The sequence below is a fragment of the Melitaea cinxia genome, chromosome 26 (assembly GCF_905220565.1).
Source record: "Melitaea cinxia chromosome 26, ilMelCinx1.1, whole genome shotgun sequence".
NCBI classification, from domain to species: Eukaryota; Metazoa; Arthropoda; class Insecta; order Lepidoptera; family Nymphalidae; genus Melitaea; species Melitaea cinxia.
This window is the reverse complement of record NC_059419.1, coordinates 10,092,846-10,150,282: the sequence shown is the minus strand read 5'-3', so window position 1 is coordinate 10,150,282 and position 57,437 is coordinate 10,092,846. Positions and strand designations below refer to the sequence as shown.

General features: G+C 39.1%; 5 protein-coding genes across 5 annotated transcripts; 1 reads left to right on the top strand and 4 right to left on the bottom strand.

Annotated features, from left to right (window-relative positions):
- Positions 1-346: 346 nt before the first annotated feature.
- Positions 347-3,111, bottom strand: LOC123666606 (carbonyl reductase [NADPH] 1-like). The gene is made up of 2 exons (XM_045600703.1): positions 2,335-3,111; positions 347-633 (listed from the first exon to the last, which is right to left on the bottom strand). The coding sequence occupies exons 1-2, from the start codon at positions 2,966-2,968 to the stop codon at positions 446-448; spliced, it is 822 nt and encodes a 273-aa protein (XP_045456659.1). The 5' UTR covers positions 2,969-3,111; the 3' UTR covers positions 347-445.
- Positions 3,112-5,155: 2,044 nt separating this feature from the next.
- LOC123666602 (carbonyl reductase [NADPH] 1-like) lies at positions 5,156-7,451 on the bottom strand. The gene is made up of 2 exons (XM_045600700.1): positions 6,550-7,451; positions 5,156-5,442 (listed from the first exon to the last, which is right to left on the bottom strand). Exons 1-2 carry the CDS (start codon positions 7,181-7,183, stop codon positions 5,243-5,245), a joined length of 834 nt encoding a protein of 277 aa, XP_045456656.1. The 5' UTR covers positions 7,184-7,451; the 3' UTR covers positions 5,156-5,242.
- A 4,202-nt stretch (positions 7,452-11,653) lies between these two features.
- Positions 11,654-23,147, bottom strand: LOC123666471 (nuclear receptor subfamily 2 group C member 2-like). Its single transcript, XM_045600562.1, has 8 exons — positions 23,027-23,147; positions 22,149-22,304; positions 19,902-20,008; positions 17,680-17,788; positions 14,601-14,769; positions 12,840-13,026; positions 12,289-12,436; positions 11,654-11,933 (listed from the first exon to the last, which is right to left on the bottom strand). Exons 1-8 carry the CDS (start codon positions 23,145-23,147, stop codon positions 11,701-11,703), a joined length of 1,230 nt encoding a protein of 409 aa, XP_045456518.1. The 3' UTR covers positions 11,654-11,700.
- Positions 23,148-28,618: 5,471 nt separating this feature from the next.
- On the bottom strand, positions 28,619-53,023 carry LOC123666470 (orphan steroid hormone receptor 2-like). The gene is made up of 11 exons (XM_045600561.1): positions 52,744-53,023; positions 52,184-52,312; positions 51,042-51,191; positions 39,168-39,262; positions 38,476-38,584; positions 37,952-38,062; positions 36,363-36,467; positions 35,363-35,531; positions 31,214-31,397; positions 30,477-30,624; positions 28,619-29,292 (listed from the first exon to the last, which is right to left on the bottom strand). The coding sequence occupies exons 2-11, from the start codon at positions 52,305-52,307 to the stop codon at positions 29,060-29,062; spliced, it is 1,428 nt and encodes a 475-aa protein (XP_045456517.1). The 5' UTR covers positions 52,308-52,312; positions 52,744-53,023; the 3' UTR covers positions 28,619-29,059.
- Positions 53,024-53,694: 671 nt separating this feature from the next.
- Positions 53,695-55,587, top strand: LOC123666469 (U3 small nucleolar ribonucleoprotein protein MPP10; the record flags this gene model as incomplete). The annotated part of the gene is made up of 1 exon (XM_045600560.1): positions 53,695-55,587. A coding segment is annotated over one exon (1,860 nt), but the record flags the coding sequence as incomplete, so codon positions are not given.
- Positions 55,588-57,437: the final 1,850 nt, after the last annotated feature.

Genomic DNA, 57,437 nt, shown 5'->3' with positions numbered 1-57,437 from the left:
AAATCCACGAACACGCAATAGACTTTTTGTTTTTGGCCAAATACTTTTCGGTTATGCACCGCAAAGAAAAGATCTGATCCGTACATCCCATTCCCTTTCTAAATCCCGCTTGTGCATCCCATACTTTATGGTCTGTTTCATTCACAAACCCTCTCAATCAACACTTTTGCATAAAATTTACCGACAACGCTGAGGAGGCTTATACCACGGTAATTCCTGCAGTCCTGGCATTTATAGCATTTATTAAAAAAAAAAAAATGCTATATTTTATTTTATTACTTTGATGCTGTACAATTGATTAAGAAATGGTGTACATAGGTTTCTTACAAATAATTGAAACACATAATTAATAATATAAGCTTTATTGTTTATAAAATATTTTTATCTAGATTACTTTTGTGGACAGTGAACATAATATACAGAAATAAATAGCTTAATACTTCTGTTACGGTTTTTTTCCTGACCAGCTGACGATCCTTTTGTCATACCAGACATATTGCCCTTTGACAGAGTCGGGAGCATCCAACGCTAAGAACAATGGAGCCTGAGCGCCCTCGTCTATTGATAAGGGACCCTTATGAGATGTCATATCAGTGTCCACATAACCAGGGTGTACCGCGTTAACTTTGATATCTAAAAATAAAAGGTCGTTCTTATTATTAAATATTTTATATATTTATAAATTGGTAAATTGAAACAGAGTGAAATAAATCAATTTGCACTGCTCTGCTTACGTTAGTCAAAGAATGATTTTTACACACTTCTGCTTAATGTCTTCTTACGTCTGCTTGATGGTAAGCAGATACTGTATCTTCTGGATGTCTGCAACACCAGGAGCATTGCAAGCATGTTGTCGACCTAATCTATGACCCTCCCCCACAGCTCTGGCTACCTTACTAACTATAGGAACACAACACTACCTTATAGCAGTATTCTTTTATATACTTTCCCAGACTGGCTGCTGTAAATTTTGAGCACGATATTTCTTACTGTGGTCTTGAGAGACACACTTAATGGCTCCCTCACATTAAATCGAATACAAATTGTAACAGCAATGTGTAGACATGAACCTGCCACAACATCCAATTAGCTTACCCTACTGGCCTTTCCCCTCATCAATACAGTAATTATACTGTGACAACTACAAAAGATGTTAATAGAGGTCAAAGGCATGAGATTTGTTGGAACTTAAATCGTCATGGTCCACTGTGGGTCAGAAATATTTTACAGATATGACTGTAATGTAAAGTCGAAACAATAAATGAAGGTTCTAGAAGATTGAATTATATCTTATACCTATCTTAAGTTTCTTAAGTTCAAAAATAAAAAAATAAATTCATTAATATACTTCAGCAATGTTTAAAAAGAAGCTAACAATTTATCTCTTATCTATTTATATATCCATATTGTCTCTTATATAACATAAGATGAAATGTGTTACTGATTACCTAGACGTCGCGTTGGCGCAACATTACAGCCATGGATTTTACCTGTTGCGTTGGCGGTTGTGGGTTCGATCCCCGCTCATGACAAACATTTGTATTGGCAGGTGTTTGCCGTGGTCTGGGTGTTTGTGCAGTCCTTGTGGGTCTCCCCACCGTGTCTCGGAGATAGACTTGTGTAACTCATGAGTGAGTGATACAAATGAAACATATCTTTTCAAGTGAGCTAATCTCTCATCAGCTCACTTACGTTTCAAATATATCTCCAGCTCACTAGTCTTATGATTCATTTTCGAGAGACTGACGTACTGAGCGGGAGTAAACGAGACTGAGCTAGTGAGCCACTCGATCGGACGATGGCGTTTATCATGCGAAAGAGAGAGATAGTTAGTTATGGCTCTGTATCTTTTCGATTCATATTTCACAAGGTCATAGACTCAATCGTCTTGCTTTGAACAAGCGAAAAAGTATTTTTTTCCAACCACATAAGGTTGCATTTTGGTTGCTTTATAAAATTATTTCACTGAGCTAAATGAGCTGAAGAGCTAAATGAGTGATATTTGCATTTTGGTTGCTTTATAAAATTATTTCACTGAGCTAAATGAGCTGAAGAGCTAAATGAGTGATATATATCCTAAGATCAAAATGATATATATCTCTCTTTTCTTTTCAGTGATATAAACTTCGCATGGCTACTCGGAGAGCACGTTGAGCCGTCGGTCCTGGTTGTTATCATGTACACCTGATAGCGATCGTTACTCGTAGTATAAATATATCCGCCAACTCGCATTGGAGCAGCATGGTGGATTAAGCTCTGATCCTTCTCTTACATGGGGAAAGAGGCCTATGCCCAGTAGTGAGATATTACAGGCTGAAGCGTTTTACGGATTACCTCTGTCATTGAGCAGTCTCTGTTGTATCATTGTCAAAGCTGTTAATCCAACTTTAGAGACAACATATGATGAGTTTCCCCATTCCGCTGCCTGAGTTCCTTGTTTAGCTGCTTCTGTATATTGACGCATTAAGTCTGACAGCTCCGGTATAGTCAACTTGGGGTCTTGAAATTTTTCTCTGAGTTTCTCGCTAGGTATGCAGCTCAAATGACCTGCCGAACTAGAAACATTTACCACTCTTGCGCCATTTCGAAGTAGAGGAAACAGAATGTCACATGTAGAAAGAACAGAGAAATAATTAACTCGCAATGTTTCCTCCGCCTGAACTCCTGCCGGCTCTGGGGCGTTATTTTTAAACGCGATTGCTGCGTTATTCACTAAAACATCAATGTAACCATACTTCTCCTTGATATAGTCGTGAAATACTTGTAAGCTTTGAGTGCTTGTGATGTCCAGTTGGTGATATTTCGGTTGCAGCCCTTCATTTTTGAGAGCTGCAACTGCATCATTTCCGCGTTTTTCATCTCGCGATGTTAAATAAACAACTCCGTCGAAACGTTTGCAGAGACCGCGAACTATCGCAAAACCTATTCCTTTATTAGCTCCTGTTACTACAGCCACTTTAGCACTCATTTTATTTAAAATTCAATTAAAAATACAGGTAATATCTTTAACAGCTACTATTTACTTGCTATTACTGATTCTTAAACACTATTGCAATTGCAACATATTTCGCAATAAAAATGACTGTGATAGTTGATATAATTAATATATTATGTATTATTATCTATTGAACTCGATTAGTACTCTGTGACGCAATGTTGTAGTAAAAAAGTTAATTATTATTTAGCCAGTTAACTTTATTTCCGGATTCGAACTGAAGTTAACTTTATTGAAGCAAAGAATATTTGTTGAGTTATTATTAAATTATTTGACATACTAAAAATGGAGTTGCCAATTATTTTGTAATAAGAAGTAATACAAATAGACTGATTGCTACGAATAAATAATATTTTGATGATTTGATCTGTTTTAAAAATTCGTGTTACTATGAAAAGTACCGGGACATAATTTAATTTCTAAATATCTGTAGTTCTGTACTCTGTAGTTCACGGGTGTCCTTGCCTACTGTACAGGCCCTGTTTTCCTAACTATACTTAGTACTTACTCAAATCGCGAGTACCTTCCTGAATCTACGCCTTAAACAGTAATTGTTTCCATCAACAAGAACAAAACTAGTATTATTGTAAAACTAGTATTATAAGTATTATTGTAGCAAAAATGCTGGAAAAGCTTCTTGACCAACACCTGAAGAATCATGTCAATCTAAGACCGCTCTTCCTGTTTATACCATAGTACTCTGTGGGCCGCTGCCTCGATTTTTGCGGGCAGCGGGGTGGCGGCTGCGGCGGTGCGGGAGCGTAGCGGGCAACGCAGGCTTGCTTATACCATAGTACTAGACTTGTGCAAAACAGTGCTTCAAAATGTAATGTAATATTACATTACATTTCGTACTGAGTAATATGGCATCACACCGAACATTACCCGAAATGTGTACTGTTCGGCGTGAGATATTTCTTATGAAATGCTATATATCACGTAATTGTCATCACACCAAACATTCCATGAGATTTTGTACTTATAGTATGTTTATGTGTACGGTGTTCGGTGTACTACGTAGCAGACCAAACATCACTTTAGCATAAAAATGGTAAATGAGAGGTGGAAACTGGCTAAAAATTCATAATATTTGTTTTGTTTTTTTTTTTTTTTTTGGTTTTTGGTGGTATAAAAAGGTTCGTAAAGAATCATCAAATTTCAATCGATTTAAGTAAATAGAATTATAATCTAATCGATTTCGTTCAAATCGATTAGATTGAAGATTGGAAGTTGGAAGCTCCATTCACCCTGTTTCTTGCATTCACTCTTCTTTCAATATCACTCTCACACTTTTCATCTCTTGTAAACTTTGAACCCAAATACACAAACTCATTCACCTGTTCAATTTGTTCATCTCCCATCACGATATTGCAGTCTGTCATTGCCTCATCTCTTTCAAACACCATCACTTTCGTCTTCTTTACATTCATCTTCATTCCCTTTCTTACAAAAGCTCCACTCATATCCGTTACCATCTCCTGCAACTCCTCGGCCGAAGACGCAAGTAATACTTGATCATCAGCATAGAGAAGACATTTGACGAGTAACTCATTCATTCTCAACCCATTTTCATTATCTTTTAAATCTGTCAAACAATTGTCCATGAACAGATTAAACAGCCACTGTGACGATACACATCCCTGTCTAACACCTTTTTCGATATTAAACCATTCAGTGTATGCCCCATTTACCCCCACACAAGCACTAGAATCCCTATAAAGATATATCAATGCTCGTATGAGGACACTGCTCACACCATTCACGTACAATGCTGACCACAATTCATTCCTCATCACTCTATCATAAGCCTTTTCTAAATCCACGAACACGCAATAGACTTTTTTGTTTTTGGCCAAATACTTTTCGGTTATGCACCGCAAAGAAAAGATCTGATCCGTACATCCCATTCCCTTTCTAAATCCCGCTTGTGCATCCCATACTTTATGGTCTGTTTCATTCACAACCCTCTCAATCAACACTTTTGCATAAAATTTACCGACAACGCTGAGGAGGCTTATACCACGGTAATTCCTGCAGTCCTGGCATTTATAGCATTTATTAAAAAAAAAAAAATGCTATATTTTATTTTATTACTTTGATGCTGTACAATTGATTAAGAAATGGTGTACATAGGTTTTTTCAAATAATTGAAACACATAATTAATAATAAAAGCTTTATTTTTTATAAAATATTTTTGTCTAGATTACTTTTGTGGACAGTGAACAGAATATACAGAAATAAATAGCTTAATACTTCTCGTACGGTTTTTGTCCTGACCATCTGACGATCTTTTTGTCATACCAGACATATTTCCCTTTAACAGAGTCAGAAGCATCCAACGCTAAGAACAATGGGGCCTGGGCACCCTCATCTATTGATAAGGGACCCTTATGAGATGACATATCAGTGTTCACATAACCAGGATGTACCGCGTTAACTTTGATATCTAAAAATAAAAGGCCGTTCTTAATATATAGATATACTATATTGCACCTTTTTATTAAATATTTTATATATTTATAAATTGGTAAATTGAAACAGAGTGAAACAAATCAATTTGCACTGCTGTTTACTTTAGTCAAAGAATGATTTTTACACACTTCTGCTTAATGTCTTCTTACGTCTGCTTGATGGTAAGCAGATACTGTATCTTCTGGACCTCTGCAACACCAGGAGTATTGCAAGCATGTTGTCGACCTAATCTTTGACCTTCCCCCACAGCTCTGGCTACCTTACTAACAATAGGAACACAACACTACCTTATAACAGTATTATTTTATATACTTTCCCAGACTGGCAGCTGTAAATTTTGAACACGATATTTCTTACTGTGGTCTTGAGAGACACACTTAATGGCTCCCCCACATTAAATCTAATACAAATTGTAACAGCAATGTGCAGACGTGAACCTGCCACAACATCCAATTAGCTTACCAAACTGGCCTTTCCCCTCATCAATATAGTAATTATACTGTGACAACTACAAAAGATGTTAATAGAGGTCAAAGGCATGAGATTTGTTTGAACTTAGTCCTCACAGTCCACTGTGGGTCAGAAATATTTTATAGATATGACTGTAATGTAGTCGAAACAATAAATGAAGGTTCTAGAAGATTGAATTATATCTTATACCTATCTTAAGTTTCTTAAGTTCAAAAAAATAAAATAAAAAAAATCATTAATATACTTCAGCAATGTTTAAAAAGAACCTAGCAATTTATCTCATATCTATATATGTATCATCATTTCAGCCTATTGCAGTCCACTGCTGGACATAGGCCTCCACAAGTTTACGCCAAAAATAACGTGAACTCATGTGTTTTGCCCTTAGTCACCACGCTATATATGTATCTTATCTCTTATATCTACATAATATCGATGGCTCCTAAGTATACTGAGTCAACTCTACTTTTAATAACTTTATTTTTTTGTTACATAGGTAGATAGGAAATGAAGTAAATGTTATTAATATCTTAAAAAATTAAATTATCAAAAGTTGTTAGTTGACTCAGTATACTTAGGAGCCATCGATATGATAGGTGTTACATATTACCTCTGTCATTGAGCAGTCTTTGTTGTATCATTGTCAAAGCTGTTAATCCAACTTTAGAGACAACATATGATGAGTTTCCCCATTCTGCTGCCTGAGTTCCTTGTTTAGCTGCTTCTATATATTGACGCATTAAGTCTGACAGCTCCGGTATAGTCAACTTGGGGTCTTGAAATTTTGCTCTGAGTTTCTCGCTAGGTATGCAGCTCAAATGACCTGCCGAACTAGAAACATTTACCACTCTTGCGCCATTTCGAAGTAGAGGAAACAGAATGTCACATGTAGAAAGAACAGAGAAATAATTAACTCGCAATGTTTCCTCCGCCTGAACTCCTGCCGGCTCTGGGGCTTTATTTTTAAACGCGATTGCTGCGTTATTCACTAAAACATCAATGTAACCATACTCCTCCTTGATATAGTCGTGAAATACTTGTAAGCTTTGAGTGCTTGTGATGTCCAGTTGGTGATATTTCGGTTGCAGCCCTTCATTTTTGAGGGCTGCAACTGCATCATTTCCGCGTTTTTCATCTCGCGATGTTAAATAAACAACTCCGTCGAAACGTTTGCAGAGACCGCGAACTATCGCAAAACCTATTCCTTTATTAGCTCCTGTTACTACAGCCACTTTAGCACTCATTTTATTTAAAATTCAATTAAAAATACAGGTAATATCTTTAACAGCTACTATTTACTTGCTATTACTGATTCTTAAACACTATTGCAATTGCAACATATTTCGCAATAAAAATGACTGTGATAGTTGATATAATTAATATATTATGTATTATTATCTATTGAACTCGATTAGTACTCTGTGACGCAATGTTGTAGTAAAAAAGTTAATTATTATTTAGCCAGTTAACTTTATTTCCGGATTCGAACTGAAGTTAACTTTATTGAAGCAAAGAATATTTGTCGAGTTATTATTAAATTATTTGACATACTAAAAATGGAGTTGCCAATTATTTTGTAATAACAAGTAATACAAATAGACTGATTGCTACGAATCAATACTATTTTGATGATTTGATCTGTTTTAAAAATTTGAGTTACTATGAAAAGTACCGGGACATAATAAAATTTACTTTCTAAATATCTGTAGTTCTGTACTCTCTAGTTCACGGGTGTCCTTGCCTACTGTACAGGACCTGTTTTCCTAACTATACTTAGCACTTACTCAAATCGCGAGTACCTTCCTGAATCTACGCCTTAAACAGTAATTGTTTCCATCAACAAGAACAAAACTAGTATTACCGATGATAAAAGTAACTATCGACCAATATCTCTGGTCATTATTGTAGCAAAAATGCTGGAAAAGCTTCTTGACCAACACCTGAAGAATCATGTCAATCTAAGGCCGCTCTTCCTGTTTATACCATAGTACTCTGTGGGCCGCTGCCTCGTTTTTTGCGGGCAGCGGGGTGGTGGCTGCGGCGGTGCGGGAGCGTAGCGGGCAACGCAGGCTTGTTTATACCATAGTACTCTGTGGGCCCTGATGGGAAATTTCATCGAGATCTGATTACAACTTTTGGAGTAATCTTTGATAATGCGTATTTACTTGACTATTTTCTCGTCTACCTACGTTGTATTACTTGTCGATATAATCGTAGTCGGTTTTTTTACGTTTGCCTGAAAATACAATTATTATTGTTTAAATAATAGACCGAGAAACTTTCCAGCGATAACTAAATAGTCAAAAATAAATTAAAAGTAACAAACCTTTTTAGAAAACAAGCTTTAATTTGAATGCGCTAAAATGAAAAAAGTAAATTTTTACTTTAAAACTTTTACTATCTAGGTACTCATAAAGTAATTACATAATTTAAATGATATAAAAGCTTGTCGCGAGATTTACTCGTCTAGATAAACATGTAAATTAAATAACTTGATGTGATTGATTTTAATTAATTAATAAAAAAATCGCGCCAAATTAAAACAAACTAATTTGTATGAAAATCGCGAGAAAGAGCTAATGTCACACACGCCGTATAACCACGGGTATCGTGCGAATATGCTTGTTTAGTAAATATATATAAAATAATATTTTATAAATTAAATAGTAGTAGTTAATTGATGTGTACTACAAATAAATATAATATACATAATTAAATGATAAATGCTAAGTACAGTTTTAAAATAATGATAACAGTTCATCATCATCATCATTTCAGCCTATCACAGTCCACTGCTGGACATAGGCCTCCACAAGTTCACGCCAAAAATGGTGTGAACTCATGTGTGTTGCCCATAGTCACCACGGTAGGCGGGTTGGTGACCGCAGGGCTGATAACAGTTATGTAGGCTTAATTTTATACAAAAAAATTGTGTAGTAGAATTCAGTAAAGTAGATGATAAACGTTTATGCTAGGTGCAATGTATATTGTTTCAATAAAGGAGATATTTTATAAAAGGAATGGTACGAAAACAAATTTCTTTTCTAAATATTTATTTATTATTAAGGCACTTACAGTTAAAATTAACTGGTTGTTAAGATCAATGTAAATATTTAGGAACATAATTGATATTAAAAATATTCGTATATTTAAGCAACATCAAAATGGACGGTAGTGTTATACATAACTATAACAATATTTTCCTAACCATTTAGATGTACGATGTACAAAAAATAATTAAGTAAAATGTCTTACAATCCTTATAAGTATAATCATTACTACTAAAACAAGCTTTTTAGGAACACAATAATCATCTTAGGGCAATATAGGCTGTAAAGAAGCTAGAGGCATTAAATTAAACTACATATACCATTTCTAAGATACAAAAAAAAACCAATGGGATATAAGCAGTAGTTATAATTAAGTTGTAGGCTTACAACTTAGCTTAACTACTTCTTTTTGACTGATATTTACTAAATAAGTTATAATAAGTATATTGTTACTGTACTAAGTAAATAAACAAATATTTAAAAACTCTGGTTTAATGTGTCTCGCTTGTATTACTAAATACACCTGTCTTTTATGCTGACGCTATCAGCATGTTTATCAGACGAACGGTGGGTGCCTCGATAAAGCCCATTTTGGAGCATACCTAATTTAAAAAGTCCATACATCTTTGTATGATGGTTGCAAGGGCTGTTCTTGTGATGCTATGAGTGATGTAAAGTTCAGGAAATAGAGAAGTGAGAATAGTGTTCAAAATCAACTCATATACTTAACTTCAAAAAAAACTGCATATTATATTTATTTTTCTATTTTAAATGGGCATAAGTAGTAGGCGCCACTTTATTTAATGCATTTAGGCCACATCCACATTTTATGTACCTATATCATTCATCTATTACTAAGTTTGCTAATAATTTTTAAAAGTCACAGATTGGACGGGAGCCTTTGTAGTCTTGAAGCATGGCAGAAAAAAATTAAGGAAAATTCACACATGAAAATTTTAAACAAAGATATCTGCTATTCTAAATATAACATACATATACAAGTCTTGTAAATCTCATATCATAACTATTAGTATAAGTCTTGTAAATCTCATATCATAACTATTATATTCAAGTCTTGTAAATCTCATATCATAACTATTAGTATAAGTCTTGTAAATCTCATATCATAACTATTATATTCAAGTCTTGTAAATCTCATATCATAACTATTAGTATAAGTCTTGTAAATCTCATATCATAACTATTAACTATTAATATGTACGATTTTATTTTTGTGTTACCCACACATGAGGAATTCTAAACATTTTTGAATATCATATCAAAAATTGACCGCTGGAGCGGTCAATTTTTGATATGATATTCAAAAATGTTTATTAACTATTAAGCTTCATTACCATAACATAGTCCATAGTAAGTTCCAATTTTATATAAAAATATTAACGAAGAAATATTATAATGTCCGATCAATAACACTCGTAAAACTATAGAGCCCTATTGGCGACAAATTGGAAGACTTGGGTACCCAAAAAAAATAACCTAACACTAAACAAATACAAAATAATAGTCTCCAATAGAGACTCCACTACACACAGGCCTACGCCTGGACACGTGTGACACTTAGGGTCTGTTCCATCAGTTTTGGATAACGCTATTTGACGGATGATATTCAACATATAAAAGTTTTTGATTAGATTATTATTTCACCATCGAATTCCACTGTATTTATGAGATATGTCTATAATCGCATAAATGAATCTTAAATCTTACTTCATTATTCTAAATCACACAGTTAAAGTTTAATTGGTAACTTATTTATAGGATCAATTTTATCCACAACTGTTCAACAAATATGATAAATAATAAAAGGATAAGAGAGCAGAGTAGTAAATTAAGGAGATTACAATATATAGTTGCTATACCAAAAGTAAAGTCTGGGAAAGAAAATATAGCTTTATTGACGTCAAACGTACTATGGTCTATCGGAGAGTGCAGTTTTAGAGGCCAAACATTAGAAAACCGATATTCTTGTCCTTGATCTATACATATAAATCTGCACAGAAAAGTTATATGCACGGATTTTGGGCGCTTGGCGACAGCATTGCTTTATCATTGTACAGGTCTCAAACAGAAAATACTTTTAATCAGTATAAAAATAAAATGGAACAATTTAGTACTTGTTAAACATCTATAGCCATAAAATGTTAAAGTTGATGTTGTTTGGATATCAATGCGCTAGTGACTATTAACATCGTCGGAATTGCAAAATCGCATTTTTTTTTAAGTCTATCATCAGCTGAAGAGAATTTTTTTATTTTATGCATATATTATTTAGTTGTGGTACTTCTGACAAATCAGTACCTGTTAGTCTAAACCCGTTAAAAATGTAACAAGTGACTTTTCTCATATTTACACATTAAATACCGGCTAGTAATAATATTAAACATAAATAGCCTGTACAGCATTACTTTAAAATTTCATGATCCTGCTTAAAATAAGTAAAAAGATACACGCAATTTGCACTGAATAGCTCTCCTGTAAAGTTGCTGTTTTTCACATCCGACGTTTTTAATAGTCATGGGCGAATGCATGGTAAGCTGTGTGACGTCACTCTAAATCCAATATGGCGGACTTCTAAAGATGGGTAACTAGTTAATTTTATTGAAGATCAGCGTTCAGTATCTGTTTCAAGAACTATAACTCCGGTAGACCATAGCGTGTAAGCCTTATTTTAGCTTAACATTAAGGATATATTAACGTTCACCAGAAAGTAAATACGGTATAGCGTCATCCATACATATGTCGCCAAGGAAACCGACAAAGAACACATCTTCGAGAAAGCTCCCAGTAAAGTTACGAAGATTGAGCAGCTTTAGCATTATTTTCTCAAGTCTATCTTCGTTGATTCGGCAAATTGTCTTCAGAGAATGCATCACTTTAGACTGTAGCTCTTCGAGTTTTTGGATTAGGAATTCTGGTGCACCATCTGAGAATATTAAAGGTAGAATTTGTTTTTATACTTTAAAGGTAGCAAGCAAGCATACAGTTCTGCCTGATGGTAAGCAGATACCTTAGCTGATGGATGCCTGCAACATCACAAGCATCGCAATCGCCTTGCCGACCCTACCCCGACCAGGAGTTCTGTTCTCCTTACTCACCACAGCAACACAAAACACTACTTGACAGCAGTATTATTTAGATGTGATCTTCTGCAAGGTCGAGGTAGTTTCTCAGTCAGGCAGCTTCAGATTTTGATCTGGATATATCCTGGTGTGCCCTACGTCAGTGACGATGCCATCCCTAATATTAAAGATTAATAAATAATTATGAATTCAACTAACCTGGGGAGAAGAGACACAGAGCACGTAGATATGCGTGTTCGCGGTCTGAAATCTGCAGTTGTTCCATGTACGCTATAAACTTCTGCAGACGATCCATTAGGTCTAACACTTCAGTGATGCGTTCATCTGAGTAGTCTTCTATTGTGATCTGGAATACAGTTCATTTTTATCAAATGCTTTTATTTAGCTTGCAATGTATGTTTGTATGCGCTTAGTTTGGATGACAATACATGGTAAGCTGTGTGATGCCATTCAATTCAACATGGCGGAAAATCCAAAATGGAGGACTAATTATTTGTAATGCACTCATACAATCATTACAGCCTATACAGTCCACTGCTGGACATAGGCCTCCACAAGTTTACGTCAAAAATAACGTGAACTCATGTGTTTTGCCCATAGTCACCACGCTGGGCAGGCGGGTCAGTGACCGCAGTACTGGCTTTGTCGCACCGAAGATGCTGCTGCCCGTCTTCGGCCTGTGTATTTCAAGCCAGCAGTTAGATGGTTATACCGCCACCGGTCGGCATACAATATGGGTATCCAATGACCTCCTCAGTGGAGGGCGGCGGCGGGCGGGGCGCGGGCCGTTCCTTGCGCTCCCACAGCTCAGCCTGCAGATTCGTCATCAGCATGGGCAGCATGGTGCTCAGCTCCATGGGCGCCGCCCAGCGAGCGAGCCCCAGCACGAACAACTCCGGCCAGCACTTGCGGAGCAGGTCCGTCTGGATGTCAAACCTGCGAGTTACATATAACATAACATTATACTTGAGATATTTATTAATGTTTTATATTTATATAATGTACGGATCTTATTGACAATGAAATAAAACGATGTGTTGCTCTGTAAACAAAGAAACGACATTTAACGTTTATTATTCACAATGTCAATTTCTTTATTAATCTTTTTTAAATAATCTAAACAAATTAAATAAGCTTTAGTCTTAACCGCAATATCATCTTTTTCCCAATCCATCAATTTATAATCTCTTCATTTGCATTGACAGCACTGCTTTTCGGCCAGTACGTAACATTCAAATCAAAGAAAAGTTTTATCTATTTCTTTACATTTATTTACAACTACCTGTTTTGTTGATGCCGCGTTGGTGCAACGGTCACAGCCATGGATTGTACTGTTGCGCTGGCGGTCGCGGGTTCGATCCCCGCACATGACAAACATTTGTATTGGCCATACCGGTGTTTGCCGTGGTCTGGGTGTTTGTGCAGTATTTGAGGGTCTCCCCACCGTGCCTCGGAGAGCACGTTAAGCCGTCGGTCCCGGTTGTTATCATGTACACTTGTTAGCGATTGTTACTCATAGTAGCGAATATATCCCGCCAACTCGCATTGGAGCAGCGTGGCGGATTAAGCTCTGATCCTTCTGTGTGTGTGTGTGCATGCGTTACGTGTGTGTGGGCGTAAGTGCGTTAGCCTGTGCGTGCATGTGCGTGTGTGCATGCGTATGTGCGCGTGCATGCGTGCGTGCGTCTGCGTGTGTACGTACGGCATGGCGGCGAAGTGTGGCACCGCGAGCGCCCAGCGCGCCAGCGCGGCGAGCAGGCGCGAGGCGCTCTCGCAGGTGGCGCGTGTGTGTGTATGTGTGTGTGTACGTACGGCATGGCGGCGAAGTGTGGCACCGCGAGCGCCCAGCGCGCCAGCGCGGCGAGCAGGCGCGAGGCGCTCTCGCAGGTGGCGCGTGTGTGTGTATGTGTGTGTGTACGTACGGCATGGCGGCGAAGTGTGGCACCGCGAGCGCCCAGCGCGCCAGCGCGGCGAGCAGGCGCGAGGCGCTCTCGCAGGTGGCGCGTGTGTGTGTATGTGTGTGTGTACGTACGGCATGGCGGCGAAGTGTGGCACCGCGAGCGCCCAGCGCGCCAGCGCGGCGAGCAGGCGCGAGGCGCTCTCGCAGGTGGCGCGTGTGTGTGTGTATGTGTGTGTGTGTGTGTGTACGTACGGCATGGCGGCGAAGTGTGGCAACGTGAGCGCCCAGCGCGCCAGCGCGGCGAGCAGGCGCGAGGCGCTCTCGCAGGTGGCGTGTGTGTGTGTGTGTGTGTGTGTGTGTGTGTGTGCGCGTGTGTACGTACGGCATGGCGGCGAAGTGTGGCACCGCGAGCGCCCAGCGCGCCAGCGCGGCGAGCAGGCGCGAGGCGCTCTCGCAGGTGGCGCGTGTGTGTGTATGTGTGTGTGTACGTACGGCATGGCGGCGAAGTGTGGCACCGCGAGCGCCCAGCGCGCCAGCGCGGCGAGCAGGCGCGAGGCGCTCTCGCAGGTGGCGTGTGTGTGTGTATGTGTGTGTGTGTGTGTGTACGTACGGCATGGCGGCGAAGTGTGGCAACGCGAGCGCCCAGCGCACCAACGAGGCGAACAGGCGCGAGGCGCTCTCGCAGGTGGCGTGTAAGCGCAGCGCAGGGTTCGGGCAGACGGGCACACTCAGCGGTAGCTGAACGCTCTCCGGAGTACTCAGCACGTCACACGCACTGTCTGTGGAACACCGCTGAACTATAATAGACTTTTCTATACAATACGTTCGTAAATAGATGGATGGGGGAGGTGCTTAGCGTAACAATTTTTGAAGTAAAACTTCTTTACGCATGCTTGACTTGGTAAGTAAGCTGGTGACTAGAGCGTTACGAAAAGTGTGATTGGGCGAGGTGAACGAAAGTTGAGAGGGAAAATTTCAACGTAGTCCACATCAATGCCCGAAGAATTCCGACTCATTATCCCGAGATGCTAGCGTCATTTGACGCCCTTAATGTACAGGCAATTCTTATCTCTGAAACCTGGCTCAAAACTTACCTTCCTTTTACATCCTATTCTTTACCTGGCTTTCATTTGATACGTAACGATCGCAGTGATAGGACTAGGGGTGCTGTAACGATTTACTTGCCCTCTAACATTCCCTTTTCAATAGCCAACCTCTCAGCACAGCGTCCACCTGCAAACTCTACTGAACATCTACTTATCGAAGTTATGATATTTAATACTAAAATCCTTCTGGGTGTGTTTTACAGTCCTTACTCTAACGTTAACTTCTTTTCTACTTTTGAAACCTTACTCGAAACTCTTATTCCTTTATATGATCACAATATCATCATGGGCGACTTTAATACGTGCTGGAAGGATGATCACCGCAGTCGTCTTTTGAAATCGATAGCTAATTCTTGTAATCTTAAATTAACATGACTCACACCTTTCCAAAGTGTTCTTCATCTCTTTTTCTCATTCTATTATTCTCCCTTGAATTAATTCATAATCATGGCCAATGTTTTACTGCTGACTTGACAGTGCGTTCAACGAGCCGAGATACCAAACGTAAACAAACCAAATGCGAGGCGAACTTTTAAAATGTAAAATATATTTATATTTTGATAATTACTTCATTAAATATAATTATTTATATAAGATTTGACACTTTTTAAATAATAATTATCGAAATATAAATATCACCCCGAGCGCTTCAGGACACGGAATGAAATAAAAATAAATAATACAAAATCAAAGAGCCGTCCGCAATCCGAGTGTTTTCAAAGCCAGTTAAAATATCGTTCGACCTTGCGTGCAGCAGATAGCAAACAAACAAGATAGAAAGAGATAGACTATATTTTGTTTGTTCAGTCGTCGCTACGAAAAAATGATGGGATTTGTTTACGTTTGGTATCTCTTCTCGTTGAGACTTTAGTAATATGCTGAATAGCGTTAGCAAAACGATGACAACAAACTTTCTTTCCTCTTTACCAACTCCTGAATATACAGCATTTAGTGTCTGTCCTTCTGTTGAGAGTGATGTTAGTGAGTTTATGAATGCGATGGGTTGCTAATGTGTCGTAAGATGACCATTCCCATCCTAGACATAATCTGCCCATCATTACTAATATCTTAAATTCTGGCACATTTCCACAGGACTGGAAATTGGGTAAAATTATTCCTATTCCCAAAAAATTAAGCTAGCAAATTTTACAGATTTCCGTCCTATTTTGATTTTACGTTTCCTTTTTAGACTTTTAGTTCGTCCCGCTTATCAACAAATTGGTCTGTTTTTAAACAAAAATTGTAGCCTTAGTCCTCTACAGTCTGGTTTCCGCCCCAATCATAGTACGACTACCGCCCTCGTAAAAATTACCGATGAGCTTCACAACGCCATGGACAATAAGCAGATTACCGTGCTGGTTCTTCTCGACATCAGCAACGCTTTTAGCAGTGTTGATTTTGACCTACTGGTAAGTTCTCTTAACATATCTGCTCTTTCGCAGTTACCTGCAGAGACGTCGGCAGCGCATAGATTGACGAAAGTTTTTCTGACAGGAGCGACGTCAAAGCTGGTGTTCCGCCGCAATCAAAGGGCCATCTTCGTGCTCTACCTTCCTTGATTCATTCTTCCATATATTGCGCCAGAAGGCGACGAGGTCAACCGTACTCGGTTTAAGGGGAGCAGAGCACTGTATCGGGTTCTCCAGCTTTCTAAAAGAACCTTTTCTGATCACTCACGAAGAGGCGATTTTGTCGGAAGTGCTCAACTCTCTCAGGGTACCTATGCACTGGTACAAATGCACTTTGCCCATACCGCGATTCTCTGCTTCAGGCTTCGATGCGCTCAGTTAGTCTATCGGCTATGTCGGAATGGTCGAGGCTGACGCCTAGCTCGTTGAAGGTCATGCTAACGGAGCGCACAATCTTTGGCCTTGTCTCTGGTAGCCTACTAATGTGGGCAGGTTGTGTCTCTGGCAGCCTACCAATGAGGGCCCTAGCCAGGTTGATACGGTGTTCTATTCTCCACGGTGGTAGGGTTCGAGCTCGGCGGCGTCGAATACGTTCTTTCGTAAAATGTAATGAGCTCGATCTGCCAGGTTCTGTTCCGTGACAGTTACATTTGGCTCAAGCACCAGGAACTCGCGGTGCATTATCGCCCGATAGCCTGTCCACCCGGTCTCCCCTTCGACAGGCCGTTCATTGCGGTTGTCCATCTCATGCGGCGTACTCCAGTTTTCATTTTTTATTCTCCATCTGTGTGTTTATTTGAGTGCTATGATACTCACTCGGAGAGGCACTCACGCCCTCCAAAAAGGGTGCGCAGGTGCTATGCAGCTTTGGTTGCCTTTGGTCGCCATTTACGAAGGCTTAGGAAGGGGTGGCCCTATTCTACCCCGCCGGGCACCACACGGCTTTTATTATTATTATTTGTTGATAATTTACGTGGATTACGTGAACAAATTATGGCGTATTTTATTGGAGCCACTTATATCGGTACAACGGTACAACAGGAAGAAAGTGAACAAAGAGTAGAAAGCGTAGAAATTTAAAATCCGTCAAAAATTATACGTTTTGCAATTTGCAAGATAGGGCAACGTCAGTCAGGTCAGGTCGTACCATATGTTAGTTAGTAATTTTACTTACCAGAACTACCTTGATTTAAGATCATTGCTGCAGCCAGCGCTAAGTTGAACGCTGGTGTAGCGGGTGTGACGGCGCCAAACGCGTCGTTTGCTTCATCTTTGGTACTTAACTGTAACACATTATATTATTTTTGATGTAAAACTTCTTAACGCACGTTCGACTTGGAGAGGAAGCTGGTGAGAGCGTTACAAAAAGTGAGATCGATCGAGGCGAACGGAAGTTGAGAGGGAGATATAAGTTCATCGTATATTATTAGTAACTAGTATTCTCCAACGATTTACTAGTATTACAAGTTGCTTCGATCCTCTAGTGCCCGAAGACCCTCATCATAAAACCTTGGAAATTACTGCGACCTTTGCTGATATCATTCCACTCAAACATTCCAGTCACACTATTTATATGTATCGACGTGCTAATTATGACACGATACGTTCATGCTTGATGGAAACTGATTGGTTTGAGGTTATCGGCCGGGTTCTGTTGATGACGCGGTTACTGCCTTCTACGATATAATTTACTGATTAAGGAATACATTTGTGCCTATTAGACTTGCCACTAAAATGCAATATCCTTCATGGTATAGCTCCCCATTAATAAAAATTCTTAAAGGTACGGACAGACGTGCTCATTACTAGCACGAAAGCATGCTTTTATTGAGCAAGTGCTCATTAGTAGCACGTGTGTAATGTAATGAGCATGCTTATTTAGAGCGTGCTTAAAAATCAAACGACGTTTGATTTTCGAGCATGCTACCTGAGGCGCGGGTAGGTGGGGGGCGTGCTCCGAGCACGTCTGAACATGTTTGCTTATTAGCATGCTATTATCCATTTTGTCACGATCTGCGGCGGACGACTGTTTATGCAATTAATAAAATTGATGTAATTAATTAAAATTAAACCCGCAATATGTCGCGTTGGGGAGAAGAAAAACTTTGCTTTTTGTGTCACATTATAGAAGTTACGAATGTCTGTGGAACACACATTCTCCTTTATATAAAAATAATATTGCCTGGTGCCAAATAGCACGTCTGTCCGTACGTTTGCTTTGAGCATGCCTATTTAGGAGTATGCTTTAAATCAAGCATGCTTATTTCTGGCAAATGTGAACAGTTTGCAGAGCATGCTAATTTTAAGCAAGCTTATTAGCATGCTTTTTTTGACCACGTCTGTCAGTACCTTGAAGAAAAATCGAAATTTTATCGTAAGTTTAAAATCTATGACAATAAATCCGATACACAAACTTATGAACTACTTCGTGATCGAGCGAAAAAAGTGGAAATGGAGTCTTATCGTAATTATAATAATAATATTGAGAACTCAATTGCATCTAATCCTAAAGCATTTTGGACTTTCAATAAAAGCATGTGAACCAGTTCTTCAATTCTCTCTAATATATCCTCGTGTAATGATGACAAGAAATCAGCAATCTGTTTTCTGATTATTTTAGCCAAACCTTTTTAACTCACAATTTCTGTTCTAATCTTTCAATCGACGATGACATTAGCGATTACACTCTTGACACTCCTGGTGATACAGATTCTTTAGACGTCAATGACCTTGAAATTCGCAAGTTAGATCTTTGATGGAATCTGTGCACACTGGTAACCGGCTAGCCTAGTTTAGCATTATATAGATTACTCTAAGAATATTCAGCATTGCTGTGTTTTGTTTAGTTTCCATATGTGGTAACATATTATTAGATTTGTTAAATTTTATTCTGTATTAGTTATAGTTATAATAAGCTGTAATCTATATTAATTAAATAAAAGAAAACAGTGAAAATAGAAGAAGAGAGAGTTAAGTTTCGTATATTAATTACTGTAGGGGCAACTAAAGTTTTACTTCAGTCGTGTAATCTAAAGTACGCTCTTTTTTTTATTACAAAGGTGGCCAACCTGTAATCAAAGACACATACACGAGCAACGCCAGGAGCATTTCTCTACCCCAAACCCTCCCTCAGCTCTGGCTACCTTACTCATCAGAGGAACTTAACACTCGAAAACAGTATTGTTTAGCTGTGACTTTCTGTAACGTTGCGGTACTTCCCCAAACAATGTATTTTGTTGCGGTACTTCCCCAGACAATGTATCTTACTGTGCCCTACCACAAAGAATAACGTACCTATATTTGGGTGTGGCAGTGGCAAGGCGAGTATTGAACCAGAACCGCTTTGTTGATATGTATAGGTTAAAGTGTAAAAATGGAGGTGGTATCATCTCTCACCTGCGAGCGCTTCCTCGGAGCCAGCCTCAAAGGGTTGGAGTAGGCGGAAGGCTGGCGCTCATCGCCCCTTGACTTGTCCACGAGCGGCTTCCGCTCGTGTTGAACCGCTGTCGGGACAGTGCAAAAATTACTGCTCGCCTAAGGCTCTTATTCTTAGAGTTACTTAATTAAGTTAAAGAGTTAATATATATCTAGTGAAATACAGCATAACGTATATTTGGTATAAATTAAAATTGCTGGCATAGGCCTCTTTCTCCATGAAGAAGTAGGATTAGAGCTTAATCCAGCACACTGCTCCACTGCGGTTTGGATAATATGTTCCCTACTATTAGTAACGATCGCTATCATGTATTTACAGCAACCGGGACCGACGGCTTAACATGCTCTCCGAGGCACAGTGAAAAGACCCACGAGGACATCCATCCCGATGGGAATCGAACGCACGAACCGCCGGTATTTTAGGCGACTGCACCATTATACCAGAGCGGCAGTTAATTAATTTACAGGATCGATAAATTACAAAGGTTGCTAAGCAGAAAATTTAGCCGTTTCTTCTCTGCAGAATCTACATTTTAAATAGTTGTTAGTTTCTCTTTAACTATTCCTTTTTGGCTTATAACGAAAAATATTCATTTCTTAAGAAAATGGTTAAAACCCCCTATTTCGTTTATGATATGGTAAAACTTGTATACTATTTAGTGTTGTGACGGATCGTCAAAAATGTAAATCCGCGGATAGGGATATAGATCTTTATTTAAGTACTCAATTGGCGCGTGACTTCAAAACCGATTGCCAAATTATGTATTTTCGCAAAAATACTCGAAAGAATAGTTCATACCCAGCTCTATAGCTTTTTTTTTTCTACTTCGTTTATGCCCGAGCAACATGGATTTGTTAAAGACACAACAGCTTCCAATTTGCTACTTTTCACAGACTAACACTCACTAACACTCACTCACACTAACTCACAGAATAAAGTAGTAACTTTTGGCACGGATTCGGGAGCGCAGGTTGACTGTATATTTACTGATTACAGGAAATGATATGATCGTATTGATCATATAATACAATACTGAAAGCTCCTTAATTTTGGAATTCACGGGAATTTATAAATCTGGTTTCAATCTTCATTGAAATGATATCTGAGTTGTTCTCATTGGTTATATGTTCTCATGAGACAGGATACCTTCTGGAGTCCAAAAAGGCTAACTGCGAGGTCCCTTGCTGTTTGATCTTTTCATAAATGATGTAGTCTCTTGCTTCAAGCTTTCAAAGTTCTTACTTTATGCTGATGATATGAAGATCTTTCAAAGTGTATAGGATTATTACGTAGTGAAAAAGATTGTCATCTTCTACACCAGGATCTCTCAAGATTCGAACAACGAACACGACACAACACATAAATGTGAACGTTGTCATATAAAATGTATGAATCCAGTTCTGTTCTGATGCGACACGACACGTCAGTCAAATATAATTCTGCCTTAAGCTTCTACTCGTGACTCTAAGCTGACGTATGAGAAGCATATCCCTACTTCCCTACTAATATTATAAATGTGAATGTAAGTTTGTTTGTTACGCTTTCACGCGAAAACTACTTAACTGGTCATCATCAAACTTTGTACACATATTTTTAGAGTTATTAGAAGTAACATAGGATACTTTTTATAAAAAAAAAATAATCAATGCGAGTGAAATCGTGGGTAAAAGCTAGTAAACAATATTGTAAAAAAGCGAATAAGTCCATGGAGTTCATGGACTTCGTTCTACGCCAAAGCACTTAATTTAATATTATTAAGCTAGTTAAGATCTTTTATTGCTCATATGTGCATAGCATACTCGAATACTGTTTGCAAATTTGGAGCCCTCAATATGTTGTGTATACCAATAGGTTGGAAACAATCCAGCGTAAACTTATGGGATATCTTCAGTTCAAGTCTAACAATTATAACGAATGTTATGAACATAGATGCAAAAGACATCATATAGGTATTACCATTGCATGAAAGGCGTAAAACAGCAGACATTACCTTGTTGACCAGGATAGCGCAAAATGATATACTCTGAATGGATTTTTATAATTATGATACTTAATCATGTATTAATTTAAGTTGTTATGCAGCATTTTATCCTGTCAATTGAATTTAAAATTTATAAAAGATCCGCAAGAAAAGTGACAGTGATGGATATGGATACGGACCTAATTTCTTCCACGGATACGGATATCTGGAACATCGTAATACTTACAGTCACTTCTCATCCCACTATCCAGACACTTCCGCAAGCGACAAGCCTGACATCTGGTCCGATGATGTATCGTGACCTCACAGTTCATGTTGCCCCGACACGTGTACGAGGTATTGAGCCGCCTACGAATGGAGCGTTTAAAGAATCCTTTGCAGCCTGGAAATTATTTATTTATTTATTATAAAGCGCCAACAGGTAAACGCTGACAAACTTACTATAATCATCAACACAGGGTACAAACAATTGAGTGTTACTTCAATTATAGGCACATACAGCTTACATGAGAGTATTTCATTACAAAAACATATAGAATTAAATCAATGAAAATTAAATTATTATAATTATTAATTAAAGTTACATCAATTCATTTTATTTTATACTAAGCTGGCAAACATGTGTATGGCTCATCTGAAGATAAGATTATCGTAGCCTATAGAGACCTGCAACACTAGGAACATTGCAAGCATGTCGCCGACCCTACCCCATTCCTCTCCAGGAGCTCTGGCCACATTACTCAACACAGGAAAACAACACTTTTTACCAGCAGTGTCATTTAGCTGTGATCTTCTGTAAGGTTGAGGTACTTACATATTTTTCTCAATGATTAGTTTGCTGATTAGGTCAACGTCATTTAAGTGACTTACGAGATGAGTTAGAAATGTTTCAGTTATTCTTTTGAATTATAATTTATTTATAATACAAAATAATATAAAATAATTTGAATCCTTAAAAATTTAACTAATATGAAACACCTTTTTTATAATACTGCACATGGTTTTTTTACTTGATAATGTAGGTAAAAATTATAGCTACACTTTACACCTGATACAGGAACAAAACGGTTACTATAGTGGCTATAGTCAAATTGCTAATATTACCTTCACAGCTAATTGCGCCATAGTGTCTGCCAGAGGCTCTGTCACCACACACGGTACATAACGCACCAGCTACATCACTTCGTGCATTGTACTTTGAATCCATTTGATCATGTTTCTTCATAGTACCTATAAAAAAATATATCTGATAATAGTTTTCTTTTAAACTTTTTATTCGGCTACATAAATACAGTTTCATGAAAAAGAATATCGGTTTTAATGTGGTAAAAAAAAAAAAAAGTATCAAAAAATCTAAATATTAAGACACCAACAGTTATTCTCTATCCTTACCTCCTGTATCCAAAAAAGTTAACGATGCGTACACAAGGTCGAGATGTTACACTAATATAAGCATAGCTCTGTAGGTCAATTTTTATTCAATGTCTCTGTCTATACTAATAATATAAAAAGAAAAAGATTTGATTGATCTCCGAAACTAGAGAACAGATTTGAAAAATTCTTTCACTGTTAAATACCCGTGCGAAGCCGGGGCGGGATGCTAGTAATGAATAAACACATTGAAAATTTAACTGTCTGTTGATAATAAAATAAAATAACATGCGTACGCACAGCATACGAGAAAATAACGGAATCATAACCAAAAAACAAAGACGGTGTCGATTGGTAGATGCGCTGGGAGCCGGTGTTCACTCGTGGTGTTTTTATAAGCTTTTTCAAAAAGTACATGCGCATAGAAGGAAATTTTCATTTGGTGTTAAGGCTTTGCTTATAGACTATTATCATACCTTCGTGTAGTTCGTGTTCCTTTCTTAAAATAGTGATCGTGGTCCTCTTTTACAACAGTGATGGGCTTTGTTGTGAAGCACAATGAAATGAAGCATGAAGAATTTTGTTTGTTGTGACCATGTGACTAGTGAAGCATTTAATACGTGCTTCTGATTGGTCTCCAAAATTACATGAACGTGATTGGTCGCATCTTATGTTCAGTGTTTCTATCTTTTAACAACCGGATCGGATTTAATGAAACCATTAACTTTTTAATTAAATGGACTACAATTTTATTGCTACATCTGCTTTCTACTCAAAGAGCAACACGGATGGGATGGGAGTAGCCATGTATAGGCGTTCCCCTCTGTCAAGGTATAAGGCCAAATGGTCATATGCGTACAATAAAACTAGTTGCAAACTACTGTCGATACGCATTATCGATAAATTCAAGAACTCGGTTAGGGAAAAATTACGTTTTTAAAGTGATACAAAGATAAGATGTTATTATCAAGATGGAGTTTATTTATTATGTACTACAATAATTATCATGTTAAAAATGAACTAAATGTTTATATCATTTTAAAAACCAGTGACAGTTGTATCTAATACTGGTTTTTAAAATTGATTAGTTTTCTATAAATATGACGAATACATTTTTTGGATTTTCTTTATTCAGTAAGAAAGAAATGCTTATGTCGGTATATTTTTCATTAAGTGCTTGTGCCGGTATATTTTTCATTATTAAACTTGCCAATTCCACACTTGAAAGTCAGAGGTATTGAAATAATTTGAGCAAATGACACTATTTCCTTCTACTATTTCCAGGTTAGTTTGTTATTACAATTTTTTTTCTATGTATGCCTTAAATTCTTAATCCTTAAATTTTTAGGAAACTTCAAAAATTAAAATATAACATTATGGTCGAAGTTAACACTAAGTGTAGTAAAACTTTTAAGTATTTGTATTTTATTTAATTTAATGCAATTTTATTAAAAAACATGTATATTAAAATTAAGCTCGCAATATTAGTTAATCAATTTATTATCAATTTTATTTTACGCATATGGCCATTTGGCCTATATTATATTAAAAATAAATCAAAATCTCAAAAATGTCTGTCTCCTCTTTTGCCTTTGCCGTTTTTATCGATAACCATTTACAAACAAACCGGTAACAACACTATCGCTCGGCGACAGTGACTTCTCGGAAATAGACTCCGATCAGTCGCTCGACCGATCCGCATATTGTATGAGGGCGAGCGGCCTGTGTTGGTAAACAAATCGAGTCAACACGACCGATAATATTTGTAATTTTTAAGTTTAAAAAATGTTTAAAAGAAGTATACAAGTAATAATGTGATTAAAAAAATACCTACTTACGTATGAAAGGTAACGCCATGTTTTAGTAAATTTGACGTGACAGATCTCTTTTTGCATCAAAAAACAGAATAATTCGGTATTTTTTGAAGGACATTGATTCAATCGCATCTAAATTTAGTCTAGTGATCAGTGCGGCTACAACTAGTTTTATTGTACGCGTAGGACCATTTGCGCTTATGCCTTGACAGAGGGGAACGCCTGTACATGGCAACTCCCCTCCGTATTGCTTTATGACTAATACCAAGGGTATGGAGATTTAAAAATTGTATTTAGCTTCATACCTACTTTGTGTAATGCAATCAGCCAATCACAGCGATTCAGTTATCTTTATCACCCCACTCCATTTTAATATCACAAAATATTTTACCATGTATTGGCGCGAAAATGAGAAAACACTGAACAATCATATAAAATGACAGATTCCAAATTCAAGTGTAATATTTTATTTATTTTTAATTATATAACAGTATTTATGGCCAGACTAAGTACTATGTATATTGTTTAAATGGAGGAGATATTGTACAAAAGAAATGGTACGAAAACATTTTTCTTTTCTAAATATTTATTTATTATTGAGGCACTTACAGTTAAAATTAACTGGTTTTTAAGATCAATGTAAATATTTTAGAATATAATTTATATTAAAAATATTCGTATATTTCAGCAACATCAAAATGGACGGTACTATTATACATAACTATAACAATATTTTCTTAACCATTTAGATTTACAATGTACAAAAAATAATAATAATTAAAATGTCTTACAATCCTTATACTTATTACTATTAAAACGAGCTTTCTAGAAACTGGAAAATCATCTTGCGACAAGAGCTGTATAGAAGCTTAGAGGCTTTAATTTACTACTTTAGAAATTTTTTCATGACCGGCCCCTCTACTCAGCGACATCAGGCGATGGAGCGCGGAGGGGCGGGGAAATCACGCGGTTGCATCCATAGATTATACACTTCTATCGCTCTCTTTGGTTCGAGCGCTCGGCTGCGACGCGACGGTACCCATTCTTCAAAAAAAATCTCTCGCACTTCTAAGACTAAATATACTATATACCATTTTTAAGATACAAAAAAAATTAATAAAATATAAGCAGTAGATATAATTAAGTTGTAAGTCTATCTTGTGCCTTAACTACTTCTTTTTGACTGAGTTTACTAAATTATTTATATTTTATTTATTTATTTATTTAATGCTATTTTTTAATATCTAACAGGGAACCTAATGCGTTAGTTAAGTTGATCCCAAATTCACAATGCAGATTTTTATTATAATCCTTCAGATTTTGTATATAAACAACATTTAATTATTTAGAAAACAATTCAAATAATTCAAGTAAATTTATCGATAACAGTAATAATAATTCTATTTGTATATAATTAAATAATCAATTTTTAAAGATATATAAAACAAAAGAAACATTCAATTACTGTCACAAATTAACACATATCTATTACACATATATATATATATATATATATATATATATATATATATATATATATCACATTTAAAATAAATATTTCATTAGGTCAGATTGAATAATGTCAACAAAGTAAATAGTGTCATACCTGATTTCATTTACAGACTAAAAAAGATTACCTAAACAATTAAGTACACAATTTATACCAAACTCTAGTGAATTCGTCCAGTGTACAACTAAACAGATCCACATGGCATGACTGTCTAACTCACCGCGCAATACCTTTCTTCCTTTTTTCCTAAGTTTCATTATCATTTCCATATAAAAAAAATTTATATATATGTGGATACGCCACAGTAGTTATAGCAGATTTGAACACCTTGGCCACTGCGCACAGGATAGCCATGGGTCTATGGTCACTCGGCTCCGTTCCGCCCTTTCCATTCGGCGCTGGCACCACTCGAGTGCCAGTTCCTTATAATATTTATTCTACTCTATGAGTGCCAGTAAGTAATAAGTTATAATATAATTACATATATTGTTACAGTACTAAGCAAATAAATATATATTTAAATAATCTGGTTGGGTTTAATGTCTTTCGCTTGTATTACTTAATACACCTGTCTTTTATGCTGACGCTATCAGCATATTTATCAGACAAACGGTGGGTGCCTCGACAAAGGCCATCTTGGAGCATAATTTAAAAAGTCCATACATCGTTGTATGATGGTTGCCAAGGATGTTCTGTGATGCTATGAGTGATGTAAAGTTCAGGAAATACAGTGAGAATAATGTTCAATATCAACCCATATAACTGAAACTGCGTATTATTATTATTTTCTAATTTAAATGGACAGTATGCGTCATTTTATTTATTTAAAGCATTTAAGTCACATGCACATTTTATGTACATATATCATTAATCTTTTACAAGTTTGTTAATACTTTTTACGATCATGGACTGGATGGGAGTGTTTGTAGTCTTGAAGTATGGCAGAAAAAATTAAAAAAATACACACATGAAAATTTTTGACAAGTGGCAAACAAAGATGTCTGTTATTTTAAATATAACATACATATAACAAGTCTTGTAAAGATCATATCATAACTATTAACTATTCTGCATCATGACCATAACACTACCAGTCCATAAGTTAAGAGGTTATGTTCCGATTTTATATAAAAATATTACGTCGTAAATCTTTTAAGATTTAAAGATTTTTTATTAAATAATAATTATATAAGATTTAAAAATAAGGCGGTTAGGAAGGCATCTTCCATAAGGAAGCCCTGTCAAGGGTTTGACAAGAAATGCTCAGTCAAATGTCCGATCAATAACACTCGTAGAAATCTGGAGCCCTATTGGCGATAAATTGGCAGACTTTTGGGTTATTTTATAAATACCCAAAAAACCTAACACTAAACAAATACAAAATAATAGTCTCCAGTAGAGACTCCACTACACACAGGCCTACGCCTGCAGGGCTATTCTGTAAATAACAATTTCGATATCGAGCTTCACCTGAGTGACAGCGCTCACTTCGAAAGCGAACCCACTTCACCTTGGTTTGGAATTCTGTAAACATTCCGTACGCACAAGCGATGTGAAGTGAGTGTCGAATCGAAGAGCGGCAATTTAGAGCTGTGTTTATTTTATCGATATTCTTTTGTTATGACTTTATTTTAGAATATGTGCATGAAGTCAAGTGTCGAATCAAGTCTCGAATTGTGATGTGTGAAGCGGTAAATCCCCTTACAGAATACCGAATTCATACTATTAAATATCAACGTTCTCACGCAACAGGGTTCGATTCGTCGCCGCACTCACAAGTGTGGCGCTACGGGACTGTCGAGTTTTAATGAATACGAATTTGATATCTTACCGCGGATTCCGATGTCGAGACACGTAAATTTTCTTACAGAATAGCCCTGCTGGACATGTGTGACACTTAGGGTCTGTTAAACCGGTTTTGGATATTGCTATTTGACGGATAATATACAACATATAATAGTTTTTGATTAGATTATTCTGTTTCACCATTGAAAATGAACCTAAATGTTGCAACGTTACTTTATTATACTACCTCCTGCAGTTAAACTTAAATCGTAACTTATTTACAGGATAAATTTTATCCACAACTGTGCGACAGGCCCATAATATTATTTTTTTTACAAGATAATACATTTATCAAGAAATTAATGAACATAAAATATAGTAATTACAAATCATTAAGGCTAAATATAGATTTCTGATTACATCAGAGAAAACAATTCGACTAAGTTTCATTGTTTAATATATTGCCGTTGTATTCATAAAAATACTAGAAACATTTTCTACCAATATTTAGTATTAATAAGGCCTCATTTTCGTCCTTAACAGGAACATAAATAGTTTTTGATTATTTATGTGAAATTTTTTTTCCTATTCCAAATAATTAGTCATTTATTAGACCATAGCATGTAAGCCTTATTTTAGCTTAACATTAAGGATATATTAACGTTCACCAGAAAGTAAATACGGTATAGCGTCATCCATACATATGTCGCCAAGGAAACCGACAAAGAACACATCTTCGAGAAAGCTCCCAGTAAAGTTACGCAGATTGGGCAGCTTCAGCATTATTTTCTCGAGTCTATCTTCGTTGAGTTGGCAAGTTGTTTTCAGAGAACGCATCACTTTAGACTGTAGCTCTTCGAGTTTTTGGATTAGGAATTCTGGTGCACCATCTGAAAATATTAAAGGTAGGATTTATTTTTATACTTTAAAGGTAGCAAGCAAGCACACAGTTCTGCCTGATGGTAAGCAGATACCGTAGCTGATGGACGCCTGCAACATCAGAAGCATCGCAATCGCGTTGCCAACCCTACCCTTCCCTTCCCAGGAGTTTTATTTTATTTATTTGGAGAACGGTACAGAAACAATTACAAGAATAACAGCGTAGCAGAACAGAAAAATAGAAACAAATTGTCCCCTTTATGTCTCACTAAGTACATAAGGACTTAACAGCAAGGACAGTAAAGATGATTAGTTAGTACTATTAATAGTCTAGAGCTAATATGGAAACACCAAAGTGGTTTTAAAAAGATGCCGAGAGCATGAAAACATCTATTTCATTAAATAAATTATTGTGTAGAACACACATTCTGTGTGAAAGTGGTGCACGTTGACCTTAATACTTGTTCTAGTTAATTCTATATTGAAAAGGTTTTTAGACAGAGTTGGTTTAGCTGGAGCTCGAAAATACAGTTCTGCAAGAAGTCATGGTGCGTTTATTTCACCCTTGCAAATATTTCTAGAGGTAAGTGCATCAGCTGTCGAACGTCTATCGTTAAAAGATATCATGCTGTACCTATCTAATAATTTATAAGAGCACCTTGGGGAATGAATATGGTAGTTGAGGATACGTAAAAACTTTTTTTGTATAAGTTCTGGGCGATTTTAAGAAGATTTTAGTAAGATCTCTTTTACAAAGACACTTCTCCACTTGCAATTTATGATAAAAATGTCGTGGTTTACGAATGCTTTCTTTTTCGATTTTTAAGCACTATTACTTATTATATATTACTATTTTATTACTTAAGTCACTATTACGTATCTATATTACAGATTAGATGCAGAATATTACTTTTATAAATACTGAAATATTTTATTTACAACGAAACGAGACATGTATGTTACTCGTCCTTGGGCTTGAATCCAATTGCGAGTTTTGGGTCCTCCTTACTCACCACAGCACCACAAAATACTGTTTGAGAGCAGTATTATTTAGCTGTGATCTCCTGTAAGGTCCAGATACTTTCTCAGTCGGGCTGCTGTAGATTTTGATCAAGATATATCCTGCTTGCCCTACCTCATCGACAATGCCATTACTAATATTAAAGATTAATAAATAGTTATGAATTCAACTAACCCGAGGAGAAGAGACACAGAGCACGTAGATGCGCGTGTTCGCGGTCTGAAACCTGCAGTTGTTCCATGTACGCTATAAACTTCTGCAGACGACCCATTAGGTCTAACACTTCCGTGATGCGTTCGTCTGAGTAGTCTTCTATTGTGATCTGGAATTCAATTTATTTTTAGTAAAGGCTTTTATTTAACTGACACGTGTGTATGTAAGTATGTATGTTTTTAAAGGTGCATCTTGCAACTCAATTTTGAAGCATATATCTTTAACCGATTGAGCAGGAATTTTGTAGACGTGTTGTCCCAACAGTGGGGTGTTACAGGCTGAATGTGTTTAGTTTGGATGACAATACATGGTATACTAGCTGTATGATGCCATTCAAATCAACATGAAGGACTAGTTATTTGTAATGCACTCATACAATCATCATCATTATTACAAGTTCTTGCCATAAATGGCGTAAACTAGTGTGTTTTGCCCATAGTCACCACGCTGGGCAGGCGGGTCAGTGACCGCAGGGCTGGCTTTGTCGCACCGAAGACGCTGCTGCCCGTCTTCGGCCTGTGTATTTGAAAGCCAGCAGTTGGATGGTTATCCCGCCATCGGACGGCTATTCTCGGCTATTCGCGGTCTCAAATGAAAAGGCTCACTGAGAATAGCTCGAAAAATAAAGTCAGTTCATATTATAATAAAAGAGAATAACAATACAGTGCTCCCGCAGCTCCGGTGCAGTGTGCTAGTACCTCGGTGGAGGGCGGGGGCGGGCGGGGCGCGGGTCGCTCCGAGCGCTCCCGCAGTTCTGCCCGCAGGTTCGTCGTCAGCATGGGCAGCATGATGTTCAGCCCCATGGGCGCCGCCCAGCGAGCGAGCCCCAGCACGAACAACTCCGGCCAGCACTTGCGGAGCAGCCCCGTCTGGATCTCAAACCTGTATATAACATAAAAAAATAAATATAATATATAACATAAGTATGACACTCTCGCAGGTGGCTTCTGTGTGTGTGCGAGCGCACGCGCGCGCGTGTGTGTGTGTGTGTATACGTACGGCATGGCGGCGAAGTGTGGCACCGCGAGCGCCCAGCGCACCAACGAGGCGAATAGGCGCGAGGCGCTCTCGCAGGTGGCGTGTGTGTGTGTGTGTATGTGTGTGTGTACGTACGGCATGGCGGCGAAGTGTGGCACCGCGAGCGCCCAACGCGCCAGCGCGGCGAGCAGGCGCGAGGCGCTCTCGCAGGTGGCGCGTGTGTGTGTATGTGTGTGTGTACGTACGGCATGGCGGCGAAGTGTGGCACCGCGAGCGCCCAGCGCGCCAGCGCGGCGAGCAGGCGCGAGGCGCTCTCGCAGGTGGCGCGTGTGTGTGTATGTGTGTGTGTACGTACGGCATGGCGGCGAAGTGTGGCACCGCGAGCGCCCAGCGCGCCAGCGCGGCGAGCAGGCGCGAGGCGCTCTCGCAGGTGGCGCGTGTGTGTGTATGTGTGTGTGTACGTACGGCATGGCGGCGAAGTGTGGCACCGCGAGCGCCCAGCGCGCCAGCGCGGCGAGCAGGCGCGAGGCGCTCTCGCAGGTGGCGCGTGTGTGTGTATGTGTGTGTGTACGTACGGCATGGCGGCGAAGTGTGGCACCGCGAGCGCCCAGCGCGCCAGCGCGGCGAGCAGGCGCGAGGCGCTCTCGCAGGTGGCGCGTGTGTGTGTATGTGTGTGTGTACGTACGGCATGGCGGCGAAGTGTGGCACCGCGAGCGCCCAGCGCGCCAGCGCGGCGAGCAGGCGCGAGGCGCTCTCGCAGGTGGCGCGTGTGTGTGTATGTGTGTGTGTACGTACGGCATGGCGGCGAAGTGTGGCACCGCGAGCGCCCAGCGCGCCAGCGCGGCGAGCAGGCGCGAGGCGCTCTCGCAGGTGGCGCGTGTGTGTGTATGTGTGTGTGTACGTACGGCATGGCGGCGAAGTGTGGCACCGCGAGCGCCCAGCGCGCCAGCGCGGCGAGCAGGCGCGAGGCGCTCTCGCAGGTGGCGCGTGTGTGTGTATGTGTGTGTGTACGTACGGCATGGCGGCGAAGTGTGGCACCGCGAGCGCCCAGCGCGCCAGCGCGGCGAGCAGGCGCGAGGCGCTCTCGCAGGTGGCGCGTGTGTGTGTATGTGTGTGTGTACGTACGGCATGGCGGCGAAGTGTGGCACCGCGAGCGCCCAGCGCGCCAGCGCGGCGAGGCGCTCTCGCAGGTGGCGTGTGTGTGTGTGTGTATGTGTGTGTGTACGTACGGCATGGCGGCGAAGTGTGGCACCGCGAGCGCCCAGCGCGCCAGCGCGGCGAGCAGGCGCGAGGCGCTCTCGCAGGTGGCGTGTGTGTGTGTGTGTATGTGTGTGTGTACGTACGGCATGGCGGCGAAGTGTGGCACCGCGAGCGCCCAGCGCGCCAGCGCGGCGAGGCGCTCTCGCAGGTGGCGTGTGTGTGTGTGTGTGTATGTGTGTGTGTACGTACGGCATGGCGGCGAAGTGTGGCACCGCGAGCGCCCAGCGCGCCAGCGCGGCGAGCAGGCGCGAGGCGCTCTCGCAGGTGGCGCGTGTGTGTGTATGTGTGTGTGTACGTACGGCATGGCGGCGAAGTGTGGCACCGCGAGCGCCCAGCGCGCCAGCGCGGCGAGCAGGCGCGAGGCGCTCTCGCAGGTGGCGCGTGTGTGTGTATGTGTGTGTGTACGTACGGCATGGCGGCGAAGTGTGGCACCGCGAGCGCCCAGCGCGCCAGCGCGGCGAGCAGGCGCGAGGCGCTCTCGCAGGTGGCGCGTGTGTGTGTATGTGTGTGTGTACGTACGGCATGGCGGCGAAGTGTGGCACCGCGAGCGCCCAGCGCGCCAGCGCGGCGAGCAGGCGCGAGGCGCTCTCGCAGGTGGCGCGTGTGTGTGTATGTGTGTGTGTACGTACGGCATGGCGGCGAAGTGTGGCACCGCGAGCGCCCAGCGCGCCAGCGCGGCGAGCAGGCGCGAGGCGCTCTCGCAGGTGGCGCGTGTGTGTGTATGTGTGTGTGTACGTACGGCATGGCGGCGAAGTGTGGCACCGCGAGCGCCCAGCGCGCCAGCGCGGCGAGCAGGCGCGAGGCGCTCTCGCAGGTGGCGCGTGTGTGTGTATGTGTGTGTGTACGTACGGCATGGCGGCGAAGTGTGGCACCGCGAGCGCCCAGCGCGCCAGCGCGGCGAGCAGGCGCGAGGCGCTCTCGCAGGTGGCGTGTGTGTGTGTGTGTATGTGTGTGTGTACGTACGGCATGGCGGCGAAGTGTGGCACCGCGAGCGCCCAGCGCGCCAGCGCGGCGAGGCGCTCTCGCAGGTGGCGTGTGTGTGTGTGTGTGTATGTGTGTGTGTACGTACGGCATGGCGGCGAAGTGTGGCACCGCGAGCGCCCAGCGCGCCAGCGCGGCGAGCAGGCGCGAGGCGCTCTCGCAGGTGGCGTGTGTGTGTGTGTGTATGTGTGTGTGTACGTACGGCATGGCGGCGAAGTGTGGCACCGCGAGCGCCCAGCGCGCCAGCGCGGCGAGGCGCTCTCGCAGGTGGCGTGTGTGTGTGTGTGTGTATGTGTGTGTGTACGTACGGCATGGCGGCGAAGTGTGGCACCGCGAGCGCCCAGCGCGCCAGCGCGGCGAGCAGGCGCGAGGCGCTCTCGCAGGTGGCGCGTGTGTGTGTATGTGTGTGTGTACGTACGGCATGGCGGCGAAGTGTGGCACCGCGAGCGCCCAGCGCGCCAGCGCGGCGAGCAGGCGCGAGGCGCTCTCGCAGGTGGCGCGTGTGTGTGTATGTGTGTGTGTACGTACGGCATGGCGGCGAAGTGTGGCACCGCGAGCGCCCAGCGCGCCAGCGCGGCGAGCAGGCGCGAGGCGCTCTCGCAGGTGGCGCGTGTGTGTGTATGTGTGTGTGTACGTACGGCATGGCGGCGAAGTGTGGCACCGCGAGCGCCCAGCGCGCCAGCGCGGCGAGCAGGCGCGAGGCGCTCTCGCAGGTGGCGCGTGTGTGTGTATGTGTGTGTGTACGTACGGCATGGCGGCGAAGTGTGGCACCGCGAGCGCCCAGCGCGCCAGCGCGGCGAGCAGGCGCGAGGCGCTCTCGCAGGTGGCGCGTGTGTGTGTATGTGTGTGTGTACGTACGGCATGGCGGCGAAGTGTGGCACCGCGAGCGCCCAGCGCGCCAGCGCGGCGAGCAGGCGCGAGGCGCTCTCGCAGGTGGCGCGTGTGTGTGTATGTGTGTGTGTACGTACGGCATGGCGGCGAAGTGTGGCACCGCGAGCGCCCAGCGCGCCAGCGCGGCGAGCAGGCGCGAGGCGCTCTCGCAGGTGGCGCGTGTGTGTGTATGTGTGTGTGTACGTACGGCATGGCGGCGAAGTGTGGCACCGCGAGCGCCCAGCGCGCCAGCGCGGCGAGCAGGCGCGAGGCGCTCTCGCAGGTGGCGCGTGTGTGTGTATGTGTGTGTGTACGTACGGCATGGCGGCGAAGTGTGGCACCGCGAGCGCCCAGCGCGCCAGCGCGGCGAGCAGGCGCGAGGCGCTCTCGCAGGTGGCGCGTGTGTGTGTATGTGTGTGTGTACGTACGGCATGGCGGCGAAGTGTGGCACCGCGAGCGCCCAGCGCGCCAGCGCGGCGAGCAGGCGCGAGGCGCTCTCGCAGGTGGCGCGTGTGTGTGTATGTGTGTGTGTACGTACGGCATGGCGGCGAAGTGTGGCACCGCGAGCGCCCAGCGCGCCAGCGCGGCGAGCAGGCGCGAGGCGCTCTCGCAGGTGGCGCGTGTGTGTGTATGTGTGTGTGTACGTACGGCATGGCGGCGAAGTGTGGCACCGCGAGCGCCCAGCGCGCCAGCGCGGCGAGCAGGCGCGAGGCGCTCTCGCAGGTGGCGCGTGTGTGTGTATGTGTGTGTGTACGTACGGCATGGCGGCGAAGTGTGGCACCGCGAGCGCCCAGCGCGCCAGCGCGGCGAGCAGGCGCGAGGCGCTCTCGCAGGTGGCGTGTAAGCGCAGCGCAGGGTTCGGGCAGGCGGGCACACTCAGCGGTAGCTGAACGCTTTCCGGAGTACTCAGCACGTCACAAGCACCGTCTGTGGAAAACCGCTGATCTATAATGGGCCATTTCTATACAATACGTTCGCAAACAGGAGGGAGGTGCTTGAAGCAAAACTTCTTTCCTCACGCTTAACTTGTGAAGTAAGCTAGTGAACGCGTGACGAAAGCGCTACGAAAAGTGTGATCGGGCGCGGCGAACGGAAGTTAAGAGGGAGATAAAGATTAAGAGAGAGTTATGTTTCATATATCACTGTAGGGCAAGGGCAAATAAAGAAGTTTTACTTCAGTCGTGTGGTGTGTGAAAGATCACTTTTTTTTTAAATTTTACTTTGTCTTTAATATACAAGCTACTCTAGCCACGTACTTCTGCATAATCAACCAATACTATTATTCTTAGCCCTAAAAACGTCGATTGAGATGCCTGGGAAGAATGATAAGAATCCGTCTAAGCGTCCATAGTCTTTATTGAATGGTACTTCGCAAACTGCGTGATGCCCCCCATCGATAGCGAGCTTGGATCTGGATCTGCCGAGGATGGTAATCCTGGTTAAAAGAGCGTAATCCAATCTAGGATTGGCTTTTCAAAACATCCGGAAGATTTAACTGAGGTTGGGCAAAGTAGGAAATATCCTGCTCGAAATCTGGAGAAGCCCGACTGGAGAAGTACCTCGACCTTACAGAAGGTCACAGCTAAATAATACTGCATTTAAGCAGTGTTGCGTTTCAGTGATGAGTAAGGTGATCTGAGCTCCTCGGGTAATGGGGGTAGGGTCGGCAGCGCGCTTGCGATGCTTCTGGTGTTGCAGGCGCTTGTTTGAAGACCTAGTTGTATATAAAAAAAACATGAAGCAAATAATAGCACTTACCATCGTCGCCTGGAACGGCGGGGGTAGAGGCCGCGGGCGGGGCGGAGGCCGTGGACTGCAGGTCTGCATTGTTATACGCTGATTGCAGGTATTCGTTTATTGCACCTGCGTCACATAACAATATACTGACGATATATTAGTGCTATGGGTGGTGAAACCCAAGTGTTCAAGACCCGAGGTCGTAAAATGAGAAGATGGGAAGATGATCTAAAATTGACCTCAGGTCCCTTTGACTGACAGTGGCCGCAGACAGCGAACAATGCTGTGAGGCACAGCGATATAAAATACATGTACAGATATGAATATACCTAACAAAAATATAAATATGTTATTTATGTAGAAGTTCGGAATAAAGTCTTTATTATTACAGCACTGGATTATGGTTGTTTCTGGTTCTATCCGATATTTGTCATGATCTGGAGTTTGTGCTTGTGTATTCTATGTTTTGACACAAGCGTTAATCTTAATAAAAGGGCTTGAGCGGGAGACGTTTTTTTATTTATAATATGAACACTACTGACAACTAAGACGTGCTTACTTTACCAAGTTAAATATTTTTCACGATATCAGGCATACTCTAGTATTTCATAAATATTTCCCCATTTCTCTCGATATCTGCACTTGTTAATAACTACCAAGTAAAATATATACTAGTACAAGATTATCATATTTTACCCTGGGTGTACCACTGGTCTCATATTTGGGACCAATTTTATTTTTAATTTTCTTTGATAATATTACGTATCATAACTAACATAAGCAATGTTCTATCTTTATGGATGCTCTCTACCTTTAATAAGTAAACAGCTAGGATAGGTTGTAAAGAAATATAGACTCTAATCTACGGATGAAGTTCCTTCATAAAAAAGTTGAGGAAAAAAAATTGTTCCTTCTAGCCGTGCCGTTAATAAACCTACACTCACGGTCTGTCACCAGTTAGTGATAACGTTATTTAACGGATGACGATGCCAACAAAGTGTGACAGAGGCAGTTAGAATAGACCAGGACCTGTTTGTCCTCAGTTAATATTTGTAGATGCGTAGCTTTAAGATTATTATATGAGTATAGAAGTATCTAATAAATATAGCAGAATTTCAACTGAAAAAGAATAATGAATCAAAAACTTTTTACTGATGGATACTGTCATCCGTCAAACAGCATTATCCACGACTCGTGAAACAGGCCTTTAATGTAATATGAACACAACAACATCAAAATCAATGCAGGCGATAATAATCTAGATACGTAGGAGTCAAAATATGCAGATTTATTGATTCAGAACGTAATATCAATGCTGGACAAAGGCCTCTTTTTCCATATTGAAGAAGATCTTCATTATAAATATGTTCTTTGAGTGTCAGAGACTAGCAGAGAGAGAGAGCTATTGTCATTTGAATGTCGACATTCACACATCGAAGAGTTTGTTTATTTAAACGCGGCAATCTAAGAAACTACTGGTTCAAATTGAAAAATTATTTTTGTGTTAAATAGTCCATTTACCGAGAAAGGCTATGTTACTTATATTATCCTTAAATTAAAGCGGCTGAAATCGCGTAGTACACATACAGCTAATCAAATATTTAACTCACCAAACTGTCCCATCTTGAACAAGTTTTTCGCCAGCTGCGCCTGTATGATGATCTGCTGTCGTCTTGCACCTTCTACATCGCCGGGGTTACCCGCTGCGAGGTACGGAGCCACTGTAGAGAATCGTTCACTTAGAATTATAAATAAGAATTAATTAATGAGCAAGGATATACGGAAAACAATAAATAATAAAGCACAAAACTGCGTTTTTAAAGTCAAACTTCTTTACGCTCGCACACGCACGCGCGCACGGACGGACGCACGCACGCACGCACGCACGCACGCACGCACACACACACACACACACACACATTATATTTAATACTCCGTAGAAAATTCTTACGAAAAAAAAATATGAGCAGAAAATTTAAATATTGCAGAAAATGAAAATAATTTTGATTTTTATTATTTTAATATTTTTTTTTTGTGATTAAGAATCCGTCAAAAATCATACGTTTGGCAGTTTGCAAGATAGGGTAACGTCAGTCAGGTCAGGTCGTACCATATGATAGTAAATTTTACTCACCAGAACTACCTTTATTTAAGGCCACAGCTGCAGCCAGCGCTAAGTTGAACGCTGGTGTAGCGGGTGTGACGGCGCCAAACGCGTCGTTCGCTTCATCTTTGGTATTTAACTGTAACACATTATATTATTTTTGAAGTAAAACTTTTACGCACGTTACTTGGTGAGTAAGCTGGTGAGAGCGTTATGAAAAGTGAGATCGGGCGAGGCAAAGGGCAATGGAGAGGGAGATATAAGTTAGTGAAGATAGATAGATAGAGAGAGAGAGAGAGAGTTACGTATCGTGTATTAGTGTAGGGGCAATAAGGGATAAAGGAGTTTTACTTCAGTCGTGTTGTGTAAAGTTATCTCGTTTTTATTTTTTCATTACAATGGTGGCCAACAAACCTATGTACACATGTACATACACCAACACCAGGAGCATTTCTAGCGCGTTATCGGCTCTACCTGCAACGCTGCATCAGCTCTGGCTAGCGTACTCACCAGAGGAACATAACACTTGAAACCAGTGTTATTTAGCTCCAGCTCCAGCAGTGGACTGTATTAGGCTGAACTGATGATGATGCTGATGATGTGTCTTATTTAACTGCAAAAATGTCCTTGTCAAAGTGCAAGAGTTGGAGAGTGGGCACCCTCTTTGTGTGATAATCTGTTGCATATGTTAAAGTGTGAAAATGGAGGTGGTATCGTCTCACCTGGGAGCCCTGCCCCAGGAGGTTGGAGTAGGCGGAAGACTGGCGCTCATCGCCCTTTGACTTGTCCACGATCGGCTTCCGCTCGTGTTGAACCGCTGTCGGGACAGTGCAAGAATTACTGCTCGCCTAACGCTCTTATACTTAAATAATTAATTATGCATTTAGTAAAATATAGCATAACATACGAGTATATTTACTATAAATCAAAATTAAAGTTAAGCACTAAACCTGTAACATTCCACTGCTTGGCATAGGCCTTTTTCTCCACCATCTTTCACCACGCTGCTCCACTGCGGGTTGACGGATATATCTATACTATAAGTAACGATCGCTATCAGGTAATTAACTTATCAGGTATTACACCAGAACGTTTGTAATTAAATTACAGAATCGATAAATGTCAAAGATTGCTCAATTAAGATACATAGATAGTTAAGAGAGTTTTTGTTACAAGGTAATGTTTGAAATCAGCAGAATATTTAGCAGTTTCTTCTTTGCAGAATCTACATGCTGAAAAGTTGTTAGCATCCCTTTAATTATAACTAATTTATTGAAAACAAATACAATTTTAATTTGTAAAATCACGACTCAAATTCTTTGAATCCTACTTGAGTAATATTTGACCCTTTCATTGTTTATTAAATCGATAGCATTAAGAAACAGGTAAATTTACGTAGACACCAGGTGACTTAGAAATTGGGAATTAGTTAGTGACCCTTTTTTTGTCATTCAAATAATGGTTGTTTTTGGTCAAATATCAATAGAATGATTTAAAAAGGTTTTGGGACTCTGCTAAAAAACTCTGGTAAAAGTTTTTTTTAATTTTTTTTTTACATTCAAACTCACGCTGTCTTTGTTGTTTGTCTCAAACTTTATCAATGACTTTAGAAACAGGCCCCCATCTATTTTGTTTCTTTATGCATGTTCATACATTTACTGGTCTATTCTGTATATACACGGTGATTTTATAACCGTTTTGGAAACGAAATATTTTACTTTGGAATCATCTATAGTACATATAAAAATGGATAAATCAATTGTAATGTTGACTAAAAAAAAGTTTCAATTTTAATATTCATTTTTATTCGATCGACTTGGAAAGTAGTAAGGCACTGATCATTCATTCATTATTTTATATGAATGAAACACGTCCGTGCGCGTTTCGGTTGATAAAAGTATACCTATAGGCGCGAGCTAGCGAGTACTTACGTAGATAGACTCGTTTGTCCTTCATACTTTACACGGGCTTAGGACCGTCAGAAATACCTATTTTATTTAAACTTCTTTTCGATTATTAACCACGATTGTTCTTTTCACAACAAATCAATTTATAAACGGACTGTAGGTATAAACTTCAGGCGTATTTAAAAAATCGGAGTTTTCTACAGAATAATTAACTTACATACCTATTAACAGTTTATTTACACTATTTACACTTCTCTGTATCGAAGCAACTGCTCAAAATGGAGTCCGCTGCGTTCAATACACAAACGTACGCGTTTAATACAATTGTCTTTTAATTTTCTTAATGTGTCTTGATCACTTTTCACTTTATCAAAAGCGTCCACTATCGCAATGCGTAAATCATCACAGCTTTCATATTGACTGACGTGTATAACTTTTTATTTCCGATCACAAGAAAAAATCCAGGGGCGTTAAGTCAGGACTTCCAGGTGGCCAAGACACAGGCCCTCCTCGACCTATCCACCTATCACTAAACTCACTGTCCAGGTACATCGTTTACTAACTCAGATATTACTCTCCTTAACATCTCTAAGTACGAATTGCCGGTTAGATGACCTTCAATAAAAATAGGCCCTATTAGTTGGTCGTTAATAATACCGGCCTACACGTTCACACTGAAACAAACCTGGTGATAGTTTTCTCGTATCAAGTGGGGGTTAATTAGAGCCCAGTAATGCTCATTGTGCACATTGTATAGTCCCACTCGAGTAAACAGTGACTCGTCCGTCCAAAGTATGTTGTCGTTTGTATTATTTAACAACCACTGGCAAAAGGCGATTCTTTCCGGTGCGTTGTTTATTACGTGAGCCTTACGAAAATGATACGGGTGTAATCCTTGTGTACGTAATATCTTCCATACGAAGTTTTGGCTAACATCGAATTCTCTTGCTGCCATCCTTGTCCTCCGCCAGGGATCGCGCTCGAAGTACTCAAGAACATCTTCAAACTCCGGCGAATAATAATTTAAACGTCCTTGACCTTGTTTACGCATGTACCGCTATGGTATTACTGACCGACTGAAAGCCAGGGACGCGGGACGCCGACGATTACAAGGACAAGTGAGCAACGCCGTCATTGGTCGACTCCGGCGCAACTCGGTAGCTTTGTTTTTATTGGCTAATACGATTTTGTGACTCGCTATTAAAACGTATAGTATTTCTATTTTTAGAATGTACCTACCGTGTAGCGCTACTACTGGTTCTCACTTTTTATCTGTAAACGATATGAATATCGACTTTGATGAAAAAAAAAATACATATATTATTAAATTAACGTTATATATAGGTTCTGTTATTGATAAATAATTCAAAATTTACGTTTCCAAAACGCTTTCAAAATCATCCGGTATACTGTTTTAATTTGAATAATTCTTTGTATATTTATCGACCAAGATTATATGTTAGATACCTAGTCAAAGTCAGTGCAAAATTGAATTAAAGTCGGTAAAGAAGTTTCGAAGATTAGCCTGGACAAACATCGTGACATGAGATTATATATATACCTATATATTATTCATTCACTTTTCAGTTTGGTAACAATTTTTTCTAATTTTGTTGGTTAATATGTAGTGTTTGGTTACAAAATAACATTTTCGAAGACAGTGAAAGATTATGCTACTGATTTGCATTGGGTTTGAGGCTGTAAAGTCATAATTTATATACATCGAACCTTGACTTATTTGTTTATAAACATTGAATAGTGATGTGTTACTAAGCTAAAACCGATAACAATTTTCATTTTAACGATTGAATAAAAACGTAGTTACTTTTTACCTGGCAAAATACATAATTTTTTAAAACTACCTTTATTTTACAGATTTCCTACAAATAAAATTATGAAAAAAAAAAGGTTAGAAATAATTATAAGAGATGAGATAAGAGAAGGTGAAGTGTTTGGCACTGTATACTTCTGCAACAAATTAAAAGATGAACATATTAACATGCTCCAGCACAAATCCAATAACTTCGGTAAATCACTTATCGCAAACCAACGAATTTGCAGAAATCCACGAAGATGACAGCGATCTGTATGATTCATAGATTGGATCTTCTTCTTCGTCTTGGTTAATGGCTTTCAATAGTGCCGTACATACATTGGATATTTAGGTTGTTTTGGTCAAACAGATTAATACACAGTGTTCTAGAAGAGTATATGTCACGTTTTATTACCCGTAAATTATCACGGCAGATAAAATGTGAGATGTGTCTGGCACTTTTGATTGGTAAAGAAAATTCGAAGAGTCTTATAAGCAAGAAAACTCGAGGTGGCCTTAAACATGCGTCGTCTGGAGTCATCGAAATTGTAAATAAGACAGAAAAATGTATCGAGCAATATCTGAATAACCAAAATAAACTTAGAAACCATTACTTGTACATTTTCAGATTTTTAACGGAATGTTACGAAACTGGCAATATTTTATATGTGCCAGACAACGCAGATCACAATGCAAGCCACAGATTGCTACTTATAAAATCCGTAATTAAAAATTTATATTGACATTATACAAAAAAAAATATATATATATTTATAGTAACTTTTGTAATAAAATAATTCTGTTTAGAAATGAATAAAGAGTAAGAATACAATCAATGTTTTTCTTTTTCCATATTCGTATCCGTTGTAAAATTATTTATTATTTAATAAAACTTTTTGTTTGTTTTTTGAAGATAAAAAAAGTCGACGTTCGATTTTTTTTTTTTAAATTATTTTAGTCTCAACAAAGCAAGAAGCGGTTTTTTTTTTCGTTAATCGCTGATTATAGATCGGTTTAAGAAAAACTTAAATGGTACATCGCTAAGAAAGCGGTAATCACGATTTTTTTATGGGTCCCAATCCATAGATTTATTATATCATTGGGCGCAGCTGACCTACGGCTTTGTAACTTCCTTAGAGACGTGCTGTGCCGCACGCTGTAACGAACGCTGTCGAATCGATATATGTATATATTAAAAGTAATTTAAAAAAAAATCTTCGAAGTGAAGACTCGACGGAGTCTGCCAAACGCCGCCCAGCCCAACCGAATCCTCCTATCGGCCTCCTTCTCGAAGTTGTTGCGGCCTAGTTGGATAGTATGGCCTAGGTAAATATAATCCTGAACAACTTCGAGAAGGGTACCATCGACCGATACCGGTATCGGTATGACTTGGTTGTTAAACATAACTTTCGTCTTATCCAAGTTCATACAGAGACCGACACGTCGGGAGGACTCGTTTAGGCCGGCCAGCATTTGACCTAACTCATCCAGCGTCTCCGCAAAGATGACAATATCGTCGGCGAAACGAAGGTGAGAGATGAATTCACCGTTGACGTTGATGCCCCGTTCCCCCCAATCCAAGGTCTTAAAAACATCCTCTAGCGCAGTGGTAAACAGTTTCGGTGATATTACATCCCCCTGTCTTACCCCGCGCCGGAGGGAAATAGGTCTTGTTCTTTGGTCATTGACATGAACGGTCATCGTCGCCGCGTCGTACATAGATTTTAGTACCTCGATATATCGCCAGTCGATATGACATCTCTGCAGAGAGTCCAGGACAGCCCAGGTCTCGACGGAGTCGAAGGCTTTCTCGTAGTCCACAAATGCCATACACAGCGGTTGATTATATTCTTCCGTCTTTTGGATAATCTGCCGAACAGTATGGATGTGGTCCACGGTGCTGTAGCCATTTCGAAACCCAGCCTGCTCTGGTGGTTGGAATTCGTCGAGTCTTCTGGCGAGATGATTCGTAACAACCCTCGAAAACAGCTTATAGACGTGGCTCAGAAGTGAGATCGGTCTGTAATTCTTTAATAGAGACTTATCGCCTCTCTTAAAGAACAGCACCACCACACTCCTGGACCACGCCTCCGGCGTGGTACCTCGGTGGATGACGGCGTTAAATAGTCTTGCCAAGGCTTTCAGGACAGGTCGCCCTGCGGCTTTAAGGAGTTCAGTGGTAACTCCGTCATCCCCCGGGGCCCTTCCGTTTTTAAGCTGCCCGAGCGCTGCACCAATCTCATCCTCTTCGAAGTCCGGGATACACTCCGAATAATGGCGCAACAATGGTGCCCGTGGATCTTCGGTGTCCCAAGTCGCAGGCTTGCGTGCGCTCGACGAGTACAGCTGTCCATAAAAATTCTCAACCTCTTCTCGGACCTGAGGGCGAGAGCAGACGGAACTTCGAAGATTCCGCAATGCTTGAAGACAAAAGTTTTCGAGCAATGCGTCCTGCCTGTGTTAACATACGGAGCCGAGACGTGGACACTGACCAAGGGACTGGTCCACAAGTTTAAAGTCGCACAACGTGCAATGGAACGGGCTATGCTTGGGGTCTCTCTCAAAGACAGGATTAGAAATGAGACTATCCGCGAGAGAACGAAAGTAACCGACATAGCCCACAGAATTAGCAAGTTGAAGTGGCAGTGGGCTGGTCATCTGTGTCGCAGGACCGATGGCCGTTGGAGTAGACGGGTCCTAGAGTGGAGACCGCGTCTTGGCAAACGCAGTGTGGGACGTCCTCCGGCCCGTTGGACCGACGATCTACGTAAGATTGCTGGTGTAGGCTGGATGAGGATTGCGGAAGACCGGGATGTGTGGCGCGAACTTGGGGAGGCCTATGTCCAGCAGTGGACTGCGATAGGCTGAAGTGTGTGTAAAAAAAATCACCGATTCAAATTTGTGATTTTTCTTATTAGATAATTAATATTTCAAAATATCGATATAATGAGACCCCGATATTGTAATAAGATAATTAATATCTAAAAAGGGCGTAATAAACGGATAATATTTTAAAAAATCTAAAGTACTTACCTAAATATGCCTACTATTTATTTAGAGGTCGGTGCCAGCGTTAATATTTAACGCATGCAAATATATATTTTTTTTAACTAAGGCTGGCACCGATCATATTAATTTATTGCTTCATCGGATCAACTGCTTGAAGTACTTTTTTCGCTTAGGTAGTAAATAGTACTAAAACAGTACTGAGTAATAGATCAGAGTGCCTAGTGCGAGTTTTGTTTAATCCGTCTCGGCGTAACTTTTAACTAGGTATAGGTACGGCGTACATTTTAACTTCATTTGTATGGGAAATTCGGGATTTCAACCTAGTTCTCGCGTTTGCCGCTAGATGACTCTGTATCGATTGTATCGTATACTATTATTTATCGTCTGGCTGCACTGTTGAAATTCCCATACAAAATAATCTTCACGTATAAACGCGTTTCTGTGAATGAAACTCGCACTAGGCACTCAGGTCATTCTATTTCACGACGCTAAAGCCGCGGGTCTGTCGCACACAAGCGTAGGCTAACTTAAGCACAGTAGAAAAGCTTATATGAGAGTGGGGGTTAGAAATGATGTTGATGCTGCCCGATGATTTTGAGAATGAGAAACAAAATCGTAATCTTAGCTCTTAACCTTAGATTAAAAAAATGGATTTATTTATTTATTTGTAATTGTATATTATTAAAATCATCGACACCTTTCAAAATGCGACGATGTTCTGAGGTAGATCATCATCGCTCATGTTGCACTACACTATTTTTCTTGTTATTCGCTTATGACGTCACCAGGGTGTCGTCTATCCTTGACAAAGGCGTGTATAGGGACACGAAAAAAGTATCGACACTGTGGTATCGAGTACATTACCATTCGATACCGATACTTTTGTACCCGATACTTTGCATTTGACAATTTTACTCAATGAGTACTTTTTGGCAAGTATCGTATCGAAAGTTTTAAGTGAGTATTACCGACTGAAATTTGTACGATAAGTTGAAGCGACGACTTTCTTTTTTGAATTCGAAGATCAATATGTCTAGGTATCGAGCACTTTTGTGTTTCTCGATTCCTAAAAGTATCGATACTTTTATGAGTACGATACTTTTTTTTTCGATACTATTCATGAGTACAATATCGATGTTTTGTATTCGATACCGTGTCCCTAGGCGTGTAGTGAACGGATTAATGGTGACGCGCGCCAAGCAAGGTATGCGCCAGATTTGAGATATTTAATTTATTATGGCGATTTGATTGATTTTAGTTGATTTGATAGTTTTATTCATTTTTTATTTATGTTAGTTGATAATTGTTTTATGTTTTTTACCTTTTGTTTTATTCAAATATCAAATTAGAAATATAACACGTAAAAAACATCTATACCTCTTCCGTCACGTTGCTAGTGGTTAACTATAGAAGACTAGGCGTTCTGGACATATCATTTACGTGGAATAAGAATGCATGTTTTTATTTTAATGTTTCTTAGTACGTGTAGCTCAAAAAGACTTGTGTTTTATACTTAAATGTTGCTGGTATATTCTAGTTTGAGGAATGTTGAATTAAAATACTAGAAATATTTTTTTTATTATTTTATTTAATTTGTTGTGGTCCAGGTTTTTTGTCGCTTATAGACATCGTTGACGCACAGGCCTCGCAAGTGCTTGTCAAGTATAGGTAGGTGACTTTGGCGTTTAACAGTTTAATGACTCCAAATAACATTGTGGCAAAGTTTAATCGCCTACGGTTCTCCATTTTTAAAATGGAGCCCCGATTCAGGTATGAAGTGACATGATCTCGCCACGGTATGTAGAAACAGTAGCGCTCACTGGCGTTTTGAACCCTTTGTATGAACTTTTTTGGTCTCTTAGTAAACTAAGAGAGTATTAGTGTCTCACATAGTACTATGCACAGCTTTTCATTGAGAGAATCCCTGATGTGATATAAAACTTTAAGTCTAAAAACCTAGTTCGTACTTTATTAGACACGTGCGATTCTAATCGCATATACTCGTCTAATAATAGTCCAAGGTTCCGTATTTCACATACAACCTCTATTCTGCTACCATTTATTTCGAGAGAAGGGGCTTTGCTCTTCACTAACTGCACTTGGTGACGGCTACCAAGAACTATATATTTTGTTTTATTTGGGTTCAAAACCAGTGCATTAGATTTCGACCAGTCAAAAAAACGTTCTAAGTGATTGTTAATTAAGTATAATTGTACTTTTCAAACTCATGTGGCTTGAAAGATAGGTAGATTTGTATATCGTCAGCATATATGTGATACCTACAGTTTCGTATAGATTTAATTACACATTATGGGTCGTAGTATATATCCCTGAGGAACTCCTCTATCAAGGAGGCTGCACCGCGACTAAATCACATTTTCCTTCTCGTTTCTAATTTCTACGATTTGATGTCTATTTGTAAATAGCTTGCAAACCATAGGACAACGGTCTCCTCCAATCCAATCGTAGTTTTGCTAGAAGTAAGCCGATGTTAATGGCATCAAAGGCTCGAGAAAAATCGGGTAATACCATTATGGTTACCTTTCAGGCGTGAAGTACATCATCCAGCACGCTCACAAGAGCCGTAGCGGTACTGTGGTGCCTCCTGAATCCCGATTGCAATGTGTTACCTTTGTAGTATCTTAGATGTACCTACATGGTAAGACTTAAGGGCCTTAAATCTTTAAATTCTAAGGGGTTAGGTATTTTTTGAATATGACGAACCACAGCATCACACCACATATTCGGAAAGGTTGAGAATGATATACTCTAGTTTATGAGTGTTGCTAATGTTCCCGATATATGATGATACGATAAAGTCTACATATCTAGCGAGATGTCATCAATTTCTAGTTGCATCGGATCTTAGTTCTCATATAGCTTAATTACATCTCTTTCGGTCACAATTTGAAATTTAAATGTAGATGTGCCAAATTTTTTTCTATCATAAAAGTATAAAAGCGATTCGGCTAGGAAATCCCCTGGTACATTGAGAAAATGCCTATTCATCCCATCTGGATGGCACAAACTAGTGGGATGTGTATCATTGGTTCGTTTGAAATTAACGCTTTCTTTAATGTGTTTCCATATAGTTGTAGGATTCCGTTCATTTGAGCTGACATAAGTTTTATAAATATGTGTCTTTTTCAATTTAAATGGCCCGACCAACAATCGACTTAAGTTGGCGCCTTGGCGGGGTGCTTATTTGGGCGGGCTTTGCGATAGGCTTCATCACGACGTTTTATCATTAGACGAAGACTAGTTAGACGACATGGGTAACTTGTGTGTTTTACAAAGACAAAATTTTCTTTTTGGAGGGAGGTAATCAAAAACTTCTAATAAATTAAAAGTAAGGTTATTTGCTATTCAAATAATGCGTTCCAATCAATGGACGCCATTACAGCATTGAACTGGACTGGATCTATATCTTTAAAGGTTTTCGGGACATTTAGCTCACATGCAACCAGCGCACGATCGCTTAGTGTTGATACGTAATCAACCCGGACCCAACATTTACGTTGGTGCAAATGAGATCGAACAAGGTGTCACTGGATGAAGTAAAATGTGTTGGCTCAGCAACCTGCTAACGAAGACAAAAGCTAGATAAAAAAAATTTAAGTATTAAAAAACTATTTCCTAGAAAGTTGAAACAATATATGTTGAAATCGCCCAATAGGATATATATATATCTATATATCACACAAGGCAGTTATAAAAATCAGAGCGCTAAGCCAGGGCGGCCGGTATTCAGTACCGATAGGCATATTTTTAGAGTGGACAGTCATGCTAACCACATTTGCTTTACAGAATCTGTAATAGGGTGCTTCAGTACTCGTATTGCTATTTCATGCTTTATATAAAGTCCCACTCCTCCACCACAGGCACGCAGCCCTGGAGGGCGAGGTACATGGCTGATACAAATGGGGTGTACAAAGATAAAAACGGAGCAGTTTTCTTCTCTCCATGCTTAAGCCACGTCTCATTCACTGCAAGAATATCTATGTCATGTTACATCAGCACCACATCAAATTCCTCATGGCCAGTTCTCAATGATCGAGGATTAATGAAACCAATCTTAATAAAGAAAATTATTATTACCGTGTCATCAACTCATTCAAAAGGAGCAGTAAGCATAAATGTGTATGAACATTGTAAAACGTTAAAAATTATGTATGCAAATTTTAAACCTAACAGTTTATTGCAGTCATCATCACCATCATCATCATCAACATCACCACCACCACCATAACCACCACCACCACCATAACCACCACCACCACCACCATAACCACCACCACCACCACCATAACCAACACCACCACCACCATCATTATCATCATCATCATCATCAGTTTAATAATGGCGCGAACTCATGTGTGTTGCCCATAGTCACCACGCTGGGCAGGCGGGTTGGTGACCGCAGGGCTGGCTTTGTCACACCAAAGACGCTGCTGCCCGTCCTCGGCCTGTGTATTTGAAAGCCGGCAGTTGGATGGTTATCCTGCCATCGGTCGGCTTTTTAAGTTTCAAGGTGGTAGTGGAACTGTGTTATTCCTTAGTCGCCTCTTACGACACCCACGGGAAGAGAGGGGGGTGGCTATATTCTTTGGTGCCGTAGCCCACACAGCAAAAATTGAATTTTTTTTGCAATAGTTACTGGTTATTCAGCAAAAGAACAAGTTGGTGAGGCATATACTATTATATATATTATATGTAAGTGCGTCTTAAAAGTTATATAATATCAGTCAACCTTTTTGTTCTACAATATAATGAAGCAAAGAGCTCTTAGCTATCTCGTTTAGTATTTGAACTAAAAGAGGAAAATAAATTTTCGCCATTTATATGTTTAAATTTTTAATACATGTTGGTAACGTGTTCGCAGAAAGGACTGACATGTGCTGGTAGGTTTCATTTTTACACATGATAAAGTTTTGTAGATAATTGTTTTTGATTGTGTTTGTTCCTGAACCAGAACCCTGACACAGAATTCCCATCTTACTGGTGACAAATGAGTATGAAGCATTCGATTACCAGTGATCGCCTAGTGGTCGAAGTTCGACCATGATCAACTTATAAGTTTGAGCTCTTTTAAAGTTCTATTGTCAAAGACTTATACGTCTATCATAATAAACAAAAGGTACACATAATGGTAGTGTATGTAATGTATTTTTTATGCGTAATTTAAAAAAATGTTAGCATTCTGGACTCCTCTATATAAACTATAAGTGTGTAATTTCATACTCATCTGTCCACACAATTTTCGTAAAGAGGGGTACAAAGTTTTTGCTTCACATATTATAATATATAGATATGTACATAATGTCTTAATTTATAACTATCCTTGGAGATTATTGTGAACAGTAAAACTATAATTCAGTTGCTCTGAAAAAGAGAGGATTTTATTTTAGCACATAAACTAGTTTTACAAACACACACACACGCAAACATTATTTAATATTTAATTAATTATAATCTCACCTGAAAAGAGAACATTTAAAGCTATTGTTTCACCAGTTCTTTTAATCACTATTATTTAAATATTTACATTACAATATAATTCTCACAATTGGTTAATATGAAAAAAAAAACAGCTCCACAGCCCCATTAGTATAATTTATAATATTTCTTTGATGTATAATTTATTAAACTACTTAAATGAAGTGTCACACAATTTGTTTACCTGTATAATGTACTCTGTCTTCTCCCTTCTTCCATGATAATGGCAATTATCTGAGCAACTCTGACAACGTTGGAAGCCAATACAAGAGAAAGAATAAACATTTACTTGGCTTATTTGTAAAAATAAACATTCTTTTCAAATGGTTATAAATCTGATATAATGGTTTTTTAAATAAAGAAGTACTCACAATCGCTTCTCATTCCGCAAGCGAGACACTTCTGTAAGCGACAGGCCTGACACCTGTTCCGGTGATGTTTCGTGACTTCACAGTTCATGTTGCCCCGACACGTGTAGCCCAGCCGCTTACGAATTGAGCGTTTAAAGAATCCTTTGCAGCCTGGAAATTATTTATTTATTCATTATTTATGCGCCCACAAGATAAATGCTATCAAATTTACTATAATCATCAACACAGGGTACAAACAATTGAGTGTTACTGCAATTATAGGCACATACAGTTTACATGAGAGTATTTCATTACAAAAACATATAGAATTAAATCAATGAAAATTAAATTATTATAATTATTAATTAAAGTTACATCAATTCATTTTATTTTACACTAAGCTGGCAAACATGTGTATGGCTCATCTGAAGATAAGATTATCGTAGCCTATAGAGACCTGCAACACTAGGAACATTGCAAGCATGTTGCCGACTCTACCCCATTCCTCTCCAGGAGCTCTGGCCACATTACTCAACACAGGAAAACACTTTTTACCATCAGTGTCATTTCAATTTATACTAAGCTAACTCTTAAAAGTGAACTTTACAATAGAGGCTTATAAAAGGGAAAAACGTGATACCTCTTATATTAATTAAGAAATTTATTTCAAATTTGGTATCTTTAATAGTTAATTTATTCATTGCAATTTCACAATTTTTATTATTACAAAAAAAAAACACATTTATTCAAGTTGCATTAAGAAAACCAACTTATCGAAAATTCGAGTTGGCGTAGTATAAATAGTTGGTGTCGATTTAGCTGTGATCTTCTGTAAGCTTGAGGTACTTCCTATGACGAGCTGCTCCAGATTTTTCTCATAATTAGCTGGTTGATTAGGTCAATGTCAATGAAATGACGGCTGCACACAATAGCAATTTGCATGAGTTATAAATGATTATATTGATTCAGTCTTTTGAGTTATAATTTATTTATAATACAAAATAATATAAAATAATTTTAACCCTTTAAAATTTAACTAATATGAAACACCTGTTTTATAATACTGCACTTGGTTTTTTTACTTGATAATGTAGGTAAAAATTATAGCTACACTTCACAAACAAAATGGCTACTATAGTGACTAGTCAAATTGCTAATATTACCTTCACAGCTAATAGCGCCATAGTGTCTGCCAGAGGCTCTGTCACCACACACAATGCACAATTCCAAACCCCCTACTTCACTTCCTGCATTGTACTTTGAATCCATTTGATCTTGATTCTTCATAACACCTATAAAAAAAGTAATCTTAAAATAGTTTTTTTTTTTTACTTTTTAATCGGCTAGATAAAATTTGTCTACATTTTTTTAATAAAAAAGAATGTTGGTTTTAAGGTGGTTAAAAAAATGGTGTCAATAAATCTAAATATTAAAAATATATTTTTAACTAAACAATCTAAATTAAATGTAAATACGTACTAAATAAAAGTATTTTTTTTTTAGTAGATAACTAAGTAAAATAAAATATAAGCAAATTCATCTAAAAATGCGACCATCATACGAGTCAGTCATGCCTTTCACTTGAATAAGTCTGCATTTGGCATTTATAACTGGTTATGATTAGTGGGTGGAAAGTCTAAATAACGAGATAGCGAAAATCAGTGATCTATAACATGACCGTAGGTTTATAGGGAACAGAAGAACAGTTATTCTCAATGATTACCTCCTGTATCCAAAAAAGTTAACGATGCTTTCACAGGGTCGAAATGTTACACTAATATAAGCATAGCTCAATGGATCTATTTTTTATTCAACGTCACTATAATGAAAAAGCACGTTGAAAATTCAACTCATCAACTACCTGTTGATAATAAAATAACATGCGTACGCAGAGAATACGAGAGAAAAGAACGGAATTATAAACAAAAAACAAAGATGGTTGCAGAAAAGCAGATTGATGCCAATGAAAGCAGTAGTGCCATTATAAAAAGTTCACAAGCGACACCAGACCCAGAGTATAAAGATTTATAGTTATAATGAGGAAATCAGCGATACACCAATATCGATTTCAGTTATTAGTATCGGTAGGTAATGAAAAATTCCATTTTAACAATTTATTAATTAACATTTTAATAATTAACAATAACAATTCTTAAGTTATGAATTGTAAATATGTATAATGTTTAATAAACTATTATTCTCATTTTAACAATTTTAAACCAGATAGCTGTTTAGTCATTTAGTGTATATTTTATGAAAAACAGAGTTATGATTGTGAGCAAGCAACATTGCATTAAAAGGAAGTGATTATCAGTATATTAGCTTCTTTTACAAAACAATATTGATATGAAAAATTGAAAATATTATAGGAGATGAAAAGCTATCATCTCTTTTTTTAAATTAGAATGAGTTTTGAAAAGTTTAAGATTTGTCAAAATAATTAATCAGCGTTATATGACAATATGAGTAACGTTCATATTTATTTATTTTGCAATTTATAATAGTCTTAATTTTTTTTTGTGCTCAAATTATTTTTAAATAATCGTACAAGAATCAATTTGATGTTGCCATCCGATGTTGCTGTCTATTTAGATGTTATTTGAAAAAAAATGGATTAATGGCTACCAACATTACAAAAGTAACTAATGTCAAGTTCGCATGTCTATAATTTGTCATTGCTAATGTCAATTATTTACAACCTCGTGTGTTTGTGATTCAAAGAATTATTACAGTTATAAAATTGTTTTTTAGACTCAACGACTGTATAGAAAGTTTAATAAAAAAATATAGAAACATAGCCAATATTAAGATGCAAAAGATAATAGATAAATTCAGTACTCTCACGGAAAAACCCGTGAAATATTTAACTGTTCAAGAAGATATAAAAGAAGATGTGAAAAACTTAGTAAAATCGCTCTACGACTTTACGAAAACACAAGAGCAGAAGGATAAGTCGAAGAAGAGTCAAGCTCTACCACATATTATCGTTAAAGACTTCGATGAGGAACAAATATGGCAACAAATAGAGCTTCAAAACTCTCAGTGCTGGGACCAGTTTGTGTGGGATGTAGCGAACTGTATATCGAATAAAAACGATTTAAATTTCCCTATCATATTTCCAGAAGATCGTGAAAAGGTTGATGAACCTACCGAGGGTGAAATATCGGAAAATGAAGATGAATCAGAACCGGAAGCCGAACTTACAAATCAGAGTCAATCTAAAGACAAAAGCAGAGGTAATAAACAACATTCGAATACAAAATCATCTATAGTAGATGATCGGTTCTTTAAGCTGCATGATATGGAGAAATTTTTAATAAATGAAGAAAAAATGGAAGATAAAAGTAAGAAAGATGATGAAGACAATGATTCAGTGGATATGTTTGAAGATATAGACAGCGAGGGCTCTGAAGATGAAGGGGGCAAGGAAATGATGTATTCAGATTTCTTTAACGAAGAAAATTTAAATGGAAATGAGATGGATGATGATGATCAAGGAATAGCAATGGATAAAAAAGTAAGATTTGCCGAACTAGAAACTGATGAAAGTGTATCTGAAAGTGATGTAGAAGTTGATAACGGTAAAAAAGTCAGATATGCTGAGTCTAACACTGACAATGAGACAGACTTGAACGAAAATGTGAATAAACAAGTGAACAGAGGAAGTCATGGAGATGAAAAGAAATCTGAATTTGAACTCAGACAGCAGAGATTAAAGCAACAGATATCAAAATTAGAAGAAAAGACATTGAAAGAAGCACCATGGCAGTTGAAAGGAGAAATCGATGCAACAAAACGACCACAAAACTCCTTACTTGAAGAAGTTCTTGATTTCGATCTCACTACTCGTCCACCACCCACAATCACAGAACAAACTACCGTCACTTTAGAAGGATTGATAATGCAAAGGATCAAAGATAAAGCATGGGATGACGTTATTAGAAAAGAGAAACCAGTTGACGATCAACTACTTTTCAAAAAACCTGAAGTACTTGATCAGTCAAAAAGCAAGCAGAGCTTGGCTCAAATTTATGAAGCAGAATATTTGAAACAAAAACAAGCATTATCTGGTGAGGTTGAGGAAGAAAAGGAACCAGAAAGTCATACAGAAATTCGAAACGCAATGAGCAAATTGTTTGCAAAACTTGATGCTTTGTGCCATTACCATTACACACCGAAAGCACCACAAGCAGAAGTAAAAATAGTCAGTAATACTCCTGCTATTTCAATGGAAGAAGTAGCACCTATCGCTGCTAGTGAGGCAACACTATTAGCTCCAGAAGAAATAAAGAAGAAAAATAAGGGAGACTTAATGAGCAAAGAAGAAAGAACACAGACAGACAAGAATAGAGAAAGAAGGAAAAAGAAAAAGCTGCAAAGGAAAAAGGGACAAGTAATGAAAGTAACAGATCACAGAAATACTAAGAAGGGTGTCGAGGCTAACGACACATCATTGAAGACATCAAAAGCTTTCTTCCAACAGCTTAACGATGAAGCAAAAAGTCTAATAAAATCGAAAGCAAAGAAAATGTAAATGATATGTTATAATAAATTGATATTGTTGTTATTTCGCTTTGTTTTATTTACTATCTATCTTAAGTATCGACTATCTATAGATAACATTAATAATAATAATACATTTTTGAAGCTTTACTTTTTTATTTCAAGTTGTAGTTAATTTTATCATAAAATAGATGAAAGATAGTTTGTAGATAACCTATAATAAAATTAAAATTCTGCATAATTATACAGCAATACAGGATTCACCCAAACAAAACCCATTCCATCTCGTTCAGGCTTTTAGACATTAAGTTTAGCCTTGTCATTAAAAAAGATTGCGTTCTCTATGTCTGTAATCTTACAAAAGTACGATTAGCTAACCGTCGGGTCGCGGAATGCCACAAACGGCGTTGGCGCGGCGGTGCAGCGTAATTAGCGCGGGAAAAACTCGACGATATGGCGCGAAACGAATCTGTATCGTGTTGAAATACTAAATATTGGAGACGGTATTGTGACTAAGAAAATAGTTTTTTTTTTTAATATTTTTAAATATCACTAATATATAACAAACTTTATTTTTGAATTTACAAGTAAAGGGTCCAAACAAAGTTTAAACTGATGTTTAGTCTTATCGTTAGTTACTAAGTAGATGTATGTCCTTGTGTGTCTTCCGACCGTGCCTCGTAGAACGCGTTATGCCGTCGGTCCCGATGGTTATCTTAAATACCTAATAACGATCGTTACTCATAGTAAGGAATATATGCGCCAATCTGCAGTGCAGTAGAGTAGTGGATTAAACTTCAATCCTTTCTCTTTATGGAGAAAGAGGCCTTTGCCTAGCCGTGGGATGTTATGTGACTGGCTGAATCGAAAATCTATATTTGCAATTGCAGTGTTCTAGTGAACCTTAGTGAAGAAATTACGATTTTAAGCTTACTTAAATGATCGAAAATATTTAATATTTATTTTATTTATTTATTCTTAATGTACACCAAAATACAGACACATATAAAGAAAGATACAATACAAGATATACAAAGGCGATCTTATCGCTAAATAGCGATTTCTTTCAGATAACCTTTGGGTACTGGACACGGTACAGTAGCAGAGGTTACAAGTGTGCACATATTATGGAGGAAAAATCAATAATAAATAACGTTAAACAAATTGATTACATGTTTAATATTAAAAATACGAGGCATTATCAGACATACGTAGATATAAACTACGATATGATAGACTTACATAAATATAAAAAACTCATTTAAAGATAAGTAAATATTTTAGTATATAATATATGAAACACATATGATACACACATAGAACATTTAAACGTAAGAAATTCAATTGCTGCTGGCAAATTTACAATTAAAATTTTGCAAATGTAATAAAAAAATAGCATATCAAAAATACTTCGTGACTTCCCGGTCACGTCTATAGCAGTTAGTGCCCGCCTAGGAAGTTACATAACGACGCCGTTACTTTTTAGCTTCAGAGTCCAAAATGCTTAAATGCCTATGCATTTCTACATACCTTAAAAATACTCATCTGGGGTTAGATTTTATGAAACATTAAACATTGCGTCTAGACACAAAAAAAATATTTAAAAAAATACTTATAGTTTCAAAATATATTTACACATTTTATAGTATTACGTAATTAAATTATATAGATGGTTCCTGTTGATAGTAATTTTTAGAAAATACAAATACAGCCCCTGTAAAAAGAAATAGCAATTTGTTGCAAGTGCGCAGAATGCGAATGGAGAATATTAGGCTCCTCGATTCCGTCAATTATTGCATTTATTGGCCGAAACCAAGAGTCGAGACCTCGCAATTTTGCCGCGCCAGTTCTCATTTTTACTGCAATTAGAATTTTTGTTAAAAATTTCCAGACAACAACCTATATTGGGCTTAC

Coding starts and splice junctions, on each gene's coding strand:
- LOC123666606 (XM_045600703.1), bottom strand. CDS start 2,968: ATGAGTGCTAAAGTGGCTGTAGTAACAGGAGCTAATAAAGGAATAGGT. Junction 634..2,334: donor GAGACTGCTCAATGACAGAG/GTAATCCGTAAA, acceptor TTTTATTTTTAG/ATATCAAAGTTAACGCGGTA.
- LOC123666602 (XM_045600700.1), bottom strand. CDS start 7,183: ATGAGTGCTAAAGTGGCTGTAGTAACAGGAGCTAATAAAGGAATAGGT. Junction 5,443..6,549: donor AAGACTGCTCAATGACAGAG/GTAATATGTAAC, acceptor TTTTATTTTTAG/ATATCAAAGTTAACGCGGTA.
- LOC123666471 (XM_045600562.1), bottom strand. CDS start 23,147: ATGAAGAAACATGATCAAATGGATTCAAAGTACAATGCACGAAGTGAT. Junction 20,009..22,148: donor TAGTGGGATGAGAAGTGACT/GTAAGTATTACG, acceptor CTGTCCCGACAG/CGGTTCAACACGAGCGGAAG. Junction 13,027..14,600: donor CCACACTTCGCCGCCATGCC/GTACGTACACAC, acceptor TGTAACTCGCAG/GTTTGACATCCAGACGGACC.
- LOC123666470 (XM_045600561.1), bottom strand. CDS start 52,307: ATGAAGAATCAAGATCAAATGGATTCAAAGTACAATGCAGGAAGTGAA. Junction 51,192..52,183: donor TGGCGCTATTAGCTGTGAAG/GTAATATTAGCA, acceptor AATAATTTCCAG/GCTGCAAAGGATTCTTTAAA. Junction 35,532..36,362: donor CGCCGTTCCAGGCGACGATG/GTAAGTGCTATT, acceptor GGTTTTCCACAG/ACGGTGCTTGTGACGTGCTG.